General features: G+C 35.1%; 7 protein-coding genes, 1 long non-coding RNA gene and 1 pseudogene across 9 annotated transcripts in view; 5 read left to right on the top strand and 4 right to left on the bottom strand.

The window, feature by feature from the left end:
• Positions 1–3,071: 3,071 nt before the first annotated feature.
• On the bottom strand, positions 3,072–6,730 carry LOC143582792 (putative plastidic glucose transporter 3). Of its 2 annotated transcripts, XM_077065282.1 has the most exons (13): positions 6,600–6,730; positions 6,403–6,470; positions 6,190–6,322; positions 5,498–5,597; positions 5,309–5,421; positions 5,132–5,225; positions 4,809–4,962; positions 4,266–4,409; positions 4,109–4,182; positions 3,796–3,884; positions 3,502–3,616; positions 3,217–3,406; positions 3,072–3,100 (listed from the first exon to the last, which is right to left on the bottom strand). In XM_077065282.1, the coding sequence occupies exons 1-12, from the start codon at positions 6,710–6,712 to the stop codon at positions 3,227–3,229; spliced, it is 1,377 nt and encodes a 458-aa protein (XP_076921397.1). In that variant the 5' UTR covers positions 6,713–6,730; the 3' UTR covers positions 3,072–3,100; positions 3,217–3,226. The 2 variants fall into 2 exon arrangements, with proteins under 2 accessions (XP_076921397.1, XP_076921396.1); XM_077065281.1 differs by lacking the exon at positions 3,072–3,100 and having other exon boundaries at positions 3,215–3,406.
• Positions 6,731–11,009: 4,279 nt separating this feature from the next.
• LOC143582798 (golgin candidate 5-like) lies at positions 11,010–18,157 on the bottom strand. Its single transcript, XM_077065287.1, has 18 exons — positions 17,974–18,157; positions 17,002–17,784; positions 16,825–16,928; positions 16,664–16,735; positions 16,460–16,574; positions 16,259–16,320; positions 16,116–16,163; positions 15,761–16,045; positions 15,381–15,440; positions 14,867–14,950; positions 14,735–14,800; positions 14,557–14,655; positions 13,304–13,522; positions 13,078–13,172; positions 12,274–12,457; positions 12,056–12,115; positions 11,266–11,379; positions 11,010–11,120 (listed from the first exon to the last, which is right to left on the bottom strand). The coding sequence occupies exons 1-18, from the start codon at positions 18,155–18,157 to the stop codon at positions 11,010–11,012; spliced, it is 2,745 nt and encodes a 914-aa protein (XP_076921402.1).
• A 4,427-nt stretch (positions 18,158–22,584) lies between these two features.
• On the top strand, positions 22,585–25,191 carry LOC143582797 (glyoxylate/hydroxypyruvate/pyruvate reductase 2KGR-like; annotated as a pseudogene).
• Positions 25,192–30,623: 5,432 nt separating this feature from the next.
• On the top strand, positions 30,624–31,126 carry LOC143582785 (dynein light chain 1, cytoplasmic-like). The gene is made up of 2 exons (XM_077065273.1): positions 30,624–30,823; positions 30,977–31,126. Exons 1-2 carry the CDS (start codon positions 30,686–30,688, stop codon positions 31,124–31,126), a joined length of 288 nt encoding a protein of 95 aa, XP_076921388.1. The 5' UTR covers positions 30,624–30,685.
• A 4,540-nt stretch (positions 31,127–35,666) lies between these two features.
• On the top strand, positions 35,667–36,442 carry LOC143582784 (uncharacterized). The gene is made up of 2 exons (XM_077065272.1): positions 35,667–35,847; positions 36,143–36,442. Exons 1-2 carry the CDS (start codon positions 35,725–35,727, stop codon positions 36,425–36,427), a joined length of 408 nt encoding a protein of 135 aa, XP_076921387.1. The 5' UTR covers positions 35,667–35,724; the 3' UTR covers positions 36,428–36,442.
• A 1,359-nt stretch (positions 36,443–37,801) lies between these two features.
• Positions 37,802–44,046, top strand: LOC143582791 (protein disulfide isomerase-like 1-6). The gene is made up of 12 exons (XM_077065279.1): positions 37,802–38,289; positions 38,699–38,828; positions 38,913–39,078; positions 39,771–39,886; positions 39,983–40,063; positions 40,150–40,239; positions 40,345–40,416; positions 40,503–40,571; positions 42,672–42,752; positions 42,841–42,975; positions 43,642–43,695; positions 43,780–44,046. The coding sequence occupies exons 1-12, from the start codon at positions 37,802–37,804 to the stop codon at positions 43,885–43,887; spliced, it is 1,590 nt and encodes a 529-aa protein (XP_076921394.1). The 3' UTR covers positions 43,888–44,046.
• Positions 44,047–45,617: 1,571 nt separating this feature from the next.
• On the bottom strand, positions 45,618–46,283 carry LOC143582790 (uncharacterized). The gene is made up of 3 exons (XR_013144044.1): positions 46,230–46,283; positions 45,768–45,927; positions 45,618–45,695 (listed from the first exon to the last, which is right to left on the bottom strand). It is a non-coding gene; the product is annotated as an uncharacterized LOC143582790 (long non-coding RNA).
• Position 46,284: 1 nt separating this feature from the next.
• LOC143582788 (staphylococcal-like nuclease CAN1) lies at positions 46,285–47,777 on the bottom strand. The gene is made up of 5 exons (XM_077065278.1): positions 47,661–47,777; positions 47,498–47,553; positions 46,823–46,946; positions 46,621–46,731; positions 46,285–46,551 (listed from the first exon to the last, which is right to left on the bottom strand). The coding sequence occupies exons 1-5, from the start codon at positions 47,775–47,777 to the stop codon at positions 46,285–46,287; spliced, it is 675 nt and encodes a 224-aa protein (XP_076921393.1).
• Positions 47,778–56,419: 8,642 nt separating this feature from the next.
• Positions 56,420–60,618, top strand: part of LOC143582783 (uncharacterized) — an 8,225-nt gene continuing 4,026 nt past the window's right edge. The window contains exons 1-5 of the mRNA XM_077065271.1: positions 56,420–56,513; positions 58,080–58,476; positions 58,975–59,146; positions 59,229–59,368; positions 59,469–60,495. Coding sequence (XP_076921386.1) covers positions 56,480–56,513; positions 58,080–58,476; positions 58,975–59,146; positions 59,229–59,368; positions 59,469–60,495 — 1,770 coding nt within the window. The 5' untranslated portion in view covers positions 56,420–56,479. The remainder of the gene's footprint in view (positions 56,514–58,079; positions 58,477–58,974; positions 59,147–59,228; positions 59,369–59,468; positions 60,496–60,618) is intronic.

Raw genomic sequence — 60,618 nt, 5'->3', positions numbered from 1 at the left:
TTTGGGAAGTTAACCGTGAGCTTGGTCAATTATCAAGTCTCGAACCGACAAACCCGAACACTCGTTTAAACCTCGTTTTGGTATTCTTATAACCAAGGGTTTTGCAATATCGCATTTTAACCCACATTATTACTTAACATAGGTTGAGTAAAAAAGAAAAAAACTAATTAATAGAATACCGAGACCCGGTTTCGAGTAAACTTATTTTACAAAACTCGTTTATTTAATTCCTCAAATATTTACATTTTAAATCCTAAACTTTATTTATTTACTTTATTTGTCATGTATTTTATTTTAAACCCTTCCAAGACTACCTACTAACACAAGACCCGTTTAATATAGGTCTTGCTCGTTAAACCGATCTCTCCGATTATTCACGACACTATCTTTCAAGTTACTTGTTAATGTGAGTACTTTTTCATCCCCCGTTTTCCATCTTTCGTTTTGGGGGTGGCATTGCATACTTATTCAAATTCAAATGATTTATACTTGAGTCTTAAACCACAACACGTATTGTATATGTTTACTTAAATAAATGCTTGATTTGGTGTTATATGCTTTACATGATTATGTGAAAATTCTTGAATGCTAAGGCGGGTAGCCTCTTGAATGCTAAGGCCGGTAGCCTCATCAAAGTATGATCATACGTTAATTCCGAGTATATATGGTATCCCCATATAGAAAGGTGTCGTCAATGTATTCTTATTGACGATTTCATTATTGTTGTCAATGTATTCTTATTGACGGTTTTATTATCTAAATTGTTGCTATTATTTATTGTTTTCATATACTAGTTGTGGATTTCATACTATATACTTATTGTCCAAAACTATGAAAATTGCTCACCAACCTTCGTGTTGACAAACTCTATTTTATGCAATGTTACAGGTTTGATGTTAGCTTGATTGGATTAGTTGAAGAAACTTATTATATTGGTTTTAGGATATTAGAAAATAAAAGAACAAGTTATTTGTTTATCTATCTATTTGGCATTTTGTATGAACAATTGTTGTGTTATTTATGATGATATGGATTTAAATGAGTTGTTTAAATATTGTAACTTTATAGTGTCATTGTGCAATGAGCAATCATGTCGCGCCTTGACGTTTCCGCCTTCATTGGTCGGGGTGTGACACGCAATCTCCCACGCATCCAAGTGGGGAAAAGATTTATGTCGGAAAATCTTGATATAATTGCTCAAGGCGTTCTTTATTATAGTCGCCTCGCTCGCTCCGCTTTGTGGAGCTCGGCTCTACAAAACATTTCGAAAAATATGGATTTAAATGAGTTGTTTAAATATTGTAACTTTATAGTGTCATTGTGCAATGAGCAATCATGTCGCGCCTTGACGTTTCCGCCTTCATTGGTCGGGGTGTGACACGCAATCTCCCACGCATCCAAGTGGGGAAAAGATTTATGTCGGAAAATCTTGATATAATTGCTCAAGGCGTTCTTTATTATAGTCGCCTCGCTCGCTCCGCTTTGTGGAGCTCGGCTCCACAAAACATTTCGAAAAATATATATATATCAAAATTGTAAAAATAAAGTAATAAATTATAAAAAAAATTTAACTAATAAATTTAAAAAAATAATTACCAATTGGATGTAGCAACTAGCAAGCATTAAATTTTGACATTTTTCTATTCAAATCTCCCCACTTGGAAGTCATTTGATCCATGTTTCGATTGGTTGCACCGGGAACTTTTTCGAAATTTGCAATAACACGTCTCCATAACAACTCTCGTTTTTATTGGTTTCCGTGTCTTTTTGTTTCGGAGGCGTGTAAATAAGCCTTGGTCAAGGCGACCTCCTCCGCGGACGACCAAGGTCTACGGACGATGGCATCCTCCTCCGCGGGTTCATCTTCATCCACATCGTCGTCTTTATTACGAAAAGCACGTGTAAATTGATGTATAACATTGTTATCCTCTAAAGGATCGACGGACGTTTGTGACGGTTGAGATTGAAACGTTTCAAAAGGATTATTTTGAAATATTTGGCTAGAAAAAGGTGGAATAAACAGTTGGTTTTGATACGGTGTCGATGAAAACGGTGAATTAAATGTTTGAGATTGAAATGGTTGGTTTTGGAACGGGTTGTGGTTGAAAAGGTTGTTGTTGGAATGGTTGGGTTGTGTCGGGTTCATCTTGTAATCGGAATCTCGCCGGCTTGCCAAGATTTTGTCGAACCTTTGGTTGGGATTGGGTTTTCTTTGAACCCGAGCCACGTTTCTTTAACCCTCCATTTGTGTGATGTTAGAATGTTGTTTGTAGTAGAGGATTTGAGTTAGATTTGAATTGGATTTGAAGATGGATTTGATTATATTTATATATAGGTTAATTAAGTTTTTTTTTATCTCCTCAACGGTCACATTAACGGTCGAATTGGATTTGAGTGCGTGATGGCCATCACGGCCGGCCCCCCATCACGCGTGATGGGAGGACCGGCGGCGGTGTTCCCGTGACCATCACGCGTGATGGCCACGCTATAACGGACGACCCCCACCAGCCTTAATAAAAGGTTTTCTTGATAGTAGCATATATCCATATTATTATGTGGGCATATATGAATAAATAGATTGAAACTAATTTGGTGTAGGAATAAATATGAATGCAGAAAAATAAATGAAGATGGATGACTCTAGTTCTACATGCGAACAATAGATTGAAACTATGGACCCAACCAATAATATCACATGCGAACACTATTTCTACAGTTCTGTTGTTTAACCGACCAAAATCCATAGTAACCTAGCAAATAATTAATCACTAGACAAACCTATAATGGTAGAAAACAAGTCTTCACCTAGACCGCTTATTACTCATGGTTATGAACAAAACTAACTTTGTTCATAGTAACGAGACATTAGATTTTAAACATAAATACTTACAAACCCGTGTAGCTATTTGTCCATACATTTTATATAAAACCATATTTAATAAAAAAAATTGCGAGTAAAGTGTGAGATCCTTTGTTCCTCAAAGATTTTTCCACCGATAACAGTGCATATCTTGCTTCGAAAGGCAAGGCTTTGAATCCTTGAGAAAAAAGCCCAACTCCGTAACTACATGATGATATCAATACCCGAGAGCATATCGACCTGTATATAAAAACTTTTAGCCCGTTTGACCCATATGAGATAAAAAGAACCAAAAAAACAATTATTAAGTAAACGGGTCGAAACTGTCACCAACAAATATATATATATATATATACCATTAACTAATTAAGCTGCAAGAAGTGCCAGCTCAATCTCTTGCAATGTTTTTCCTTTTGTTTCCACCACATTATTCCTCACAAACAAAAATCCAACCAAACAAAAGCTTGCAAAAATTGGGTACAGAATCAGTGGCCCAAGTTGCTCTAACATCCTCAAAAATAGCAACCCGACAAAGAAATTTATAACCTGTAATATGTGAAGTAAAAGTAACTATTAAATAAATAATCACATAAATATAAAACAATAAAACCAAATATTAATGTGAAGAACTATGAATTTACCCAATGTACAGCCATGCAGATTGCCATCGCCTTTGCTCTTATTCGGCTCGGGAAAATTTCTGACAAGAGAAGCCCGGGTACGGGCCCCACACCCATGGCAAACGACAAGACAAATCTGCATTGTCATGGTTATGATCCAAATGTCGCATGTCGGTCAATTCAATAACATTTTCCATGTGTCTCTTTATATTCTTTTATTTTGTTTTTTGTTCATATAACTCCATTTAAGTTGGGGTATACGGCTGCTGATTTATTGAGAATACTTAATAGATAGTAAAGCGGTTGACTACTTACAGAAGCACGCCACCCACGGAAAGGTACACCACTGAAGACCCTGATATTAAGGCACTTCCAGCAAGTGCTTGCATGGCCATTGACATTGCCTGAATCAATAAAAAATAACAATAAAAATATAAACAAACAAGCGTACCCAGTAAAATGTCACTCATAGCAAGCTATTAGTAGGGTCTAGTTAAAAGGGCGCAACATGAGGGCTTCCCAAGGGAATCACCCATCCTAGTATTACTCTCAAGCACGCTTAACTATGGAGTTCTAATGAGATCCAATGCACTATATATGTAACGAAAAGCATGAATAGTTTAGATACCATCCCCAAGAAACTGCCAAGAAGAAGACCCTTTCTTCCCAATTTATCCATTAAAACCATTGCGACAACTGAACCTGTAGAGAATTAATAAATGTCAATGAAATATTTATCAGCAACCTCTTGGTGAAGAATACGATGTCACTTTGTGCCATATAACCTGATAAGTTAACTACTCCAACAGACATATTGGCAATATCTGAAGGTACTCCAGCACTCTTGAAGACGGTTGATGAGAAATAAAAAACAGCATTTATGCCAGATAATTGTTGCAGAGCAAGCAGAGCAGATCCGATGAAAACTACTGAATCAATGATAAGAGAATAAAAGATAGCTAATTATTAAAACGAAATATTTCATTGGGGTCCTGTGGCGAAGCTTGGACTGAAAAATTTTAGGTCGAAAAAACGGGAAAGTTTACACTACATATAAGAAGAAATTTTGTTTATGTATGAACCAACACCTGTAAGTTATTGCGTAGGTTATATTAATTGCACATTACCTATACATGTTTGGTAAACAAATAAAAATTTACAAAAACGAATGACCAAATCAGTTTGATGGTTTTTATGAACATAGCATACACATTTGTATTTAACGAATACGAAAATTTAAAAAATATGAACCATTGATAAAAATTTAGCATTCTGTAATGAATCTCACCCTAAATAGGACATACACACGCACGCACGCACGCACGTACCTTTGAAATGGCGTCCGTATAATAACTCCGAAAGCTTTACTCCGTCTACTTCATCCCCTCTATCCGACTTGGACAATTCCGCCATTGAAGATTTGACATGTAAGCTTCCTAGAAGCTTTGCAAACTCTGCTTCAGCTTCAGCACTTCTTCCTCTCTGAATTAGCTCAAAGAATAAAACAATACTATAAAATAAACAAAATCATAGACAATATTGGCACATACAATCTAAAGAACATCAGTAGCATCAAGATCAAGAAATACGTTTGAGGTTTTGTTGACTGTGATCATATATGATATTATAGCGATACACAAACAATTCTTACCTTCATAAGCCAATGGGGACTTTCTGCACAGAACTCCATTAGAAGAGCAAGCAAAGCTGCAGGAACCGTAGATACCCAAAAGCAGACCCGCCACCTAATCCAATAACCAATTTAACATTATTTCAAATCCAACTCAGCATGTCACGTTCCAGTAATCAATTTGACATTATTCCCTACCAACGAGTAACATCCTTTGCTGGGATCCCAATGAAGAAAGAAGAAATGAGCCCAAGACACGTTGCAATCTGAGTGAAGCTTCCGTAAGTACCTCTCACAAAAGCCGGTGAAACCTAACTTTTAATAATTAAAGGTCAGTAACAAGATAACATAATATAAAAAAGCATAAATATGCAAGTCAAATCATACCTCTGTAATGTACAGAGCTGCAACGGGAGGACAAACACCCATTGCAGTTCCAACAAGAAACCTTCCAAGAAGCATACCTCCAAGATCATCTGATGTGGCACTACAAATTGCAACTTAAAAGCATTATGCAAGTTGTCAAATAGCATTTTGAGGATCAAATAAGTAGGATACTGATACGAATCATGTTGGTCCAAAAGAGTTATTGGTTTATTCTAGAAGGGCTAAAGTGCAAAGTGGCTAGAGGATGTCTTGAGGAGAAAGTTAGTATAAATAGGAAGGGAATATTGTTGTTAGGCAGAGAAGAATTTTGTTAGAAAGTAGTGGCTCTTGCATCATGCAATGAGAGAGGGTGTAACCCTGGGTTATCTTTGATTTTCTTTCGTTCTCGTTCTTGTAATTCCTTTACACTTTCAATCAAATACATTCCCTTCCTACATTTAATTGTCCTTACAATTGATTAGTTGTTTCTGTTGATTCGCATCCACATCAGATACCGCATAACATAACATTTAAATAATAAAAGTTGCTGGCTATAATTATCAGTAGTCATTGTTAATGTTAAGTTGTCTTTCGCCCACAGGCCCGTTATAGGTTTGTCTAGGGTTTCTGGTCTCCATTGTAATCACGGTACTCGGATATTTATTTTCCAGTTTTTTTCTTTTTTAACAAAAGTAATATCATTAGTTAATTACCTCATTGAAGCACCAACTATAAACGGTATGGAACATAACTGGAACGACCTTCGGCGTCCAACCCCATCAGCAACCCAGCCACTGACAGTAGATCCAAGAAAAGCACCTCCTAAGCATGTACTTACCACCAAACCTTCATTTGATAAATAATAAAATCAGTAAAGTGAAAAACAATAAGCATTATGGTTAGGACAATTGTATATTTAAGCGCACCTTCAGCCATTGTATTGCCATGAAAGCCAAGGTCCAAAGAAATACTTTCTAGTGTGTCATTAACCACCCTGGATTCAAAATAAAAAACATTCAAAAAGTGAAAAAACCATATAAACTTAATTTGACATGCGTAAGCCGTAAGCAACCTCTTGGAACTAGAATAGCCTGAATTCTGCTAAGTGGTGTCAACAACTTACCCAAGGTGGTAGCCAAGTAAGAATGATGAAAGAGCTGCGACGATGACATGCGGCAATGAACGAATCCAAGGGGGGTTTCCGGATCCTTTACCTATATCATTCCCTACATCCATACAAGTTTATTATCGTACATCCATGTGAAATACCAACGGCATAAAGAAGACATATTAGACTAGCTATATAATTATCATATTTAAAACGTAATTAGAAGAAAAAAAAAACTAGAAAAATCTCTTTATATTCCATTTCCAAGCTACACTTCGTTGCATCCTAAGGTTGCGAGTGAATATGAAACGAGTCATATAAACATCATAGGCATCCAAGTGTAGTACATTGAGTTTAATCCACTTAGATATATGAAGAATATTATAGTATAAACACAAAATTCCCTACAAACATAATACTAGTACCATAAAGGATTCATATTATTAGACTAGTTATAATAATAATTATTATTATTATTATTGTATAATATTAGACAAGAAGAACAGTAAAACCTTAGGTTGCGAGGTAATACGAGACTAATCATATAATTATCATACAGATCCAAGTGTATTATTGTTATTATACAATGAATAAGACTTTAATCATCCACTTGGCTATATGAAATATTATTATAAACTATAAACACAAAACTGCGCAAATTGAATAAGTAGGAATGGAATACCAGCTAAAGCACCACCGTCTTCTAGTTCTCTGTCATGGCCATTAAGTCGATCTCTGGAAGGAGCACGTTTATAGGTAGTCGTAGTGTGTGTGTGATCCCGTTGCCGTCCTCTCATATTCACTTACCTATCTTATCAATGAATGTAGATCAGATACAATAAACCTGAATGAAGAAAGCGATAGATAAAATGCGGTGAGAGGAGTTAGGTAGCTGCACACCCATTAAAATGGGAAAATAAGCAACCGTGTATGTGTGAGCAGCAGACTGACACGTATACACCTTGGACCTTAGATCTGCTTCCTGTTCACATTTATTATTAAGTTCAGTTATTTACACACATGCTCCTTTTAACTTTACTTAAACTCACTTTTATTTAAATTCTAACTTTAAAAAGAAATTGATGAGCATGTATCCATGTATTCTTGGTTTTTAATTATCTTAACTATTGGTTTTTGGTTACTGTCGGTCTCAATTAATGAATTAACTACTAATGATCTCAACTTTTAAAGTTTTTGTTTCTAACGGTCCGCGACTAACATAATCCTAAAGTCATTAGTTTCAGGTTGCCGGAAAACTCAATTTTTTTTCCCGAAAACTCAACATTTTCGTCCCAGACATCTTGGTAACTTCGTATCGGACTTTTAGGAGCCTTTTTCTAGCAAAAGCCCCAATTATTGCGGCCGCCGGAAACCTTAGAACCATCGTCGGAATCGGTTGATGGTGCTCAAATGGTGGTAGTTGGTTAGTGGTGAATCAATTGACGGTAGTTGCGGTGTTCAGGTGGTGTTTTCCGGCAACAAAATTGAATTTTCCGGCCAAAAACGTTTTTCCGACGACCTGAAACTAACGGCGTTAGGATTCTGTTAGTCACAGACCATTGGGAACAAATACTTTAAAAGTTGGGACCATCAATAGCCAATTTATTAGTTGGGACCAGCAGTGACTAAAATGTAATAATTGAGACCGTTAAAACCAATATACCAATATTCTTTTAACATGATGATCAACAAATGTTGGAATAGTGTCGTGTCATGACAATGATAATGATAATATTGTTCGAGGAGGAGTTCACAATAATAATATTAATATCTTCGGAATTTAAATAATTGATTATCAGCAGAGCCGGCCCAAGGGCTGTGCAGCCCGTGTAAATGCACAGGGTCCAAAAAGTTTGGGGCCCAAAAGAAATAATTACAGGATATGCAATATATAAACTAAATAGAAACAGAACTAACTTAAAACATATCTTGTAGCTCACATGGTCTGCTACAGCTAGTGGCGGACCCAGGATTTTTTGCCAATGGGGTCCTATATTTTCGGTGTTCAAATTTTTCGGGTCGGTCGTTGTTCAAGTCGGGTCGAGGAGAAGAACATAATAAAAAACAATATCATAATAAAACTTTCTTTTCAATCATCACTACCTGAACGGGTCAAAATGGGTCGGGTTGACACATAAACACTTTGTTTTCCCTTTCTTAAACATTTTTGAGATAGAACCTAGATCCACCCTTTCATAAGCATGTGTTGAAAACCATTAATTTAAACTAGTGAAAAATAAAACTGATATTTTAAAGTGTTTGAATGTTTCTAAAGAAAACCATGCATAAAGTTGAAAACAATGATATGTATTTTAGAGGTGTTTGAATGTTTTTAAAGTTATCATTGCAACATTAGCAATCAAATGATTGATTAACACTAAAAATTAACACAAAAGACCAAAAACTGAGCCTTGTAAGACTTGAACCCATGACCTTTCAAAGATAAAACAAGGGACTTTCCACCAGACCACATCAACATTAATAGTATGGGTTCCAAGTATTAAATCTTATGGGGTCCTCAAAAAATTTAATATACCGCTTCTAATAAATTTTTAAAAAACATTGGTGTCCCGGGACCCCGATCCACACTATGTGGGTCCGCCCCTGGCTGCAGCATTTACAATATGTTGGACTAAGGTTCGATTCTCAGTAACATAATCTTTTTTTCAATTGCAGGGTACGCCATTATATTTTATGGGCTACAACATTATTTTCCTTTTCTTTTATTTTTATTTCTTGGGCCAACATTATATTAACATATGCTTTTTTAAAGCAAAATTCCATAACTAAATTTATAACATTCTAGTTTCGAGTAATTCAAAAAACAAAAGGTATGTCTTTAAAAACAATTTCAATATATAAGGGCCCTTTTTTTTTCTTGCACAGGGCCCTTAAGGTATTCCGCATTCTCAGAGACGGCTCTGATTATTATAGTGATGAATATAGTAAAAGTAAAAAAAAATCAAGGTGTTGTCCGTTTGGACTTTGGAGCTTACCATTGTGCATGATGTTGTAACAAATAGATCAAAGCTTGCTACTTAACATATTGATTTTCAAAAGGGTAAATTAGTTACTTTACACATACTTAACATGTGCTTTTGACAAAAGGTAATGTTAAATACCTAACATGTTATAAAATAAAAAACTACATTACTTAAACATGCAACTCCTAAACTTAAACTTTAAAAATAAGATTCATCCAAATTAGAAGGACTATTTATGTAATTAACTTTTTAAACCTTTTATATACATGGGCTTATAACAGAATGACACTTGGAAAATTCAAAAATGCTGTCACGCATTCAATTTGTTTTTTTCCATAAGTTGGGCCAGTATGCAACTAATAATTAGTTTGTTAAATACCACGGTTATATAATAATTTAAAATTTGTTATTATATATCTTTTTTTCATTATACCCGTTTTGGGAAAGAAGGATTGCAATTACATTCTGTGAATTTTCCAATATCGGGTAGTCATAATTAAAATGACTCTTGCAAAAGAAAATTTAGTTTATTATACCTCGCAAACATACTTATATAACTATAAAACTATAAACATTGTTATGTCTTATTATAAATCTCATTTAAAAATTGGGTAAGGCGTTATATCTTTTAGAACAAAGGTGATGCCACACCAACGTATATATCACCATGTTCATTATAGGAGGAAAAAATGGACATACGTGTCATATGACTTTGTCAGTGTCAAATCCGTCATTTATTTGCCGATCAAATACGTCATATCGGTCATATGTTTGGCAAACATCACATCAAAGTCTCAAAGGCCTTTATACGACTCATATGACCATTTTTCGTTGGTCATATGACATCACACGACCCGTATGACACATCAGTATTGTCTGAATAGTATGTCAGTAGTGTTTCTTTAGCTAGGCTTTATAAAACAATTTTATATATATTACACACACTACATAGATGCATCATGCATATACATTGCCACGATGGAGTTGAGTTTTTTCATGCATGCAATGCTATCTGGCCGAAGGACGTTACAAACTAGTTGAGCTTTGAAATCAAGCTCAAATACTCATCAATCCAAAGCTTGAGCTTACATCATCAAGACTGATCATGTCTATCAAACCAGGTTCAAGCCTAGTCTAACAACCATCATCAAGTCAAGAAGGGCTTTGTATTTGTAATGCAAATTGATGTGCAGAATATCAAATATAAGCAGGTGACAATAATTATATTATCGGTTATATGATGTGTTGAAAGATATACAACAACAGAACATGTACTATATATGAATATGATCTTCGATTAGAAGAAACCATTTTGTTTAGTGGCGTACCGAGGAAACATGAACTGATGAGCCCTTCTGGACCTGCAAGGATGTACATTTAAACAAACGTACGGTCTAGATTAAATCGTTTTATGTTGTTTAGAATATATTGCACTAACTGTCTACAGCTTCAAGGCTGTTTTTGGAGGATCTATTACCTTATCTACAAGCATGTCTACTTGTTCTCGGTACATTTCCTTCAAGTCAACAATATCTGCACGAAGTTCTTCAAGCTACACAAAACAAAAAGATGTTTTTGTAAAGTTCTTTATACCGTTTTAGTTAATGTGCAAAATATTCATTGAAAAATACACTTTGGGTAACTTTTGACCTGTTAAACCCGTTTGACCCGTTCATAAGTAAATGGATCAAAATTACCTCTTCATCTCGTTCACCCATCAGCTCTAGTGCAGCTGTGTGTCTGAATCTTAGTGCCTCTAGCTCTGCTTTAATGCTAGGTAACAAAGCCGCTTCTGACCGTAATTTTTTACACTGCGACAATAGTAATGTGCATGCCAAAGATTAATAATATAAACATGGCAGTTTCTTGTGGTAAATACCACAGAAAAACCATAATTTCTTAATTTGTACAAAAGCTCAACCAACCTAACTTTGGTATAACAAAGTCCATAAGTGGTCAAAACTACTTGTTAAAAAGTTTTGTATATTAAAGTCTTGTACTTGTCAAAATTTGATGCACAAAAGAAATCTCTAGTCTCTAGCTATCATCTTAGTATATTAGTCAAATATATCTTGTACTTTCTTGGGCCTAACTAAGAAAAGAGAACAAGAGAAGAAAAGCAAAAGCAAATACGACTTTCAGCCAGGCTGCTTCATTCAAGTCTAGGACTTAGGCAAGACTTATCAATCGAGTAGTTATAAAGCAGTTTAATCGCATTTAGCGTCTCTCACTTAGCTCTGATCTGGTGTCGTTGCTCACAGTCCAAGAATATCATCTTATTCTGACCAACTTAAGAGGTAAAAAAATATTATTTTTAAACTTTGTTGACAAATACAAGTATTTTAGAAAAGTTAGGTGAATTTAATATACCAAAATCGGTTGAGGGACTTTTTCGTGCAATATAAGAAAGTATTGTTGGTTTTTTATGGTATTGGCCCAATTTTTGTTTGTTTTCTTGATACGAAGAGTGAAAAAAGGAAAAGATACCTCCTTAGTCATTTTAACCAACTCCTCAGATAGAGAGTCACGAATCGTTTCCATGGATGCCTAAAATGAATGAAGCAACAAAAACATCTGGAATTAGACGCGCTTAAGAGGGTGAAAGTAAAATTAAATGCGCAGACGTGGAAAAATGTGGAGATGATGTAATATAACCACATCAAGAATGCTATAAGCAATGTTTATGGCTTAACATAGTGTCATACTAATCTAGACATGTAAGATGCAACTTCACCCTCCTTTTGGCGTAGAGCGGCTTGAAAAGCACTCGGGGTCATGCTCTTCAGATAAAACGAGCTTACCGTGGGCTCACGCTGGCTGTATTCCATACTACTTAAATTGCTAGCACTTGAAAGTCTGCGGGTCAACCCTGTATAAGAATTAGGTATGCTAAGGAAATCATTAGATGTGCCAAAAAAAGACAAGTCGTGTAGGTTGTGAAATAGGTCAAAACAGTTAATTTATATACGGACACAGGGAGGTTGAGCCAACATACATATACTGCCATTGAATGTACAAAAAGTGTATTTTTTTTATATTATGTGTAACATAACTTTTATTTATTTACCTTTTTTAGCATTGTGTATGGTAAACTTTTATATCAAGTAAAGTTAAGTTACAACGCTAAGAAAAAGAAAAAAGAGGATCAATTGCATATTCCCCCTGCCTATCTCTTTAAACGCATATTTATCCAACCCATAAATCATGTTTTCCCTTCAAAAACCTGAAAGTATGTTCGACACCCTGGTAAAAACATTGTTTTCTCATACAGTAGCAAGTTACATTTTGGTGTACTACCTTTAAGAAGCTGGATTGTTTTTGTTTCTCTCATTTATTGAGATGATTTAAAGGTTGTATGCATTAAAGTTACAAACAAACTCTTGACGGTTTCGTTTTTAGCAACTTCTTATACTTTTACGTACCGGAGTCAAATTCAAATGGGTCGAAACTGTCACTTCTAGGAATCTTATAAATAAAAGGAGTTATTCTCACCATTCGCAGAGACAAACTTGGTTGTGGGTATAGAACTTTGGCCACGAACAGGAGAATGAACTTGCGTTGACCTTTCTATTTCTATACGTGCAATCTTTTCACGTTCTATATCCTGTATGATCATCAACAACACAATCTATAAAGAAAGAATGCAGGGGGGTCAAACAGGTCAAAACAGGAAAAAAAAAAGTGACTGTGGATCAGCCCGGCCCGTTTCAATCCAATACTAAAATGTTGACATACCTGTTGGAGAAGTTTGTGTTGTGTCAATGCTTCTTGCATTTCTAACTTATGTTTCCTTTTTAGTTTCTTCATTTCTTCGTCGAGTTGGTTCACATGACATTTATGAGTATTGGCTTCTTCCTTTAAAGCCAAGTAATCCTGCCTATTTTCTGATGCTCTTTGTCTTTCCTTCTCGAGAGATCGAGTTAGTTGTGTTTGTTCAGCTTTCAAACATGATATCTGCAACAAAGTTTGATTGTGTTAGACGCGGTTTAATCAATTATTAATATGGACATGCATGTTATTTGTTATATGCTATGTAGGCATATTTTAGATAAAGATTAGGAAACAAGTTACATATGAATCCATAGCTATTAAAATCTACAAATAGAGATTGAATAGGGGTGTTTATAGGTTCGGTTTTCAGTTTATTCGGTTTGGTTTGAAGATTTTTCTGTCACAACACAAACGAACGAATTCGTTTCGGTTTTGGTTTTCGACCGAATGAACCGGAATTAAACATTGTAATTGTGATTGTATTAGATTGTTTAAAAAATAGGGGTTGCATCATAGTGTGCTTATATAGGCATAATGTTGCATGTCTAGTCCCTAATCTATTTTGTATCAACTAATGGTCTAATAACCAAAAACTTCCTTTTTATTTTTTTTTGTAATTTTTTTTAATTAAATTCTTTTTACCTTTATATGATATTGGATTGGTCAATATAAAACTGAGCTACAATTGTAATTGCATTGGGCTAAAATTGTTATTCAGCTTATTCAGTTTGAATCGAATTCAGATTTTGTGAACCGAAAACCAAATTTGTGACTCGGTTCATTTTAATCTGTTTTTGGTTCAATTTTTGGTTTGGCCGGTTAAAAACCTAATAGTGAATACCCTTTTGATAGGAATTGCAGTTTCATTATGCTTAATTTGATAATTGATTTGGCAACAGTCGCTAACATTAACTAAGTTATGTTGTTCTTTTGTTTTACTTGATTTGAGTTACGTGTTAACTCGGATCTGTAATGTGTCAAAAGTCCCCTAAGTGTATTTTTTTTTATAATCTATCCCAAATCATTTTAGTCACAGTATAATATTTTTATTGGAAAAATATAACTTTTATTCATATTTAAAACGTTAGTTATTATAAAATAACTAAAGATTTTATACAAGAAGTGTTCGGGTCAATCCACCCCTACTTGTACTTTGACTTGCTACCCAATCCATCCAATTTTTTCATCTAAACAAAATAAGATGAAAACAAAAGCACCTGAGCTTCAAGAACGTTAACTCGAGATAGCGTTTGGGATAAATGCTCATTAATAGAACGGTCTCTTTCCTCTGCAGCTGCAACTTTGGCCTCTGCATCCTGCAGATTGAGCTATCAGGATGTTTATATAAATATAAAATATTCATAATCTAAATAATATATATAAAGTTTATGAGACCTGAAGCTGAATGTTTAGTGAACTCTCTGCTGCAGCCCAAGCTTCTGCTTTTCTATTAGTTGCTTCCTGTTACAAAAATATCAGTATAGAACAAACCAACCTCAAGGTACAATGTGTCAAACGAAATAATACCTGCATAGCTTCAATCTGCCTCAAAAGAGGCCTGGTAGATTCAGGAACTTGCATAACCAGCTCTTCACTTCTACGTTCGCTTTCCTGGGAACATATGATAAAGGTAGTTTATGTTAAGAAGTAATAAATAAGGCAGAAATTTCGGCCTGTTTACTTACAAATGGGCCAATGTGGGTTATGTTTTATCTCAAGCGGGTCAAATGGTCTAATCAAAAGATTTAGCTAAACATGAAACTCGTGAAACTGGTTGATATAGTCACCCAAAGTGTATTGTAACACATACCTCCTAAACCTTTTTAGTCAAAGGTTTGGATTATTACTATAATACTAAGTTTTTGATTTTTTGTAAACATACTTAAGGCATATATTATTGATAAATAAACCATCAATAAGTGTTTGCGGATCAACTCTACCCATTTTGACTTGTACTAAAATTGTCGGTTTTGACCCGGGCCAACATTGACCAGTTAACCCAACTCTCCTGGCCAGCCTAAATTCTACATTGATAACATACTTGATATCGTTTTTGTAGGTCGTCAATGTCTTTTCTAAGCATATCTTCTCTATAAACTGCCTGCAACAAGCAAATATGACATTAAAAATGGCCCATTAACCTGTCTAATCCAAACCAACCTGACTCGTTTGACCCGTCTAACCCACCCATATTAATAACTTGTTAACCTCCTAAAATGCTCTATTCACACATTTAGATGACTTTTGTAATAACACTGCTTTCACTCATAATTAACAAATTCAGTAATCATAAAAATTAAATGGACAAAAAAAAACTGTTTACGGGTCAACCCAAACCAACCTGACCCGTTTTGACCTGTACCAAAGAAGGCACCTTTTATATTAACTAATGTATCGACTTTAATAAATTTAGATGGAAACCTGTTGTTCCTTTCTGCTCAGAGTTGTCCTTAATTCTTCCAAAGTTTGAACTAGCATTGCTTCACGTTCTTTAGCCTCTCTTAAACGACTCTCGAGTGCAGTTCTGGCTTCATTGTTGCCACGTGCCTCAGCTAGTGATGTTTCTTCCTTGGCTGCATTCAGTAAATTCATAAAGTGTTCTTTTTGTGCTGCAATTTCAGTTTTGTTCTTATCAATTGTTTCTTGCAGCAGCTTCTCTATGGCTGAGTTCTCTTTTTTTAAACTCTCCACTCTGTTCTCTTCAATCTAGAAATTATTAAAAAAACATCTTGTAAAACATCTTGGAAACATATTATCAGTCTAGAGAAGTAGTTACCTGTAGCTTTTTTATCATCCCTTTCTTCTCTTCTTCAAACTCTCTAATCTAGGGTACTCAAAAATCAAAACATAAACAAAAAGAACATGTGAGACAAAACAGTTTAAACTTCCAAAGGAAAAACGGTATATTCTATCACGTACCTGTGTCCGTAGTTTCCTAATTCTAGATTCTTGAACAGCTTGTTTCTTTGAAAGCTCTTCACCTATATAAATTACAAGGAATGATGGTCATTAGATAATGCTACTACTGTTTTAGCAAGTAGTAGAAGTCAAAATCATATCTTTCAAACATAAATAATTGAAACAGATTAGGTTAATACTCATAAACAACATATATAATACCTTCTGCCATAACTTGAGTGATTATCTCATCCTTTTCCTTTAAAAGAGCCGTAGCATCACTTCTTTTATTTTGCTCTCTACGCAGTGTATCTCTTTCCCTCTTGAGAGCATAAACCTTAATTAACATATAGCAACAATATATTAGAAACATTAAGGGCCTTTTTATTAACTATCCATATGTTTAGAAATATAAAAACAATTTACCTTTCTTTCGAGGGCCGACACACTTTGATGATACTCCTCCTGTAGAGACTCGATATCAGCACTTGATTTTCTCTGCATAGAAACTGAGAATTAATAGAGAAGAAAGGACAGATGAGTTAATCAATTAGGACATACTACTTTGATTAATACGGGTACTATACCTTCTGATCATAATTTATAGATTTCAGCTGCTCGTTCTCATTCATCAGCTTCTCAATTTCATCAGCTTTTGCCTGTGACAGATATCTATAATGATTGTGGACAACTGAACATACAAAATAAACACAAAAAATGTGATTTTTTAAGTTAAATAACTGCCTGAGCTTGTCTAGCAGCACCTAGAAGTGCAGTCTCCATCTTCTTCAATTCCAGCTTCAACGTCTCTAATTCAACTGTAGAATCTGAACTCGTGTTGTGTTCATCACCAGCAAACTGGTTCACAGTATGAGCTTTGGCATTTTCATTCTTGTCCTTAGAAACTACATCGGGAACCATCTCAGAAGCATCATCTGAACTTGTTAATAAATGTGGTTGGCTTTCTTTAACACTTTCACGCACTTCAGGCACGTTAGATTGAAGCTCGTGTGGCTCTGACTCAATTGCATCATGGTTTGCAAAACTTATTGATACAAAATCTTTCGTGGAACCAACTTTTGAATTTTCTCCCTGTTCTGATTCGTCAGCATCATCAGCACTTGGCTTTGTTTGTGAATCAGTTTCAACTTCAATACGGTTGTCAAAAGTGACAGCCGCCTCATCAGATGTTGCAATACTAGTTTCTTCTTGTTTTTCAGGAATGGTTTCTGCTTCATCAGGAAATACAACAATGCCATCTGTTCTATCACGAATAACAATGTCTGATTCCTCATGAATTTCAAGGTTTGTCTCCACAGGGTGATTCGGGTGCTCTAAGGCTCCCACACTTGTCTTTTCCTCAGTAAAGTTGGTTGAGTCATCAGCATCAGTTCCCCCCTTTGGACGGTTTGTAGAAGATTCATCATGTTTTTCTGAAGAATCGTCGTGTTTTTGTGACGATTCGGATTCTTTTGAAGAAGATTGAATTGTTTTGGGAGTATGATCATTTTGTCCCTCGAAGTCGGGAGACCATGAGTGTGAAGCAGCTGGAACCAAGCATTTAAATCTAATCAATGAAGCCATCACTACGAGCTAGCTTATAAAATACCAAAACCAGCTAGATGTTATGCTATGTATTATCAATCAACTATATATAATAGACATAATCAAATCACATCTCTTAATTATATATTATGTAGACATACTAAAACCCTAACTATATATATATATAATACCAAAACATTTGCATAACTCGTACGAACCATCAATGGTGGAATCAGAATTAGCAGCTGCAGGAGGCTGGTCATCTAAACCAAGAGCATTATCAAAATTCTTCTCAATGTTCTTGACGCTCTCGCTGATCTTGTTCACGGCTCCAGCTAGATCCGGTAACGCCACCTTCCCGCGCAACCACGCCATCTCCAAAATTATAACTCAAATATTCCGAAGCTGCATGGTATATATATATATCAAACCCTAGAAGAATATATGTACGTAACGGTGGTTTCACAATCATCGACATTGCATTGCATTGCAGATTGATAAAACGAAAACAAAAATTGCATTGATCGAGATTGCCGTTCATGCCGGTTTATGTTGTATTTTCGTGTTATATTAGTTATTATTATTCTCAATTTTAATAATTATATAATATATTATTCCGGGTAGGTGTAACTAACTTTTAGAGTGATCCTGACCATTTAAACTCTCCAACTTTCAATCTTGGCCGTTCAAAGTGGGAAAAAATCTTCTAGAAGGTGAAGTTATAGACTCTCCCCACGTCCCTCCAACCGGCGGAAAACTGGCGTTCTTCTCAACCTACATATGATTGTTGATTTCTCCTCACTTCAATTCACAATTGTCAGTTACTAACAGCAGAAACCCTAATTTATCAATCCCTCTAATCCTCGTCCTCATCACCCACCGCCTCCTCTGGCTGAATCAACCACATCTTCAGCGGCGCCGTAACTCGTATCTTTCAGTCAATTAAGGGAATGCTCACCAGCCCTAGGGTTTCAGGTATCAATTATGCTAGGAAAAGTACAAGAAAGGGGTTCTAAATCCACTGTAATCACCTATACCGTAACAAAAAATCCTTTAAAACGCCAACGGCAAGCATTTTGTATTATCTCATAAGTCGTCATAAGGTAAGGAATTATTCTCACAATAAAAAACTATACTTTGTGGTTTGATTAATAAATTAATTTGTAATTTTCTTGATCATTACAGGTTGACTATCATGCTTGATGTTGTTACATATGCATCAACTATTAAGGTTCAATCTTTATTACTTATTGTGCGTTTAATATATGTGAAAAGAATATAAAAATTAATATTTTCTAATACATAATTAAAGGTAATACATGATTAAACAGAATATAGTTTTGTGATAGTTTAAGTTTGGTGATAGATATTGGTCAACATAATGCATTCATCAGGTTGCAGTACGCATTTGTATCCTAGGGGTTTTGAGAATTTAGCATCTTGGTAACAGCCAAATTCCTAATTACATCATATTTACATGTTTATGTCTAAACATCCTTTTGTTGCAGGAGAATTTATGAGAGATGACATGTTCATCATATTAGGAGTCCAGGAAGTACTTGGTGCAACTGTAGATAAACATGAATTTGATTTTAAAGATGTTACAGTTTAACTTTCTAGAGCTTGAGGTTATTTCATTAAGAGCTAAAATCCCAATCCAGATAAGAATTAATGTAGAAAAAAGGAGTCATGGGAAAGAACTTGAAAATCAAAAGGCGAAAGGTTAGACAAAGTTTGACATTGTTGATATATAAAACGTAGGTTTGAGGTTGTGAAGTTTAGTTAAATACAATTTATTTTTATGTGTTGACCAGCAAAAAACCAGACTACAAGGCATGAGCAGAAGCCAAAGTAACGGAGAATTCTCGAAGTCAAGTTTAGGGTGAAGCTGTTGCAGGTGCAAAATGAAAAAGAGAAGCAACTTGGCAAACATTACTAAAGGTATCTTAAACTTTCTGTAATTATGAGAATTAATAATAAATATTATTATGAGAATGGATAATATGATTATGTATTGACATAGGAAAAGACGTTGAGATTGACGAGGCATCTTTGTTTCTAAAAGACTTGGAAATGCTTAGGATTGCAGACCGCTAGACCCTGAACAACCGCTGTCAAGTTAGTGAGATGAGATAAGTCTTGAGAGTCGCAAGACGGTTTAGGCAGTTTAAGTTCGGGATGTGGTGGTAATTAATGATGTGGAGGATGGTGAAATCAAGTGAGTGCTTTTGTAATATTATAAATTATGGAGGTCAGGAAGAATTTTTGGCATGATGTTTGGTACATGCATGATGTGATAATGTTAAAATTTAAATGAAGAGGTGATACATGATAACAACACCAAACTGACTTAAATATATATACTATAAGAGCTTCCAATCTTGATTTGTTCGGTTACCTTTTGCCTGATTTTAAACAAATAAGGTTTTTGCTTATGATATAAATATAAAATATTATGTTATTACAATTCCCGTCCACCGGACGGGTATAAAACTAGTTAGTTAATACTAGGGGTGTGCACGGGTCAGTTTGGGGCGGTTTTGAGTCAAACCCATAACCATAACTGATATATCGGTTAATGGATAACCATAACCATAACCGACCCGTTATGGCGGTTTTGGTTAATCGGTTTTGTAGGTTATAGTGAGTCGGTTGTGGGTCGGTTAACCGTAACCAAAACAATGTAATTGACCCTAAAAGTTTGATACCAATTATTACAAAAAAAATGACATGACATAATCTGACAAGGTATATAATCCATAATATTAATTCCAAATATTCAAAAAAGATTGACATTATATAATCCAACTATGAAATTCAACTTAATTTAATAACAAACGCTAAACCAAAAACATCAAAATGATACAATCCAACAACATCAAAATGATATAATCCAACAACATGTTTGGTGGAAGTTAATCCAAAACATATTAATCATATTGTTGCTGTATTTTAGCCCGCTTGCGGTGCGCACATATGATGTATATATGTGTGAACCCTCGGGTGGGCAAAAGTGAAATTGCACTAATTTTGACGTTATTTTACTAATCTCGTGAAAATAACGTTAAAAGTGACGGACGGTTAATCAGGCATCATGTAGTGGCGTTGATAACTGAAAGATAAGGGTACATGCACCGATCAGCCGGTGTCCCGATGATTGAGTGCTATGTGCCTTATGTCCAAGGCTTGATGCAAAACTACTATCGAGCCGGGGGTCTCACCGGAAGCAGCCTCTCTATCCCTATGGGGTAGAGGTAAGGCTGCCTACATCTTACCCTCCTCAGACCCTACCATAGCTTTGCTATTGGTGGGATATACTGAGTACGATGATGATTGTTGCTGTATTTGGCGGTTTTTAAAAATTCATTAAACCGACCCACTGGTTATGTTGGTTAACGATTAAAATCGGTTCGGTTATGTCAGTTATGGTTCGGTTTAACTGTTATTGCGGTTAAGTTGCTCACCCCTGATTAATACAAAAGCAGATACTTGATTTTAAAATGACAAGACAAACCTTATATATAGTATGCAAATACAAAAATCTTTATACAAAGTAATACGGATGGGACAATTAGGTTAAATTTAGGCAATACCAAAATCCAAATGAACGATGCTATTGCATGAAATCCAATGATTCACAAGCTCAATTGATTTAATTTACTAGAGCAATATTCGAATGTCAATCCGCAGATGAAATCAAATAAAACGGGCTAGGCTTGTTAACATAACTAGCTCGTTTTATTTACGATCTGAAATTTATAAAGTTTCTTTTTATTTAAAATTTGAGCACTTTTTGTTGTGGTTTTTTAGAAAACGGCAAAGTTTTCTTAATATTGGGCTCTAGCAAGCAGCTAGACCCAAAACCAAACATACAAAATAAAAACACCCTGCTAAAACTGCATCATACAAGTACATCAAACAAAGCCCATACTAACTGAGTAACAATTAGGACCATGAGCAATCAAAGGAGCACCAGTTTGACCGCTCTATAATAACCATCATAGCTTGATGTTTGATCCACAAGAACAAGCTGACTTTAATGTTATCCAACAAGTTGTCCACCCTAAACGTTTTGCTTCTGAATGTTTTTGCATTTCTGGCATTCCATATCCACCAACACATAGAGAGAATGATCGCGCAAACCGTGTTTTTCAGTTTTCCATCAATTGCCCCTGCATACGGGATGGACATAACTTGATTTAGTGATTTACAATCAGTCAATTTAAGCCCGATCCACTGTTGGATGTCAAACCAAACTCTTCTCTATTAAGCAACCAAACTCTTCTCTGTTAAGCACTTAAAAGAAAAGGTGGTCTATGTTTATATACGTATGCCCCAACTGATATTCAAAACAAATATTTTGTTTGGTCAAAACATGCCAAAGGAAATAAATGATTTTAATATTTAAAAATGTTGCGAAGTTGGACCATTTGGTCCATTTATCTAATTAACTCAAGTTATCAGCATCTATGTTTTAACCGAAATTGTATTTTATTTATGTTTAATTAAATTTTCAAATATTTTCTAGTTTTTCATGTTTTCATTTCTCTCACAAATAGTTATGAAACAAAATAATTACCTTAACAAGCAAACACCAACAACAAAATCCTTTCATTCAAGTATTTGGGTTCATTCATTTGTTTCAGTAAACAAAACCGAACAAACCCAATGGATAATAACAATTAACGATAATAATAATAATAATAATAATAATAATAATAATAATAATAATCCATCCACTTGTATATCAACGAATCTAAAAAACGTGTGAACGACAAGTGAAGTACTTGATCGAACAGTTGATGGACAAAATAGGCGTATGGCTGACCTGCCCATTGTCCAAGTACCTCCAAGACGATTCACCCTCTTCAAATCATGGGAGATCCCATCCAAGGCTGACTTCTTCAACCAACACTCTCACTCAATCAGAGCAGTTGTCGGCAACGGAGTCCACTTTGATCGACTCGCTTGGAGATCGTGTCGAGTCACAGTTCCGGGTTAGATAAGATCGATTTGGTGAAATGCAAGGAACGAGGGACTTGGCCGTCTTGTTGGTTTTGGCTACTCTTACAAAGCAGATGTTTGTGTTATTTTTGATGATTGCAAAACTTCTGTCTTTATAGATCAGAATCAGAGAGGAGCGTGTATACCCATTGACAGCTTTTCCTTTCCTTATCAAAGCCCACCAATTAAGCAATCATCCATTATCTTTTCTTTATTAGCAAATAGCCCTTTTGACTTACTTGGGAAAGAGCCTCCTAAGTAAGGAAATAAAAACAGAAATTAGAAATGAAATATTAATACATAATTAATAATATATACGAACCAAGCTTTTTCGAGCCCGGGCCTCAAATAAAGCTCAGCCTTCCAGCATTGTATGGGAAGCTCGTTTAGGCTTGGCAAGCCTAGTGTGTTTTTAAGTTTTACATTTTTACCTCTTTTGAACTTAGTATCATACTCCACAGCCGAGCTTTGGCTTTTTTAAAGTTTTTCTTAAAATATATAAAAATAATTAAAAATATATAAGCTAACTAGTAAATAATAAATGAGTCGAGCTCGAGATTGAAAAAACAACTCACGAGTTGAGCTCGAGTTGTAGAAAAAGAGCTCGAGCTTGAAAAAACGACTTACAAACCGAGTTCGACTTCTAGAAAAAAGAGCTCGAGCTCTCGTAAGTCAAAACGGGCCAAACACGAACTTGAAAAAACAACTCACGACCAGGCTAGAGTTTTAAAAAAGAGCTCCAAATGAGCCAAGCTCGAGCTCTCGTAAGTCAAAAGGGCCAAACACGAACTTGAAAAAACAGCTCGAGTTTTAGAAAACGACTCATGAACCGAGCTTGAGTTTTAGAAAAAGAGCTCAAAACTAGCCAAGCTCGAGCTCTCGTAAGTCAAAACGAGCCTAGTCGAGCTCGGCTCGTTTACACAATTCTGCCTGTTCAATTTCATGATTCTTAAATAGCTGATTGTTAAGTTTTACTTGCAGGTTAGTGGGAAAACAGTGGGTATTATAGGATTGGGAAGAAACGGGTCAGCCATTGCCAAGAGATTGGAGGGGTTTAATTCCAAAATCTGTTACTACTCCAGAACCGAAAAACCAAACTCGCCTTACAAATATTATCCAAATGTGATTGAATTAGCTTCCAATTGTGAAATCCTAGTGATTGCTTGCTCACTGACTAAACAGACTCATCATATAGTCAACCGTGAAGTCATTGACGCTTTGGGGCCGAACGGGTTTGTTATAAACATTGCGCGCGGGCCTCACGTGGACGAACGGGAGCTCGTGGCAGCTCTTGTTGAAGGTAGGCTGGGTGGTGCAGGGCTGGATGTGTTGGAACATGAACCCGAGGTGTCACCCAAGCCGGTCCAAGCTTTTTGGAGGCCTAAAGCAAACTAAAAGATTGGGGCCTTATCATGAAAAAGAAAACAAATGTATAGCTAGACTAGACGGGCAATGTAACGGGTCATAAAAATGTCAAGTATAATAGTTTCTTTTGATTAAGAAGATCAAGTAGTTATCAACTCAGCTCAACTCCCTACATAATGCAACAATCCCAACTTTTATCTTATAAAATAAGCTAGTATATGAAGATATTAGATTTGTTTTTTAAAAAGAAACCAGCAAAAGTTGTTGAAACGCACATGAAAGTAACTTCATTGGAGATATTAAAAAACATTTGATAAACAACACCACACATCGGGCACTTTCATCATGGGCAATAATGTACATATATCATTCTGATACTAAGAAAAAAATGAGCGTCTTAACTAATATAATGTTAGAGTGTAATTTTCTAAACACGAAAACAATTTTAGCTACAAATAGGATATGCATACACTTAAGTTAAATAAATTAAACTTTTGTTTTAGGATAAACAATACTTGAAGTAGTAAAAAGAATTTAATGAATTTGATGAAAATAAAAAAAAAATCTAACTGAAACACTAATTGAAAATACTGAATAATTATTTGAAACTTTGGGCTGGTGAATTATATCCTTCCGACCTTCCCTAAGGAGGAGAGAAAAGGAAAAAAAATCTAAGGGGAATGGGATTCGATCCTTAGCCTACAGAATTAGAAGTTCAGTCATTTACCAATACACTAGAACAACTGTTTGTTAAAACAATGATTTAGAACATATATATGATAAATAACTTTTAAAAATAAATGGGGCCTTAAAAAGATGGGGCCCAAAGCCCTAGCTTTGGTTTGCTATGCATACGGGCCGGCCACTGCCAGTGGAGCTCATTGATCTTGATAATGTGGTTCTGTCACTGCATGTTGGGGCTTGCACAGTCGAAACCCGCAAGGCGGTGGCTGACCTTGTTGTGGCAAATTTGGTGGCTTACTTTTCTAATGACCCGTTGTTAACGCCTATGGTTTAAAGGGTTGATTCATGATTTTAACAATTTGGATAACTCAATGTTGTAATGTATATTTACGTACTTTATTAGTCAACTAGGATAATAACCCGTGTTACACACGGGTGGAAAACATATCAACAAACAATATAAAATATAAACTACGTATTCAGTCAACACAAATATTTGACATAAGTTTTTTACCCTCGGATGTTACAAAAGATGTTAAACTATATCTATAACATAAAAAGAAAATACTTTATAAATAAACAATGCAATGAATAAGAAATAATATAACATAAATGAACCATTAGACCTGAAAAAAAATAAAAAACACATATTAGTAAAAGATTTTGTAATATTAATTGAAAACTAAGTTTACAAATACGTACCAACTTTAAACTGTATCACATTAAGTTTTCGAAAATCTCTTTGTAAACAGCTTTATTTAATTTTTTTAAATGTTCCCAATTGTTCTAAAGAACGTTTTTTCTTTTTTCTTTTAGAGTGTTTTTTATAAATAATTTTCAGAGATATCTATATTTTTATAGCATTTTTCATGACATTTCTTAATAAATAAATAAATAAAACTTCAAGAACATTCGGTTTGATCACCATTCGCCGGCTCTTCTTCTTTCCTCAAGAGTAAATTAAATCATTGACAAGGTGGTTATTAATTAGAATGAATAGACTTAATCATGGAGTTAATTGCATTAATTTGAATAAATAGATTTAATTGTAGAATTAATTGAATTAAATTGTAATGATTATTTTAATTTAGTGGATTAAAAATAATTGTGAATATGTGGAAATTATTGATATGGAAATGTGATTACATGGAATCCTATGTGGATAGGCTATAATAAGGACATGTGAAGATAATCATCTTACTTTAATATATTAATAAGATATGGATGATTACTCGTATCTAGAGAGTCATTTGTATAGATATATCTATGTTCAGTGGTATCTGCTGTTTCGTTTTCAGGATTTCAAGTGAAACCGTTATCAATAGCTTTTTACTGTTGTAAATCAAAACCAAGTCATTGAAAATGAAAACCGAATCAACTAAAACTGTTGCTAAGACTTAACTGTTTGGTTGTGGTTTGGTTTCACATAGCTTATTGGGTTTTTATAGAAAAAAAAAAGAATGTGATCAAAATTAATAAATGCTAATATTTCATAGGCCCGACACCCTGCTATACATAAAAAAATAAAGATAAACAATAATCCAAAGTAGTGATAAATATCTTATAAATATCTTTTAAATATATCTCTTCTAATATAAATATGAAGCATGTTTTTTTCAAACCACTATAATATTGATAACGACTAGAAAAATAATTAGTGCAGTAAGTATGTATTATACGCATCTCTATCATGTTATTTGTTCTGAAAATGACGTCTCTTATGCTACAAACTATCAAAGTTAATACATTCTAAAGATAATAAATAAATAAAGATAAGTTTTATGAAGAAGCTGAATCTATGTTTTCTATATGTAAAATAAAATACAAGTTTGACACAACATGACACTCGTTCGTATGGTGTTACCACGTGGCTTATATTTTAGGAAATGACGTGCGAAAAGATTTATGGTATTGTCGAACCTACGTTTGCAATTAATGTGGGTTTAACTGCATCACAAGAGCAGTTCATATGGTTTCAACAAAGAGTATTTTATACCTAAGAAAAATGATATATTCATTATTTATTTTATCTCTACAACGCATAAGAAGAGAGAAACTTTTGGATGCAAGCAGTAAAAAGTTAAAACTGGTGGCCTAATTGAGGATGAGTTATGTAAATTCTCAAAATTTACGGTGATTGTGCTAGCTTTCTATTATGCTCGTTGAAGTATATTATACTTCAAAGTGTATGATTAACTTAGTAAATTAAATAGAAACGTCAAATATCCTCATAATCAGTTATAACTATACAAACAAAGAATTTATCTTGATACAAATACTAAGGTATTAACATAAAAAGAATATAGAAGGTATTAACATAAAAAGAATACAGAGATTATTGATGCCTTTTCTTTTATAACCCACATATGTATTAAGTATTAATAAACAAGGGGCATGTTTAACACAGGATAACTTTTAATTAGAAAAACATAAGAATCAAGCAACGGCATGCACGAGTCTTTGTTGATTTAAATAGTAAGGGGATTTTCTGTTTGACGTCACGGGTTCAATCCCACTTAATGTGTCATATTCCCTGGTTAAGTCTAGACAAAGCATCACTAGGTGGATAGACCTCACGACACATTAAATATCCTCTAAGAGCTTTCTACAAGTTTAGCCAGTGTTTATCATTTAAAAAAATAAATAAAAAAAAAACAAAAAGTAATAGATAACCACGTGGCCGGTTTATGGATTACAGTTAAAATAATAAGTGAATTACCCATTTACCCATCAACCTTTTTATTTATGAATATTAGTTTTAAATAATCTCAACGCCTATTGGTAAATATCAGTCCCAACTTCAAAGTTGTCTGGTGGCGGTACAAATTAAAGGGGTATTTGTTTTAAACGGACCGCGACAAACAAAAGTTAACTCCGTTAGTGATTTTTTGGCGTGGCACGCGTAGTTGTCAAAAATTGATTACATAATCAGCTTGCTTGGCATTTGATGATGATGAGTAGGCACATCATTTTTATACCTTTGTCAACAATCAAAGATCAATATAAACCCTAATCATTCAGCCCTAAAATCGATGGGTCAAAACCTTTGTCAATTAAAATTGACAGGGGAGTTTTGATAAAGGAATGAAGATTATTAGAATGCATAAAAATGTTTACCCGATTAAAAATGAATTGAAGGATTTATAGCTCGTCGGAGTTCCGATGGTGACAGCGTATCAATAGAGGGCAAATCAATGGGGTCTATTTGAGTGGGGGAAAAGTGGATGGCGAGCGAAATTTGTTGTGTTTGAAAACGAGTGACAACGTATGCTTTCATAGGGTAAATTTCGTGATTCCGCTGGTTATTTAAGATTAATTTAGGAAACGATCTATAGCATGTAAAAGCGTAATAGAGGTTGCGTCCATCCCGTATTGGGGTTACGAATCAAAAGATTTAATCAACAGGTCGTTTCGGTCATTAATTTGGCGTTAAAAGCTCACCGGAGTAGATGCCGAAAGCATCGGCCGGAAAAACGTGGGTGAAATGATGAAGATGGAAGTTATGATTCAATGTTTCATTTCACACCCTTGAACCTTGAAAGAAAACCAAAACCACCCTCAATTTTTTCCACGTATTCGCCACATAAGCAATTTTTGATAACTAGGCGTGTCACGTCAGAAAATCACTAACGGAGTTAACTTTCGTTAGTCGCGGTCCGTTTAAAACAAATACCCCTTTAGTTTGTACCGCCACCAGACAACTTTAAAGTTGGGACTGATATTTACCGATAGGTCATTTTAAAACCAATATTCTTTTTATTTAAAATAAAATTGGTCAGGGGTTGTTCTAGTCATTATAAAATAGTCTTCCTTAAATTCTTAAAATAGGCAGTAATTGTCATCAGTTTCAACACTTGGATGACTATGAAATTAGTCATTTTATTAGGCTGAGGGGTGTGGGGGGCTCTAACGGGGGCGCGAGTGGGGGCTCCAGCCAATAATATTGTGACGTGTGGCAGAGAGAGAAACTGGATAAGATGGGTGATGGAGCCCCCGCTGGAGCCCCTGGCCCTGGTGTGGAGGGGCTCTAGCAGGGGCTCCAGGGGATTTTTTTTTTTTTTATAGATAATTCAAAAAACGTATTATTAAAAAAACGCATAAATTATTAAAAAAAACACACATTAAAAAAAAACATTAATATGTAAAAATAAAAAAAAATTAAAGTACTAAAAAAACATTATTCTTATTCTTCGGCTTGGTCTTCTTCGATCAACCTCTTTCGGATACGTTCCTTTTGCCTTTCCATCAGCATTTGATCGACCGGATTTAGGTTACTGAAGTCTCTTGTAAGGAAGTCTAAATCTCTCATTCGACTTTTTTCCTTTTTGTCATTAGAGACCACCTCCATGGTTTTGTTGAATTTATTGAGGGATTCAACAAGATCGACGATGTTTACGGCTCCCCCCTCAGCCGGTTTTTTCCCCTTGGCGTCCCGTCCCAATGGCCGCCTCCTCGGCGGTGAAGACGTTTCCTCCCCCGCAATGTTTAGGTCGAATCCAACGCGGCAATCCGACGCGGCAGAAGTGCTATACGCTCCAGACGAACTAGTTTTAGTCCGTTTCGGCCCTACTTCCGCATCATGGTCCGGCGCCACCAGCTCAACCCACTTGGAACACCTTTTCAACCTCTCCCACAACTTTACATCGTCCCACGTCTTCACCGTCCCATACCTCCGCAAACACTCCTGCTTCCACTCTTCGACAGTGAAATTGTAAACCGCCAAATCATCACTGCCACTTGGTCTCATACGACCGGCGTTCCTGTTGAAAAGATTAGTAAACAAGCCGAAAAATTTTCTGATTTCGGACCACCGACCCGAAATCATATCGGCGTTTCGCTCTGTACTCCCAACGAGCGTATAGAACGTCTCCCTAACCTTTGTCCAAAAAACCTTGCTTTTTTGGTAGTCGGCTGCAAAATGAATAATTAAATTAGATTTCCAGTTAACTTTTTTAATTAACTTTTTTTTAAAAATCATTATTAAAAACGTTAAAACAATTACCGCAACGCCGATCCTCAGAAATGACTATCCAAGCCCGACACAAGGCTTCCTTCTCATCCGATGACCACGGAGTGGTTTTCCGTTTCATCCTCGGAGTCGAAGCCGGTCCCGGCCCGTCCGTTGCAAGTTGTTTTTTTCGGTGGACGCGTCTTCTTGCTCCCGTAGCATCACCGTGTGATTCTTGTGTCTCCGGAACAACAAAGTTAGGAGACGGTTGTATGTTGGATTGTTGAAAGCCGGATGTTTCTTGCGACCCCGAAAAAAACATCGATTGGTCTGGTGACGACCATAAATCGTCGTAACTATAACCTGAATCTTCCAGACATGTTTTTAAAAAAAAGTTTGGAAGATGGGTTGATTTTGGGTTTTTTTTTGAAGTTGTGGTAATTGTTTTATGTGATTTTGGGTGTGGTAATTGTTTTAGGTGATATTGGGTTTATATATAGGAAGAATAATTTTTTTTTTATTAAATTAAAAAGCCCAACGGCTCATTTGTGTACACTCCAACGGCTATGTCACGCACCCCAATGCTCCTTTACGCCACCTTTCTCCCGCGACCCTCCTTGCGCCCGCCTTGTTTTTTCGCGCTCGCGCCCCTCTCGCGCCTCGGTGGTGTGGTGCTCGCGCCTGGGGGCGCAAGCGGAGGGGCTCTCGCGCCCCCGCTGAAGCCCCACACCCCTCAGCCTTATTCTGAAAAAAGACACCGAAATCACGTCAGCATCTATTAATCACTTTCCTCAATTTCTATCATCTTCTTCTTCCTTCCTCATCATCATATATATATACAAACACCGACTGCAAAAGGGTTCATTTTATATACCATTTTCCTTCCATTTATCTAAAAAAAAATGTTGGAAGGAAAGGCCCTTGTGGAGGACACAGACATGCCCATCAAGATGCAGATCCAAGCCATGGCTTATGCTTCTCAAGCTCTGGATCTGTTTGATGTTCTTGACTGCAAATCCATAGCTGCCCATATCAAAAAGGTTCATTTTTTACCATCAAGATTCCATCTTTTTTGCTGTATATCTATCTTTTTGTGTATATATGCATGTGGGTATTGTGAATCTTGAAGAAAGATTGAATCTTTTTAGGGTTTTGATCATTAGTTTTGTTTTATGATATGGAAATGGTGACAGGAGTTTGACAAGAAGTATGGAAATGGATGGCAGTGTGTTGTTGGATCAAATTTTGGATGTTTTTTTACTCACACCAAAGGAACCTTTATTTACTTCACACTGGAGACACTCAATTTCCTCATCTTCAAAGGGGCTTCTTCTCTTTCCTAACTACAAGATTTACTAATATGTTGAAAGCCCAAAAAATGTTTGGTAGAGTTTGTGTTCATATGTTGTGTTATCTTATCTAGTAGCAGAGAAATTAGTGGGTTTGGCATGGCAGAATGTAATCTTTTTAGTTGTCTTTTATGGCTTCTCCATATCTAATATATATTTCCATGTTTTATCCTATAGACTAATGCTAATGTTTGCTGTGTTTTGTTTTATGCAATTAGCTAAAATTTATCAAAATTAACTTAAGTTGATTAAATTTTAATGATAATGTACATTTTAGGATTAAGAAACATGATAATTACATAAAATGTCTTGGCTATGTTGATAAAAAGCTTAAAAGTTAAAACAACTTCAAGATCTTTTCATTTTAGTTTCTTGATTTGCCTTTGTATTATGTAATTGCTTAGCCAGTTAACCCCCAAACCAACGATTTCCCGTTAAAATGGGAGTAAATTGAAAATTGATAAGTGATCCTATGAAACCAGAAGATCCACACATCATTGTGTTGGATGTGGCTAGATGAATTCATTAGTAAAAGCATATGACTTTATGTTTATAGTGCATACATAAAAAGACTGGAGGACAATACAAACACCAAAACTTTCGGGTCATTTAGGTGCCTTCACATATCTACTTTTATATCAATTTTATTATTTAAACTCAATCTTTCTTTTTATATTGAAGTAACTTCTACAATGATAAATTACACATAAAACCCTTGTTGATCCATTTCCCACATTTCTAAGTTATATTTTGTTCAACTAGAATTTCTAATTGTCCCATTTTTTAAGAAAAAAAAAGGATCCAACTTTTTTATCTCCCAAAAAAAAGAAAAAAAACCACCAGAGAACCAGAGAAGGCTGGGCTATTTAATCAATAAGTGGGCCTTTGCATCGATATAAAGCATTCAACTTCCACATGGCCCGTTAGAGTTACATAGATATTGGGCCTAGAATGTTATAAAGTTATGATCATGGACTCATGGATCATGATCACATGATGTATGATCGTTTTGTTATTTGCTTAGGATTTGAAATTTGAAGATGTGAATTTGGTTATCTTTTTGTTACTAGTATAGGACGATATTGTGACAATATTAGGTTAACTATCTATTTGTTATAGTAATTTTGTTATAACTGTTTTTGGGAATATACCTAATTTGTTAAATTGATTTTAATTAAACTACTTTTGTTTTATTAATTTCATACCATCTTTATCAATCCTTGATTCCTTGTTATTTTAATTATTATCAAACCTAACATTATACCAACTTGTCTATAACAATTATTATAGTTAACATTAAGCACAAATTATTTGAATTTATTTATAAATTTGGTGGCATATTGGACCACCATTGAAAATCACCGATCACCATCTTCACCACCCTTGACAGTAGGCTGGCCACTCAAAACATGAAAATAAACACACAACTATTGAACTGTATAAAACATATTATCAAATGCGTACATAAATAAAACACATATAAGCAGACTCCAAAATCAAAACACGTATATCACATGCACAATTCAAAACCACAACCATAGACGGCCCCACGTTGACATAACTACACATGTGAAATATGTCAATAGAAAAATTATATTATCATTTTTTTCATATTAGCCTTTGCTATTGTATGGTATTTTTCTATCACTCAACACGGTAAAACCGTAAGTGTATATACTCCTATAAGGCTATAACATCATGCATAATATACATTGCTATGCACACAATACGTGTTAAAACTTCTTAACATGACTTCTTAAAAGTTACTTTTTATAAATTATTTAGTTTCTTTTTTCATTTATACATGTAAGTCTTCCTATTTATAAATGTAAATGTTATATATGATTAGTTACTATTTGCATGTTCTATAAGTGTTCATGTTCTTTTTTTTTAATACGAAATTCTCAAAAACAAAAGAGATCAATTCGATTTTATCTTTGAAATCCACGAGTGCAAGTTAATCACTTACAAATTATATGTAAATGTTCAACAATTAGGAGATACTTCATTTGAGTTCTTCGTTCTACGTTTAAATATATCGATTTTGAAGAACTTATTTACTTTTGTGAAAAACAAAAATCTAATAATTTAGCTAACGAGTTATACAACACTAACATCTTTCTAGATTCTTTAAAAACGTTTCATTTGACTTTCAAGAGGTCAATCTCAAGAATAAACAAAAATGTTCGCTAAACTTTGTTTACTAAAAACTAACCCAAACATTAAATCAGGTTACCGTTTAACCATCACATGTTGAAAACCGGCCGATCCAATCAGAACCATTTTAACCTATATCAAATTACCAACTGAACATATACGAGTCTGATTCCCATTCAGACCCAAAACGGTTATATTTTGACAGCATTGTTTTTAGAGCATTAATATGGAATGTATGATGATTGCCATATCCAAACTTTAAAAAGGTAATCCTCGATTATTAGAGCACTATTTGGTGGAGAAAGAAAGGGAAATATTTATTTTCTCAATCATCGTAACATTTTATTTAGATTTTCTTGTAGTTCTCTTATGATCTATCCACACATACACATTCCAAAATGTCATTTATATTTTAATGGGTCTAATTACCCAAATAGGTAAGGACACTAAATGATCATAAAAACATTATTCAACTTCTACCTTCTACATTAAATATTATAGATTATAGATTCAACCTACTCTATTCCTAACAACTTTGAAGCACGATATTCTTGTTAGTATTTTATAGAGTAATTTATATATGTAAGTTTATAAACCTGTATATTGTTATGTTCACCAATAAACAATCATAATTTTAAATATATCCGTTTAAATACTTGAACATATGTACATATTAACGCGTTCAAAACCGTCAATGAGCGTCAAGTATTGATCGTGTTTTGGGCACGATCATAATTGCGTCTTATGCCACATGGTTTATGTCTCATGTTTAAAGCAAAGCAATGAATTCAATCATCTATTTGAAACAAGAAGAAAGCCAAAGTACATATAGGTCCCCAAGAGAGAGACCATAAACAACAAAGCAATATGTACTAGACATACGGCAACCCAACCAGGAATAAGTCACGTAACAAGCTAAACCGCACTAAAGATAGTTGTAGGGTTACATGACCAACTCTCCCAACAAAAAAGCTTTGTTGTGTTTTTTTATGATCCAAGATTAATATTCTGCTATACTACATGAAACTATTTTGATGACGTATAAATCATTTCCATTTAGCTCTAACAAAAAAACTTATTATGATAAATTGATAATAAATATCTTGACTAAATTTTAACGCGCATGTTAAGTAATACTAATTGGTATAATAGTTGACAAATCCAATGCACGAGGCTCTCGTATGCGTGTGTCCAAGGGTGTCAAGTCAACTTGAACATCCTGTTATCATGTATTGTTTCAAATCTTACGTCCCCTTAACCAACTGAGCTACACGACGAAGACTTATGCTTGTTATCATGTATGTGTTCTCACTCCGTAATTTTACAATAATAAGTTGTTCTTACGACTCGAACCCAAAATCTTTAGGTCATTTGTTATATGTGATTGGTATAATAATTCATAATCATTGATGATTAAAATAAGGCATTAGGTTCATATTCTACTAAAATAAAATATCAATGGACGTTATGCTGCCGACACTATACATTGTTTTTTAGAAGCAAGACTCCTTGTAGGCTTGGAAGCAGCCTCGGATATAGGTTGGGTAATGATTTGTTTGGTGATGGTGAGTTCTGCCTCCTTTAAACCTACTCACAGCTCATTGTTTGGTCCTACCATGCACACAGCAAATACATTACACCCCCACTTCACCATTTTTCAGTCACAAAAACAAACCATTTGAAAGCTCCATAAAGGAAGATAAACACACACTAACTGTGTGTTTTGTGTGTTCAAGCTAAGTTCTTACTCTTCTTTCAATAATCTTTGCTCAGAAACTTGTATTTGTTTCAATTCATTTCTGGGTTCTTCAATACACTCAATTCCCATATGCCCTGCAAAATTTCATTGAGTAAAGCTTAAAGCTTTATCTGTTTAAACATTTTCTTGAAAATAACAATATTTTTCAAGAAATTGGTTTTTGTTTGAGTTAACATGGGGGTTCTTCTGTATTGTCACTTCCCATACACCCTGCAAAATTTCAATAAATTTCATTGAGTAAAGCCTAAAACTTTATCTGTTTAAATATTTTCTTGAAAAATAGTTAATTTTTTCAAGAAATTGGTTTCTGTTTCAGTTCATTTGTGGGTTCTTCAGTATTATCACTTCCCATATACCCTGCAAATATTTTCTAAATTTCATTGAGTAAAGCTTAAAACTTTATCTATTTATACATTTTCTTGAAAAATTGTTATTTTTTCAAGAAATTAGTTTTCGTTGGTTCTTCAATATTATCACTTCCCATATACCCTGCAATTTTTCTCTAAATTTCATTGAGTAAAGCTTAAAACTTTATCTATTTAAACACTTTCTTGAAAACCACCTGTTTTTATCAAGAAACACATATAAACAAACATGCTGCACACAAAATCCGAGTCTGGCTGTGAATAGCTTGTTCATTGGGGAGGGTTCGGACGCGTCTGGGGTCATAACCAAGATGCTGACAATCAACGGTACATTGCGGCTCGGTGTTCATAACCCTGCTACGTTCTTTGGCATCCATGTTAGCTCCACACCAGTGAACCTAATCTATTCTGAGATTGTGATTGCAACTGGTCAGGTTAGAACAACTAATATTCACATGTTGTATATCTATCATATTACACTCAACTATCAGTTAGTTAATTACGACTATGTATATATGTGGGAAGCATATGTATATGTAACGGGCCAAAACGGGCTACTTAAAATAAAAACCACTGGGGTTGGGTTGAATCGCAATATTATTTGATTATCAAGATAAATATTTGAATAAAAACAATTTAAGAAGTTGCCTGCATTTAAAATAAATTTTGGATTCGTCTAATTCGACCTATGTGATATGCATACTAATTTGGTTTTTGTCGTCTTGTCAGTTAAAGAAGTATTTTCAACCAAGAAAAAGTCGAAGGACCGCCATTGTGAGCTTGGAAGCAACAAAAGTACCTTTGTATGGCGCGGGTGCAAGTCTAGTGGTATCTGATAATGGAGTTTTTGAAATCCCGTTGAAGTTAGAGTTCGACATTCGGTCAAAAGGGGAAGTTGTTGGTAAATTGGTGACCACGAAGCACCAGAGGCAAATTTCTTGCAATATGACATTGCCTTCGAATATTGTAAGCCGATCAGGTTCAGAAAGAGCTCTTGCACCTACAAATGAATGATGATTTCAAAGAGTTGGTTGTAAAAATGGAGTGGTTTTTCTTTTTATTTTTCCTTTGAGAAATGTTAAAAATGTGTATGGATTTATGAAGTCAAGACATTCCAGTTTTGGTATGTTGAAAAATGTATAAATGTTGGTTGGTGTGGTAATAAAATGTGGTATGAGTTGAGTTTATGCTGTCTTGGGAGAGAGATTAATGGCAGTGTCACAATAGTAGTTATCACTTATCAGTTATGCGCTTTGCTAACATAGCGATCGATCATGCATTGATTCAGTTGTTACTTGGCCGTGTCGTCTAGATTCTAAACGAAACCAAAGTTGTAAAAATACAATCGGATTCAATGACCTTAGTAACTGAGCAAAAAGACATTCTATATAGTATCATCATTATTGGAATTTCCTAATTCAAGATGGATGGATGTTAGATAAAAAGGCATTTTACATGGTATTATCATTATTGGTTGTTGGTATATATGGAAGACGATGACTGGTGTTTAATTCTAAAGGAACCAAAGTGACAAAAATATTGGAAGACATCAAATCACTCGGTTTATATGGTAAAGAATAGATTTAAACAGAAACACAAATGACAAATCTATTCTTTGAAGAGATCGGCATAACTTCTCCTTTTTGTAATTTTGCTTCATGTTGTAATTGTTGTGTGTTTGCCTTGCTCCGGCTAGGTGTGTGTGTGTGTTTTTGTTGTTTTTTTTTTTAATAAAACTAGCCTTTTGAAAAAAGAAAAAAAGTTTATTAACTAAAAATATTGGAGGGGCAGTAATGCAGTATACTCACTTTTGGGTATATCTTACCTGAAATCATAAATTACGTGTGAGGTTGTCCGTTTGAATCTTGAACCGATCTGGGTTTTTGTCTCACCGTGTTACGTCAGAGAGTTTTGCCCTTATAGTGACGCAACGACTATCAAGCGACAGCCAACGATATGGTATCCGGGGAAACGCCCAAGCCAAACTCTGAAGCCTCAGTGGACCCAGATAAAACAACATAATCTAGCTATAGTGGGCCAATAAACTCTTCGGTTTGAAAAGTACGGTGACTTAAACACAAAAAAATAAAGTCTAAGTCCTAATAGTATATATATAAATTTACACATTCTATAAACAAACCCACCGTCCAGTCCGGCCCGGCCCGACCCAACCCAACCCATTAGTCAACTTCTAAAATAAATTACTTACTTTCCAGAAACACACACACGCGGTCACTGCACGTCTCACGGGATCTTGATTTTGATTGATTCTTGTTGAACCCAAACACCCCCTAAACCTTATAAATCAAAATTCTTAATTTTTCTTCATCAATCCAGTTACAATTACACATTCCCCACAAAACCCACTTCACAGATCAAATCTTTACAATGCTTCCTCCAAAACCCACCTCCAAATTCATCCTTCTGACCATAATCCTCCTTATTTCGCTATCTTTATTCATCAATTCAACCATTTCTCAAGATTCCGACGAAATTGAAGATCTAATCGCACTAGACGAAGAAGAAGAATCAGACACCCAATCAACCCCAAAACCCTCATCTGATACAGATGTCTTAACCAAAGCTCAAAGAATCGTTCTTGAGCTCAATAACGACAATACCCAGAAAGCAATTGATGGAAATGAGTATGTTTTTGTTCTGGGTTATGCGCCCTGGGACGTTAGGAGTGCTGAATTGATGCCCAGGTTTGCAGAGGCTGCTGGCTCTTTGAGGGAGTTAAAAACTCAGGTTTTGATGGCCAAAGTTGATGCTGAGAGGTACCCGAAACCGGCTTCGAGTCTCGGGGTTAAAGGCTATCCGACTTTGCTGCTGTTTGTTAATGGGACTGCTCAACCGTATACCGGTGGATTTTCGTCGTAAGATTTGGTTTTAATCTTGTTTTTCTTATGATTTTAGTATTGGGGGTGTTTCGGATTTGGGATTTGGGGTGTGCATGGTTCGGTTTGGGTAGGTTTTTCTGAATTTTTTAAAACTATTTGGTTTCGGTTTTGCATTTGAGCTTGAAAATTTAGGGCCGAGTGTTTTTAATCCTGTTTTTTGTTATGATTTTGTCTTGGGGGTGTTTGGCATTGGTTATAAGACATTTTTTGAGTGTTTGGGTGATGGAAAGTTTTAATCTTGGTGGATTGAAGATTAAAGTTTTCGTCTTTAAGTGAAATTAAGCTGTTTTGAGACATTGTGATGCAATAGTTAATTTTTAACACACATATCAAAACACCCCAATAGGCCAATGCAAGTTTTGATAATTTTGTTGGTGTGAATTAGGGAAGAAATTGTGATTTGGGTGAGGAAGAAGACGGGTGCGCCCATTATCAGAATCGAATCTATCGATGAAGCGAATGACTTTCTTAAAAAACATTCTACGTTTGCAGTTGGTGTATTTGATAAGTTTGAGGTATATGTTTTTTGTGCTCCTTGTTTTTTAATTATAACAATTAAGTTGCGAACACAAGTAATCACTCATGTCTAAATTTTTCAGGTCCCGGATTATGATGAATTCGTAAAAGCAGCAGCTGCTGATAATGAGATTCAGTTTGTCGAGACATGCTCTTCCCAGATTGCCAATATTCTGTTTGAAGATGTTAAGTCAACTGGCCCTTTTTTTGGAATTGTCAAAAGTGAACCCGAAAGATATACCTTGTATGGTAAGCTGAAGATTTGGTAGTGTAAACTTTATTTGTTTGATATATGTGAATTGTAGAGGTGACAAGATAGCCGGGTTGGGCAGGTCAAACGGGTTAGGACTTAAATGCGGCATTTTCTAGTGCAGATCAAGATGGGATGGGCAAATTGCAGGGCTGTAAACAAACCGATCCTGAGCTCAACCAGCTCGAGCTCGGCTCGTTTAACTTACAAGAGTTCGAGCTCAGCTCGTTTACCTTATGAGATATCGAACAGTCGAACTTGAGCTGGGCTCATTTCGAACTCTATTTCTAAAGCTCGAGCCCGGCTCGTGCATTATTTATTTATATACATGTATAATTGTTTTTTATATATACTTAATTATAATTCTTATGTATTACATGATATATATTATTTAGTTATTTATGTTGTAATTTTATATTAAATAATAATAATATAAATAATAGTCTTGTTTAGGCTCGCAAGGCAGCTCAGGGTCGTTTATTAAACAATCTTATTTTTAGGCTAGAGCTCATTTAAGCTCGGCTCGGTTCGAGTTTTTAGCGGGCCGATCTTTAATAGCTCACAAGCAGCTTGGCTCGTTGCGGATTGGGTCAATTTTTTTTATATTTTATAAATAATTAATGACAATTTCAACGGTTTTTTAACTCTCTTATCTGTTTTAAGAATGCTATATTCTCTTGGCTTTTTGCAGAAGGTGCTTTTGAGAAGGACAAGATTCTGCAATTTTTGAACGATAACAAGTTTCCATTGGTCACATTTCTAACTGAAGTCAATTCTGTTAAAGTTTACGCTAGCGATAAACTTCAGGTTTTCATTGCGTTAATTTGCACTTATAAATTCATTTTGTGCTCCTTTTTTCATTGTTGAATCTTAGTTTTATGATACTTTGTGTATGTGTTCTAGGTTTATGTCTTTGCAGAAGCCGATGAGTTCCAGAAACTTCTAGAACCATTTCAAAATGCTGCCAGAAAATTTAAATCAAAGGTGGCTAATTTAGAATTTTTTTTATCTAGACCAATATTAAACTTTATAGTATTATCAAATTTTTTAATTATACTTTGTGAATGCAGATAATGTTTGTATTTGTTGACATCAAAGACGACAATCTTGCAAAACCGTTCCTAACTTTATTTGGGCTTGAAGATTCAGAAGACACTCTTGTTAGTTTCATAAATCAGCATCTCCAAAACTAATTGAACATTTTTTCCCTCTTATTTAGTTAAAGATTTATAACAGTGTTTATGATTTTTGATTTGTTTTGATAGGTAACTGCTTTTGATTACCAAACTGGTGCCAAGTATTTATTAGAGTCGGATCCAACAACCGCAAATATAGAAGTATTGATTCAGTCACTATTATCTTTCAATGCTACTTTTATGCATATGAATCTGACTGTGTTTGATTTTTTAATTTCTTTCTCTAGGAGTTTGGTTCGGGGCTCCTAAAGGGTGTTTTACCTCTGTTTTACAAGTCCCAAGCAATACCAGATAATGTGAGATTCTTATATCTTCTTGTTTCAATGTTACGTATATATATGTGTGTGTGTCTATGTATGTATAATTATCACGGCTGGCTTGAGGGTGGCGCCGGTTGGACTGTCGGTCGGGGCACTTAATTTTTAGGGGCCAAAATTTTTTGTATCTATAATTTTTATATATACATTTAAAAATATAAAACTTATAAAATATGAATTGCTCTTTACCATCTTACAATTATTGGGCCCGAAATTATTTTTTATCTATAATCCATTTGATTAAGTTTAAATTATTGGGTCCAAACTAAAACTAAAAACTAAAAAAAAATAAATGAAAACCCGATGCAAAATAAAAGAAATAGCGGTCGATTGTAATACACGGGTTTCTTTGCGAATTTCACCCATTCGCAAAGAAGGAAGGAACCAAAGAGAAATTTTATCCCGTGTGTGGCGCGGGCTCTAAAACTAGTTATTTAATATTTCCTTTACTCAACCCGTGTAATACACGGGTTTCTAACCTTGTGTGTGAATTTCACAAGGTTAGAAAAAAAATGTATTACATCTATGCTTGTACCTATACAATGCGTACATAAATTGATTTTATTTATATCACCAAATGATTTTTTTAAATGAACTTAATAAAAAAAATGTCCGTGCAAAACGTACCCGAGAATGCTTCTTTATATTGAAAAATTCATTCTCAGTGCCATATATGTATAATTGAAAGACTTTTGGTTATAAACCAATTTCGGAAATAAAACTTCTCATACGATAGTAGTTCTAACCACTCAGCCTAAATACAAAAGGAGCGTTACCTTTATTGATATATTTATCAATTTACCACCCTTCAAAGGAAAGTAGAACATTAAATTGTAACAATGGATGTTCTTCAAGAGCTATGTTTTTCTGAGCTACACCATGAAAAATATTTTGATAAGTTTTTGTCATAATGACAACATAAAAAATAACATGTTAACCCATTCAATTTTGTGAATATTTTGTTTCATTAAAGCATAATTTTGCATGACATGCTTCCCATACAACGTTCTGATCACCATTGAAGGAAAAAATAATGTTGACATAAATATTTCAAATTTGATAAAAGTTAGAAGCATTGATAGGCATGGGGGTGGCACGTCGAAAGTGTTTGCAATCTTTTCTTATATTTTAATAGTAGAGGGAAAAATAGTGAGTTTGCCAAATCCCGAACCTTTTGATTATTTCAAAAAATGCCCTTAAAAAATAAATTTGAAACCCGAATTTAAAATTCTAACTTTCATACTTTTGACTTTTTTAACTCAACACTTTGAACCCATAACAAATTTGACGATAAATCTATTTTGCATTCTCAAACTTTTAAAAATACTAAAAATTTTCATTTTTGACCCGTAACAAATTTTGACCTAAATGCAGTTAACTTGTACCAAACAATCTATTTACCAACTTTTGACCCATAAAATCAAATTTAAGTTCCACAAAAAAACCGAAATAATTTTCATTTGAGAAACATGATTTGTTGTTGATTTTTGAAATTCACCGAGTATTTTGAAATATTTAGTAAAATAATATGTTAATATTTATATTGACAAAAATATATAGATATTATATAAATATAGTGTAAAAGGAAAGTGAATCATTATTGATTTATTACATATATTAGGGTATATTAGTTTTGGAGGGAAAAATTGTGAGAATTAACAAAAACATTACAAGTGTCCACATTTATTTTACTTTATTAGAATAGGTAGATGAAGATTAAGGAGTTATAAAATGATATTTTGAGATAAGATATGATTGGATTACGTACAAGTTATGAACTATAATTAATAGTTTAGTATATTTGGTGTCAAATATCTCACATAATTTACTATATTTATTATAATATATTTGATATATTATGCGTTATTACTACAAATACAAAGTGGTGAAATAAGAGAGGCGAGAAATTTTTTTTGGGTTCATAGAGTTGTGACACATCACACATGGCTCAACCAGTTACTTTTATGTGTGTGTGTGTATTTGACCTGTTAAAAATTATTAGATTTTACATAAACGAGTTAAAGCTGTTATTACTTCTCATGTTACTAATAATCATTATCTTGAATTGTCTAATAACAGAAAGGGGCAGACATTTTAACTGTTGTCGGAAAGACGTTTGATGACTTGGCCCTAAGCAGCTCCAAGAACATAGTTTTAGAGGTTTGCATGCTATTTTAATAGTTTAAATATACCATTATGCGTTTATACAAATATTAATTTATAAGTTTTGATGTCGATCATATTCAAGGTGTACACACCATGGTGTTTGAACTGTGAAACTACAAGCAAGCAAGTGGAGAAGTTGGCAAAACACTTTAAAGGGTTGGAAAATCTGGTTTTTGCAAGAATGGATGCTTCTGTAAACGAGCACCCGAAATTGGAGGTTAGTGTTATATAAAAGTAGTAGAATTGAGGTGTCAATTTTGACTCATTTACGTATGAATGGGTGAAATTCCCAATGTTTTGTCGTTAACGGCTCGGATGGGTAAAATTAAGTTAGCAGTTAAAAATGAAACGGGTCCAATTGGGCTGTATTTTATCTTTAATCAGATGGTTCAAATAAAGAAAAAGCTAGTCGAATTTAGGTGGCAATTTTGACCCGTTTACATATGAATGGGTCAAGTACTCAAGTTGCCTAATGTTTTGTCTTTAATGTATCAAATGGGTAAATTTAAAAATTAAAATAATTAGTTAAAAAGGAAACCGGTCAATGGGTTGACCGGTAAGAAGGCACCCGAATAAAAAAAGCTAGTAGATTTGAGGTGACAATTTCGACCCGTTTACATATGAATGGGTTAAATTGCCCGATGTTTTGTCATTAACAGGTCAACCGCGTCAATTTAAAACAATTAGTTTAAAGGAAACGGGTCAAAGGGTTGAACGGCTCAGAAGTCACCCAAATAATATTTTTAACCCAATAAGTTTTGGATAAAAGATGTTTTCGAGTCAACCTAAACCGACCCGTATCCATGTTTACCCAACCCGCCCGACCCACCTATAATGGGCACCAAACATGTATTTGACTTGGCATATGCTATTTGTTCTACAGGTTGAAGACTACCCGACACTTTTGTTCTACCCAGTCAACAACAAGTCAAACCCGGTGAGTAACTTATTTCACGCCATTATTTCTGGTCAAGATTTGATTTTTAGGGCTAATCTTGTGTCATGCTGCTACTTTTTGCAGATTAAACTGCCTACAAAGTCAAGCCCAAAAGATTTGGCAATACTGATCAACAAATATTTAAAAGAACAGGCACACGACGAGCAACATGTAACAAAAGATGAGCTTTAGAGCGATTAGGAAGATGCTATGTTATAGAGTGCTTGAGGGTTAAAAAGGTAATTTACCAAAAACCCGATACCGGAGGGATGATTACAGATGGGTTAAGACGAATATGGACTGTCGACTCATCCTCGTGTATAACTATAATTTGTTTTGAGCATGAATTCCACAATTTAATATGGCTAGCTATTGTGTGTGTGTGTTTTATGTGCAAGTAAAGAAATCAAGTTTCTTGTCATTGTCTTTTATTATTATTATTATTATCAGTGTATTAAATTTCAAACCAATTAGATGTTTAGGTGAGTTAACTTATAAGGTGTTTTTTTTCTCTTTTTATTCCTTGAGTTTAATTTTTTAAACTTACTCTATAGAAGTAGAAAGACGGTTCAAAGACTTTATAAATGGTCAAGTCCAACATCTTTAATCCAAAAACTTTGCGCTAAAAGACTAAACCGATTCATCTTACAATACTAATAAACAAAAATCATCTAATGTCACATGTCCTTCTCTAACTCCTTTGAATCCTATGTGTCAACTTTCTAATCTCTTAAATTGCCATGTGGCATTTAACTCCAAATTAAAAAATTAAATCTTTGGGTTCTCCAAATTTAATTAAGATTAGCATTAACATCTACATATAAACTCTCATTTCAAAAACTAATATGATATTTAAAACGTTAATTAGGTGGAGATTGATCAGACGCTGAACAATAGTAAATTTGGCATTATTAAACAATCATGTTTAGTTCGTTTACCTCTTAATATGAATTGAAATTTATTTGTTAAAAGATTCTCATGAGAATTTTTAGCACGTTAATAATTCAATCTGCAGATGAATTAAAAATTAATAAGTTAAACAACGAATTACAAATTTATGTATGACAAGAATCTCTGCATATTGTAAGTATATTTTACTAATTGCCTTTATGGTGAAAATTTTGCATAGCAAAAATAATTTAACTTGTAATGTACATTTTGCATAACATAAAGAACTAATCTTTTTTACGTATGCACTCTACTAAAAACGAGTCACTCACATGATAGCCTTACTTATATATGTTAAGCATTGGTTTAGTAATGCAAAATCCAAAGCTACTTTAGGAGAATGCTAACATCAATATTTCTACAAATTGATAATATGGAAAGCGGCATTTTTTTGTCGTAGTTTTTTATTTATTAGTATTGTAAGCATTGGTTTAGTACTACAATCCCAAGCTACTTTATGAAGTTGAGCAAATTCAATTCGCCCTGCGCGCATAATTAAAAGTAGAGTGAAAATTCGTTTATGCATATACTCGTTACAGTAAACGATACCGGCATTAGAAGATGAATTTATGATTTGTGAATTTACGATTGGAGTTATACATAGCTTACATAAGAAGCTAGATGAACGTAGGATGTGTATATACGATTGAAGTTGAGAATATCGGCCATCAAGTAGTTCTGATGAAGATGGCGATGGTGCGATGGCTGTACAAGAGGATGAAGGCGGTGGTGTGAGGTATGATGACGGTGGGTCCGCGGTGTATAAGAAAGCCGATGGTATATAAACAAACAAATTAGGGTGCAGACTATGAACCATATATGCACAACAAAGTTGGCTTTTGACTTGATCATTTAAAGCATTCTTGAAATGATTCTACTAGACCAACATTTTTATATTTATTTGTTAAAAGACAGCACAGAAAACAAACAGCTAATAAGTAATAAGTATGTGGCCCGAACTGTGGTCATGTGCGAACAATAAACCAAGAATCGAGCCCTAAACTCTAGCTACAACTTAATACCCATGCACATCCGTTCCTCAACAATCTAGCCTGCATGATAAAGTTTTACAAATTAGCCGTGGCACATTTGTATGATAGTACATAACTAACAGACGAGCTTACCTGTATACAGGTGTCATCACAGTAAACGTCTGCTACACACCGCCTGTGGACATCTATATAGAAGACTGAAATTGTCAAGCACTTGCCACCGATCATCTTTCTGAGTTCGTCCCTAGCCTCAGGCCCATAACGCATTTCAATTTCGGGCGGAGCTATTCCCCTGTTTCCATTGAAAGGGCTTACAGTAGGTTACTGTTACTAAAATGAAATGCATAGAACATTTGTAATCACATATAGAACATCTCACATATTGATGTTGCTTTTGGAAAGATCTTTAAATGTTTTGCAGTAGAACATCTTTGTTTACATTTTAAATTGTCTTTGTTTAAATACTTGTTTACACTCTAACATAGTATCTCATCTCCACTTGAATCTGAAGATTTAATCTTTGAGAATATATTTCGTAAGCTTTCCTATTTAAATATTTTTTCCTAGTTAATTTAATTAAAATGTGTTTTATACCTTAGCCTGATCTGGTACTTTTTAGTCAGAATTTCAGCATTCCAGGTACTTTTCACTATCCTGTGACAAGTAGAAGTATGATTAGAAAACGGTTTTCACGAACTTTTAACACTAAATCAAGACATGAACGAAATAAATACTCATAGTCTCGTGAAGCATTAATTTGATTCAGCAGTTCACTTGCCCAACGGCCGTCTCCCCTGCTCAGTGCTTCGCGACGCTCACATATCATAAATTGCATATCAGAGGGTAAAAGACGGAGGTTCTTAACCGCAACGGAGACAGTGAAATTACCAGCATCTTTTACTCTGTTCTTAATCACCTGATTGGCAAAACTAATAAGAAATCGGGTTTTAAAAAAAGCATGAGTGTTGTAAAATTATCTTCTTACAGGAAGTGTATTCAACCGGAACGGGAAGAACGTAGCATTCTCAACGCGCGCGCGCAGCCTGTTTTTTACTAGTGGGTAATACTGAGGAAGCCCGTAAAAGCGCAAGCAGCCCTTAAAACAAAGAAATTTATTTTAAATTAGTATAATTAAACCAGTAATCCTATAGTGTATACATACAACATGTTTGGATTAGAGAAGAAACCTCAAGATGAGTAACGTCGATGACATTCGGGTGGACTTCGTGTAGGGCGTCATACACAAGTACAGTAGCATCTTCAGGGGTATTTGGTGGAGCTTTTTTCCATGCGTTCATCAGCTCCTTGTACCTTCAATTCAGTTTTAGTTTTCTAGAGTAAGATATTTTTGACATGTTTTCATTAAAGGTAGTTTTTTTCTCAAGCTACATAGGATCTGAGGGTGCAAACAAGCCGACCCCGAGCTCGACTAGCTTATTTAACGTACACATAGCTCGAGCTTGGCTCATTTCGAGCTCCATTTTCAAAACTAGAGCTCGGCTCGTGAGTAGATTTTCAAGCTCGAGCTCGGCTAGTTTAATGTTTAACAAATTATTACTTTTTATAAAACTATAACTATAATTTGTTTGTATATATTAATTAATAATTATTAAATATATATTTTAAAAAATTATATAAATAACAGGCTCGACTAAGCTAGGCTCTTTTGCACCCCTGACTCTTCAATTAAAGTATAATTTTAAATGATAAGTAAAAGTCAATAATATGGCTTAGAAAATTATTTTGAGTCAGACATGACTTGGCATTTTCTAAGGCTTTAATTGTTTTATTATTATATTATTACCCGTATCCTTAAACCCTAAACCCTAAGTGATTGAAAATTAATTAATTAATTAATTTACCATGGGGCTATAGATTCTTCCGGGGCAGATATAAGCCAGCACAGGCCTTCAGGAACCTGTATGTAGTAAATCAATCAATCAATCAAACAATACAAATTGAATTGAACTGAATTGAATTAGCTAGGGTTGATGGAAATTGAGTGTGAGAGTGAAGGCCTACTACCTTGGAGTCCGATTCAAACCTACGGATATCCTTATCAAGGGCGCCGAACCAACCGTCGTGTTCATCGCCAGCGCCGCCGCTGATGGTTGGTGGTTCCGGACAACGTGGGTTTGCCATTATTTTGAGTTTTGAGTTGAGTTAGGGTTTACCGCAAGTGACGACGACAAGGGTAATATGTAAAAAATTATAACCGACTATTTACCTCTATAACATCAACAGTAAAATTGTTAATTGGGCCTATATGGTTCTTAGACCATCCAGCCGAAAATAGAATTTTTATACGAACAATTACGGGTGTTCTTCGGGTTAATTTTTTGGGTTTCGGGTTTTTCGGGTCGGGTTCTTCGGGTTTCAAAATTTTAAATCCAGACCCGAAACCCAACGCAAATCTCTTACGGTTTCTTCGGGTTTGGGTTATTCAGGTTTGAGTTTTTTCAAGTTGGGTTAATTGGGTTTCGAGTATCCAAGGAAAAAAACTACATTTCTAAATTTAAATGTTGCATGTTCTTCTTTACTCGTAATGTAAATAAACCAATAACAAAAACAAAATAAGCTGATAAAGCATCCTAAAAAGAGTAAAATTTAATCAAGTTCAACCATAACAAACAAGACTGACATAATCATCTTCAGTGTGCCGTGATTAAGGTGTTGGATTATAGTTGCTTTTAGTCATAAATTGAAACATTATTAAACAATAAACAATTGATTCATAATAGGTGGAATGACAACAATGTATTCAGACTAAATTCTGATAACGTCAGCGGCTAATGCTTAGTCTATAATACCTAAAAGTTTATCTGTCTATGATACCTAAAAGTTTATCTGGTTTTAAAACTAAAAGTTTATTCGGATTTTTTTAGTTGACCTAAGACCTAGAATTTGGACCCAAGAACCAACCCGAATTACTTCGGTTTGGGTTCGGGTTAGTCTTTTCTCAGGTTCGAGTTTCTCGGGTCGGGTTAGTTCGGGTACGGATTTTCTCGGGTTAGGTTCCGGATAAAAGTGACAGCCTTACGAACAAGCCTTTGATATTTTATTTTATTGGCGCTTTTGGCCATTGGACTAAAATGGTAAATTTTCTTTCACTTTTTTTTTTCTTTTACTTTCTTATTTTATAGATTTGGCAAGAAGTTTATAAATTATTAACCTAACTAATTTATTTTAAAAGATACATAGATCTATATTTTTTTGTATTTTACTTATTTATTTTCGTTTGTAAGTTATGCATTTTGCTCACTTTTAATTTCTAGATTTCTTTAAAGTTTTATTATTTAATCAAGCAACTTATATGTTTTATAAAATATATTTTTTAGACTTTTATAAAAAAATTGTTTTATTAAGCTATTTATTTTTATCACTGTAAAATATTATAATATTTTATACTATTTTTTTAATACTAAAGAAGTAAAGAGTTATTTGAAGTTTATCTGGTGATCATGCACCCAACCTTGAGGCCTTGCTTTCGGTCAAGCAAGTGTTTAATGGATGCTTGTTTATTTTATTTTCGATTGGTTGAATAAGTTATATACTTTTCTTAGTGTATTATCTATTATTTGTTTGCTTTATTACTCTCGTATTCTTAATGAACGAATACAAATAGTTGTTTGGTTAATTAAAAAAACAAATAAATTATAAAAAAGTGTGAAGTTCTATAAAACACAAATAAGTTGCCCGATTAAATAATAAAAATTTGTAAAAATCTTAAATTAAGAGCGAGAAAAATATATAACTTATTAAAACGAAATAAAATAAATAAATTAAATTAAAAGGTATAAATATAAAATAAAAACACTGGTTAGTTACTTAATATTTTTTTTTCAAAACTATAATATGAAATTGATAAAAATAAAAGAAGAAAAATTAAAGAAAACTTACTATTTATAGACTCTGGGCCAAAATTGCAAACAAAATTAAACGTCGAAGGCCTATTCACACAAAAATTCTAATTTAGGCCGCATGGGCTATTAGACATAAATCACATTGCCAAACTACCAATATACGCTAATAATAATCTATACAATTATGACCAACTAGTAGTTTCACATATTATTAGTATAACAATTATGAAATTCGGTTTACTAACAACCCGTATAAACATAAGATGTAAACCTTTATACTACGCACACACATGTTATGACATCACCATCACCACTTTGATGGGGTGGTCACGAAACTTTCTTTAGGGTTTCCTTAAGAGAGAGTCTCAAGTTTGAATCCCAGCTCATGTGCACACTTTGAAATATGGGCATCACCATCGTAAGCGATATTCAAACGTGGATGATGGGGCGTGACAAGTGTCATGACCCTTTGGATAATTGTTAGTATAACACTTGTTAGTATGAATCGGGCAAAAGAGGGCTGCGACATAGCTTGTTGCTCGGTTATTTGTCACTGAACTATAATCTTTTCATTTTGAATAATAGAACCATACAAACTTTAAAATATACTTGTTAGTAATAAGATATACAGAACGAGACGAAATAACTCATTAGATCATTAGGGATTTGAAACCACAATTAGCAACCGGCCATGGAAAAGAGAATTGCTACATTAAAGAAATCCATTATACTGAAGACCAACCAAATGAAATACAACAAGGGAAAACCACCAAATGGGTCATTTTTTCACCGGTACAAATTCCCAAATTTGCTTTTGCACCGATTTTTTAACAATGCTATTATTTTTTTGGGATAGATAACATTATTATTGGTCAATTATCATTCTAATTATTATTATTATTATTATTGACATTATATTCCAGTTACTTTATAAAATTAAAAGCGAAACTTAAATTTAAGTAAATGAGAATAGTATATGTAAATGTCACTAGATGCATTTAGCTAACAACTCAGGCGAGTTTGTTCTAGCATGTTGGTGAATGGTGAGCGTCGTTCGTGCTACCCATAATGTGAAATCCAGTGGAATAAATCTATCTCACATTATGGAGCAAATCAAGTTTGTGCAAAACAACAGAACAACATGGTATAATCAGTTTTATGGTAATTTGTGTGGACTATTTAGAGATGCATAAATGACATGGATTTTGAAGATAGGTATTCAGAAGCAAGAATTGTGAAATTGATAAAGGAGGATTCTACGTTTCGGATGAAGCATATATCAAATCAGTGAAAGCTATAACTTTCTTAGGGGTCGGGTTCTCTAATCATATGTAAACGCGATAATTGAATACTTTGTATGAGCTCAACTGGGTAGTTTTGACTCTATGGTGGTATTTTGTTGGTAATAAAAGTTAGCCGTTAAAAAAAAGGCACAAATTGATACCGTAAAGATTGATTGCTACAATTAATGTTTGTTAGCTCTGCTTGAAACGTTCATTACCAATTTATGGTCATGGCCATGACTATGAGGAAACATCTATTTTGTGAAGAAAATTCCATGGCAAGTTTTTAATGAGTTCAGCAAATTTAGAAAGATATGAAGTAATAAAAAGATATATGCTACCATTTAATCAAAAAGGTAAATTAAACCAAAAGACTTTATCCTATACATGATGAAATTCTAGTAAAAAAAACCTTCGGCTTTGGTTGAATTATGGTGCTTGGACATGTTTGAAAAGGATATCAATAATGATTATAGCACAAATAAATCAACTTATTTTGTAATGTGTACGAACTATTATAATTTTATAATTTTTTTATTCATATATGATACTATATATTTCAAAATTCACAAATATATTCTTAGGAAATCTTCAAATTCTTTTAAGGTGTTTCGGAGGTGTTTTGATTAAAAAAAAAACAACCTTATAAAATTTTCACTAGCTTAGGAGAAATAGATTAAGTCAGCTTTTTAAATAGAAATATTACTTCTTTTTAAATAGAAAGTGAATGAAATATTTTTACTTTATTTGAAGTTGTAAGTGTTAACGAACCTAAATTATATCCACATCTTGGCATCATACTAAGACTTGTTCTTCACTAGCCTTTTCTCTAAACATGTAGGGATCAACACCACCCTTCATATATCTTTTCAAGGTAGAGGTAGCTTATGCATGTATATTGTAGTCTGACTTGTAAATAGCGAAGAACCATATATACAACGTCTCATTAAAAAGGTAATATTCACCTCTTCTCGTCTTACTAATCCAGGTAGCGATCACCTCTCAAAAATCTTACTAGTCTGTATGATATAACCACTCACATACAATAATGTTAACAAATGAATATTAGAAAGGTAGGTGAGTAGGTCCAACGTTCTTTCTCTCTAGTACCTTTGGATCTTGATCTTTCTAAGTTGTCCGTAATTTAGTTGACCACGATACGGTACATGCCACGATATGACTATGGCATCACCCGTTTTCTCTATTGCGGTCATATCGATTTTGAATTGGATTTAAAAGCCAAATTTATTATATAGAAACATAGATATTACATCAATATAGCAGGTAGGCGGGCAACAAGCTGCGCCGCCACCCCTTTCTGAATTGCAAACCCTAACCTGCTAAAGACATACCCCTGCCCCTTTGGAGTCGACACATTGCTATGCACAACGTGTTGGACCCTGGTTAGGAAACGGATAGCTTCCGGTGCCAATGAGCCAAATGTATCAAAAGCCAGAGGGACAAAAACATGTTGGTTCTCTTCGCAGGCTTTAGCATGTTTCTTCACCTTCTTCGTTTCAGCCTTTTTCATTGCTTGCCCAGCTACAAACCCATTATCCCTCAAACCAGCTAAGGGAGATACCCCTGTGAGGTCAACACAAGCGTGTTTTCCCCCGGCCCAACCAAAGACGAGCAAATCTGCCGGTCGTATAGTGGATTTCCCTTCCGTGGGGTCTGTAAGGAAGTTTACGGGGGCTTCCTTTTTAGCTGATATCCCAGCTCGCCTTAAGATGTCCCAAAGAACGTCCTGCACCCAATCATGTCGGTATTTGAACCCAGGCATCTCCTTGCAATGAACCGCATGCTCTCCGAATTTATCCAGGCAAGCCTTACGGCAGATCGGACATGTTCCGTCTTCTGGGTACATTGGGACCATCAAACGGTACTTAAGAATGGCCCTATACTCGACCGCAGACATGCTTTGGCCCAAGCCATCAATCGGGATAACGGTCAGAAAATCTTGGGCATGAGGACCTTGTAAGCATTCAATAACCGCCTTCTGTCGGGGGGACAATCCAAAAACTTCTCCCAGGCTCTGAGCGATTTTGCTAAAAAGGGCATTCGCCAAAGTTTTTTGAGGCTTTGGTGGGGCGGTGTCCATATTAGAGAAACCGCCAATGTCAAAGTCTGGGAGACCGCCATTTAGGCGTTCCAGGGCTGCACGTAGTCTGGGTCCAGGTCGGCAACTCCCCTATTCCTTAAGATGTGATTATGTAGCTTCCAAGACTGAGCCATCGACGCTACAAAAGCGTAAACCCCAACATCATGAGCCGAAAGAAGGCCTAAACCCCCTAAACGCATCGGTAAAGATGCAAGTCGCCACTGAAGATCACCAAAGAACGGGCCTCCACATACAACTATGTCTTCGATGGCTTCTCGTAGCCCCTTATCAAAACAGGATACCGCATCATCCATCATATGGGGGTGGCATGTTCGTAACCCAAAAAGCAACTTAGCAACCCCCATGCAAGACCTAAGCAGGAGGAGTTCGTTGGGCAACAAGCTGCGCCGCCACCCCTTTCTGAATTGCAAACCCTAACCTGCTAAAGACATACCCCTGCCCCTTTGGAGTCGACACATTGCTATGCACAACGTGTTGGACCCTGGTTAGGAAACGGATAGCTTCCGGTGCCAATGAGCCAAATGTATCAAAAGCCAGAGGGACAAAAACATGTTGGTTCTCTTCGCAGGCTTTAGCATGTTTCTTCACCTTCTTCGTTTCAGCCTTTTTCATTGCTTGCCCAGCTACAAACCCATTATCCCTCAAACCAGCTAAGGGAGATACCCCTGTGAGGTCAACACAAGCGTGTTTTCCCCCGGCCCAACCAAAGACGAGCAAATCTGCCGGTCGTATAGTGGATTTCCCTTCCGTGGGGTCTGTAAGGAAGTTTACGGGGGCTTCCTTTTTAGCTGATATCCCAGCTCGCCTTAAGATGTCCCAAAGAACGTCCTGCACCCAATCATGTCGGTATTTGAACCCAGGCATCTCCTTGCAATGAACCGCATGCTCTCCGAATTTATCCAGGCAAGCCTTACGGCAGATCGGACATGTTCCGTCTTCTGGGTACATTGGGACCATCAAACGGTACTTAAGAATGGCCCTATACTCGACCGCAGACATGCTTTGGCCCAAGCCATCAATCGGGATAACGGTCAGAAAATCTTGGGCATGAGGACCTTGTAAGCATTCAATAACCGCCTTCTGTCGGGGGGACAATCCAAAAACTTCTCCCAGGCTCTGAGCGATTTTGCTAAAAAGGGCATTCGCCAAAGTTTTTTGAGGCTTTGGTGGGGCGGTGTCCATATTAGAGAAACCGCCAATGTCAAAGTCTGGGAGACCGCCATTTAGGCGTTCCAGGGCTGCACGTAGTCTGGGTCCAGGTCGGCAACTCCCCTATTCCTTAAGATGTGATTATGTAGCTTCCAAGACTGAGCCATCGACGCTACAAAAGCGTAAACCCCAACATCATGAGCCGAAAGAAGGCCTAAACCCCCTAAACGCATCGGTAAAGATGCAAGTCGCCACTGAAGATCACCAAAGAACGGGCCTCCACATACAACTATGTCTTCGATGGCTTCTCGTAGCCCCTTATCAAAACAGGATACCGCATCATCCATCATATGGGGGTGGCATGTTCGTAACCCAAAAAGCAACTTAGCAACCCCCATGCAAGACCTAAGCAGGAGGAGTTCGCTATGGGGATCCCTAAGGCAAGGTAAGAGTTTCATAAGATCAACCGCACGAAATGCTCTCCGCCTCGCCAACTCCTTAATAAAGTAGGGATCTCGACTAACAGCCCCTCCAAGGAGCTTTACCCCTCTCTCTGGTCTACCAATCCCAATAGGGAAGAGCCCATCTTTGACTATCACCCCATTACACGCTGGCCAAAAAACCTCGGTTTTCTTAATATTAAGTTGCAGCCCCAATGATGGCCCTTCCGAGTTGATAATGTCTAGGGCTTTAGCGACTTCGTTGGCACCACCAATAATAGTCCCATCATCCAAGTACCAAGCATGAAATGGGAGGTTACAGTCATTTTGTACCCGGAGAACAAGAGGGTGTAATGCTAAGGCAAAGAGAAGGGGCCCAAGGGGGTCTCCCTGCTGAACCCCAGTAGTAGCCCCTATACAGTCATCACCAACGTACAACCTAGTCGGCTGGGCATAAAGGAACTGGACCCGTAGATAGATAGACGAGCAATGATGATGAACCTCCCGGAGAAGGGCTGTGCGGTCTACCATATTGAAGGCGTTGGAGAAGTCCACGGTAAGCATAGCTAAAGAGCCATTCGCGTGAAAGGAGTTAAGAAACCGGTTCGCGCTGTGAAGCACCGCCTCTGCCCCATTAGGGGTCCCCACCCCAAACTGAAAGTCCCCTAAATACTGATTCATTTCCTTCCCAACCATCTTCATAGCCACTTTAGAAACCAACCTACGCCAGATAGCCCCCACAACAATAGGCCGAATTCCATTATCCGGCTTTAATAAAGGGGTAAGGGGGGCCGAAGCAATAGGCCGAATTGGATTTGGACGGTCAATATGGCTCGTGGGCTTCCTTTTTTTATTTTGTGCAATTTTAAACAGATCATTGACGGAATAACTGGTTCACCAATCAACCATGAAGCTCATGGGTTATTTTGTGAAATCTTTCAAACTTTTTGTTTATAGCACAGTTTTTTGTCATTTTCATGCGACTTTTTACTTGTGATAGCACGAGGATGGATTCTTGAGAAAGTGATCATTTATTTACTAACATTCATATAACATGTTCTTATTTATAATTTATCATCATAAAAAACACACATGTATAATAATATTGATCCATGTGTGCACTAACACATGATATTCGAATATCCATCATGAAAAAAGAGTGCATCAATCCAAGAAAGTAAAGACAAAGAGTTAATATCACTAGTCCAACATTATTAAAAGTTTTAATCGTTGTAAAAATACCACCTAAATTAAATTCAAGAGTGTAAAAATCGAAAAAACGAACACACAAAATTACCCAAATATGATAAGTTTGAACCCGAGATGTGACGAAGCTTAAACAAGTAATATGATCTTGAGAAAATAGCAAAAAAAGAAAAAAACCTCATATCGAAGGCCTATTACAGTAAAACACGATTGAGATCATATTAAAACATGTGAACCCATGGTCATAATTCTTTTTTACTTTATTATTTCAGTGTGAGTTAAGTTAAAGTTAATTCGTAAATAAATTCATAGGGCAACATCAACATTTGTTTCCTACCAAATCATAAAAGTTAAAAAAATTTTAAAAAGTAAAAAACTAGTTGAAATAAATAAAGTGAAGAAAAACCTAAATACTACTCTACTCTTCCAGCCATTTTTTTTAAGGCGAGTTAGAGTTAAGAAGAGAAGATGAATGACGGCACACTCTCGTAACCTAACACAGGATCCATCCAATTCAATTCAATTGCATAAAATTTAGATCTTCTTCAACTGTTTTCGCCAATCAATAATTGAACCTTCTGATCAATGATTGTTGAATCGGCGATTGTAGAAAGCTAGCGATTCTGTTGAATTTACGCAAGGGATGTGAGAATTGATTGATTGATTGATCGGAGTGATAATAATAATAATAATAATAATGAGCAGCACCGGCGGTGGCAGGCAACAGGTGACGGCTCGGGACCTTGTGGATGAGGCGAAGAAGCGAATTGTGTTCCTGTCCATGTGCGTTGTTGGACTCTCCTATCTCATGTCTTGTAAGTTTTCAATTCTCAAATTATGCTCGCAAATTGTGCTTAATTGTTTGTTTATATATCAGATATGTTTGCTTGTTACTTTGTACATTTAGGGCTGCTACTGTGCTGTTTAGATCGATAATTGAGATCATATTCTGTTAATTAGATTGCAGTTCTTATTTATGAATAATGATAGGCTAACTAACTGTTCACTGTTTGCTGTATTTCTTTTAATAATTTCTATTTAAATTGAAGATCATCTTATTTCACTTTACCTTGCAAAACAAGATACATAGTTGTAATGATTTATAATGTAGTTAAGTTATTTCCTTCTTCAATTCGCTTTCGCTAATTCAGGATCCGTATGAGTTTATTGATTGTTGACAATTTTTTTTTACATATGTGTTTTCTCAGTGAGGTGGAGTTAGTGAAACCTAGTTAGGATTTCTTTATTTAAGCGCATAAACAGACGATAACATATCGATTTTAACCTTCATGTTATTGTATTGCCATTAGTCATCGATTCATCAGAATCACATCATGTTACAAGTTTATTGGTAACAAACAAAATGGAAATTCAGTCACATATTGCTGATTTCAACTTTGAGTCACTAGGAAATGGGGAACATGAACATGATAACTAGTAGCTATATATTATACTTACTATGCATGTGTTGCCGAGTAAGAATTGTGGTAAATTATCTCCATGATATAGCACAATAATATGTAACAGAACCATTAAGAGATTCTTTTATGCCAACGAATTAGGTCATTTCTACAACTGGAATTCATGTGAGGTGACAGGGTATTAGGTAGATGATGTTGTTGCCATATCAGATTTTGGTGAAGCTAAGGGAGATTAAGAGACAGACACTTCACAAGTGTTTTTACTTGCATTCCAACTGCGTCATTTTCTGGATGTTAATGTTAAAGTTATGAAATAAAGCAGATACTTGAGTCGGTTTCCATTTCTCTGTCTTTTTTTTCTATACTTTCTCAAAAGTAAAGCTGATAAGGATGCAAAACTATATGCATTAAATTTCAATATATTTTCTAAACTAGTTATGCAGTTATGTATTTTCCTGGTTTGTATTCATATACTTATTTTGAGACTCTCTTTGATGCATGTGGCACGCCAAATTGTTTGAAATGTAAAGCTTGTTACTGTCTTTTTGCATGTTTTTGGTAACCAAGATTTTATTACCCGAATATATTTGCACTAAATTTTTCTCTCTACACACGCAAACACATTATCTTCCCGTAAAATAGGCATCGCCTGTATACTGATTACTGGACTCCAAAAGGATCCTATTGCATGGTTATGAGATGTCATCCTGTTAATATACAAATATTGCAAACACTTAAGTAATAAAGTTTTACTGGAATCGTTTTAGTTTTTTTAGACTTTAGGTATCGTTCTACATTTATTTATGGAAAGTAAGACAACAAGCACTAGCATGGCATGAGCTAATCTTGCCACAAAAAAATTGTTGTTTACTAATTGGGATTCTCTTAGATATCTATTCCTGTTTTGGATTTATGATGCGATCGCATGTATTGATTTGTTTATATTATAATTTATTTCAGTGACAAGCACCTCGGTGTTGATAAACTTGCCTGCCGCCCTCATCTTAATTATTTTTCTTCGTTATTTTACTTTGGATTATGAAAACCGAAGGAAAGCTGCATCATATAGTAAAAACCAAGCCTCAGAAAATGCTTTATCTCAAAAGAAACCGTTTTTGGAGCCCAAAGTTCTCACAGGAAAGTCTGACTGGAGAAGAAAAGTCAACTCTCCTGTTGTTGAGGATGCAATAGACCAGTTTACCAAACATATAGTGTCCGAATGGGTCACTGATCTTTGGTATTCAAAAGTTACCCCTGACAAACAAGCCCCGGATGAGCTGGTGCTGATAATCAATGGGGTGATGGGTGAATTCTCTAGCCGCGTGAGAAATATCAACCTTATTGACCTTCTGACAAGGTTGAATTAATTTTTATAATTGCTACTAATATAAAAAATAGAAAATATCAACCTCATCCAATGCGTACATTGGATGCTTTTTTTTAACACTTTTTACACTATTGGAGGATTCATTAAACTTAAAACCAAAAAGGTCTTCTTTTTTAACCCTTAGAATTAATCTGCTTTTACTTTATACCTTTATCATATTTGAATTAGCTCATATAATTGCTACTTTATACAATAAAATTAATATCTAATTTGTGTAAAACATGTTATAATTTTATATCAGTACTTTTTAAAATGAACCTAATATTGATATATGATATTTGATAAGTTGGGTCGTATCTTATCAATAATTTTAAATAATTATATACTAAACATAACAAAAAATGTAACTAAAATGTATGTGAACCGACTAAAAGGTTAGTGTACACATTGGAGGGAAGTTTTATTTGTGCGTGCATATTCTAAAAAGATTCCCTTTTTACGCTAATTTGTTTGTTCTGAACTTTGTAGGGACATTATCAAACTTTTTTGCACCCATTTGGAACTTTTTCGTGCATGTCAGACGAAGATTATGAAGCAGCAATCTCTGACATTTGCACAACGGGACTTAGAACTTAAAGCTGTGCTTTATTCTGAAAATAAATTGCACCCTGCTTTATTTTCTGCTGGAGCCGAGCACAAGGTATTTATGATATTTTGAGTTTCATATTGTATGCATATGGAATTATGATAAATATCTATGACATTCTTCTATTATTTTGTAGGTTCTACAACATATTATGGATGGTTTCATCACTCTTACATTCAGGCCCGAGGATCTGCAGTGCTCTTTATTTCGATATATAGTTAGGGAACTTCTCGCGCGCGCAGTTATACGACCGGTTGTGAATTTAGCTAGCCCGAGGTTATCATTTCAGTTATTTTAGTTTATTTTTTTTTGTTTGATTTTGTCACCTTTAGTTAATCCTATCATGTTCTTTATTCTCTCACACTTTTGGCTTTAGGTTTATTAATGAGAGGATTGAGAATGTGGTCATTTCAGCAAGCAAGAATAATAAAGGAGCTAACGTTGACCAAGTGAACTCACAGTCAAAGTCAAACGGGTCTCCAAAAATGTCAACTCAACTATCTATGTCAATAGATCCATCTGTCAAGGGTGTTGAGCTGGCACCATTAAAAAAAGAAAATTCTGATTCTTCTCTAGACAATGTCACCACCACCACCACTCATCATTCAAAAGAACCATTGCTTTTAATGGATACCCGAAAGCACGTTTCGGGTGGTGAATGGGGTAATAAGTTAGACATCGTTTCGCATAGAAAAACCGAAACATTAGCTCCAGAGAATATTGAAAATATGTGGGCTAAAGGTAGAAACTACAAAACAAAAGAAAACATGAACCCTTTAACCAAGCCACCAGCCACACAAAATACTTCCTACACATCAGCAAACTTCGTCCACCTGTCAAAACCATTGGCCTCATATAAACCGGCATATGGCATCACAAAAGTCAATCATGACACAGCACACCCTCCTTTGATCGCTTCTGATGAGGAAGATGAAGACGAGGACGAATCTAGAAACATCTATGATTATTCTAGTGAAGATGAAGACAATAGTGACATCACGGGTTTAAATTCACCGGGAACTAAAGTATGGGATGGAAAAGGTAACAGAAATCAGTCGGTTACTCACATTCATCATCCACTTGAAAGTTATGAAGGTCAAAAAATGAAGAAAAGAGGAAAACATGTTTCCACGGGGAGAAAAAGGTCAAGGGTTAGCAGACAACAGGATGTCTGGCAAGAACTTGAAAGAAAAAGTTTCTTACTTAAAGAGGGGAATGATGTTTTGGGTCCTATTAAAGGTAATTCAAAATCTGGTGATTCTAGTGGTGACTCTGATGGTGGTGACTCATTGGGAAGAACCAATAGCGGTACAAGTAATTTATCTGTTTTCCCTTCAAATTCATCCACAAATGCCCAAAAACATTCATCATTTGATGACTCGATTTTTAGTCTAAGATGTGAGGTACACAACTTGCTTTTTATTTGATTAGATAGATGTTTTTCTAAATATGAAACTTGTGTTGTATCATTTTTAATCTTAACCCATGGGTAACATATGAAAGATAGAATTCATTTGCTATTGCAG

The sequence above is a fragment of the Bidens hawaiensis genome, unplaced genomic scaffold (genome assembly GCF_021521415.1).
Source record: "Bidens hawaiensis isolate Kalapana, Puna unplaced genomic scaffold, B.hawaiensis_p1.1 tig00031978_1, whole genome shotgun sequence".
NCBI classification, from domain to species: Eukaryota; Viridiplantae; Streptophyta; class Magnoliopsida; order Asterales; family Asteraceae; genus Bidens; species Bidens hawaiensis.
Note: the sequence above shows the minus strand (reverse complement) of the source record. Positions and strands in the feature narration are given on the sequence as shown.

Coding starts and splice junctions, on each gene's coding strand:
- LOC143582792 (XM_077065282.1), bottom strand. CDS start 6,712: ATGGATGTAGGGAATGATATAGGTAAAGGATCCGGAAACCCCCCTTGG. Junction 3,885..4,108: donor TTGGCAGTTTCTTGGGGATG/GTATCTAAACTA, acceptor TTATTGATTCAG/GCAATGTCAATGGCCATGCA. Junction 3,617..3,795: donor TCCGTGGGTGGCGTGCTTCT/GTAAGTAGTCAA, acceptor ATGACAATGCAG/ATTTGTCTTGTCGTTTGCCA.
- LOC143582798 (XM_077065287.1), bottom strand. CDS start 18,157: ATGGCGTGGTTGCGCGGGAAGGTGGCGTTACCGGATCTAGCTGGAGCC. Junction 14,801..14,866: donor GGCAGATTGAAGCTATGCAG/GTATTATTTCGT, acceptor TTTTTGTAACAG/GAAGCAACTAATAGAAAAGC. Junction 12,116..12,273: donor CATCTTACATGTCTAGATTA/GTATGACACTAT, acceptor CATTCATTTTAG/GCATCCATGGAAACGATTCG.
- LOC143582785 (XM_077065273.1), top strand. CDS start 30,686: ATGTTGGAAGGAAAGGCCCTTGTGGAGGACACAGACATGCCCATCAAG. Junction 30,824..30,976: donor TAGCTGCCCATATCAAAAAG/GTTCATTTTTTA, acceptor AAATGGTGACAG/GAGTTTGACAAGAAGTATGG.
- LOC143582784 (XM_077065272.1), top strand. CDS start 35,725: ATGCTGACAATCAACGGTACATTGCGGCTCGGTGTTCATAACCCTGCT. Junction 35,848..36,142: donor TTGTGATTGCAACTGGTCAG/GTTAGAACAACT, acceptor TCGTCTTGTCAG/TTAAAGAAGTATTTTCAACC.
- LOC143582791 (XM_077065279.1), top strand. CDS start 37,802: ATGCTTCCTCCAAAACCCACCTCCAAATTCATCCTTCTGACCATAATC. Junction 42,976..43,641: donor ACGAGCACCCGAAATTGGAG/GTTAGTGTTATA, acceptor TTTGTTCTACAG/GTTGAAGACTACCCGACACT. Junction 43,696..43,779: donor TCAACAACAAGTCAAACCCG/GTGAGTAACTTA, acceptor TACTTTTTGCAG/ATTAAACTGCCTACAAAGTC.
- LOC143582788 (XM_077065278.1), bottom strand. CDS start 47,777: ATGGCAAACCCACGTTGTCCGGAACCACCAACCATCAGCGGCGGCGCT. Junction 46,732..46,822: donor TCGACGTTACTCATCTTGAG/GTTTCTTCTCTA, acceptor CTTTGTTTTAAG/GGCTGCTTGCGCTTTTACGG. Junction 46,552..46,620: donor TCCGGTTGAATACACTTCCT/GTAAGAAGATAA, acceptor TTTGCCAATCAG/GTGATTAAGAACAGAGTAAA.